The sequence below is a fragment of the Papio anubis genome, chromosome 19 (genome assembly GCF_008728515.1).
Source record: "Papio anubis isolate 15944 chromosome 19, Panubis1.0, whole genome shotgun sequence".
NCBI lineage: Eukaryota > Metazoa > Chordata > Mammalia > Primates > Cercopithecidae > Papio > Papio anubis.
Window position 1 is genome coordinate 38,158,176 of NC_044994.1, and position 55,679 is coordinate 38,213,854.

The following is a 55,679-nucleotide window of genomic DNA, read 5'->3' on the forward strand; positions in this document are numbered from 1 at the left end:
GGAGGCAGCGGAGATCGCGCCATTGCACTCCAGCCTGGGTAACACAGCGAGACGCCATCTCAAAAAAAAAAAAAAAAATTTCCGTAGTTCTTAGGTAGGGGGAACTAACGGACCAGGTTAAGATTGCCGCAGCTCATATTGCCAAGGTAGAATATAAATTCTAAATGGATGCAATCAATGTGGAAGAAACACAAACATCTTGCTAACCAAGAACCAAACGTTTCAAGTACTTTTTTAAACGACAAGTGATTCAAGCGAGAAATAAAAATAAAAGAAAGAAAAAACAACCTGGTTCTAGGCTGCTCTATTTCTCGTAGTGGAGATTATACCGCGGAAGGCGGGAAGAGCTGGGAAGTGGCAAGGAAGCCAGGCTTGCGATGCTAGAGCCTTGGACCAGCCTTGCACAGGCGCACAGCGGCCGGAAGCCCCAGGAAAAACCACAACTCCCAGAAATCCCGGACCCGGCGAGGGGCGGGTGCCAACGGCGTGTGGGCGGAGCCTAGGGAGTGAGCGGGGCGCATCTCCAGCGGGAGCGGCAGCTATGGAGCCACTGGAGGAGAGAGAAACGCAGGTGCTGTGGCGGGAATGGGGATCGGTGGCCTCCTGGAAAACGCGTTTTTGACACCCCCGCGCCGCCAGCGGGTCTCCTGCGCGCGCCACGTCTACTTTTCTCTCCCGTATTCCACACATCCGTCTTTGAGTGCTGCAGTTACTATCTGCAAGCCCCCTTGTGCTTAGACCCTCCTGAAAAATGTCTTTCTCTTCCTGCCCGGGCCTCCCCTTGTTTGGATCTGGCCTGGGAGAGGCGTTGAGCAGCCCCTGGCGACAGACTCTGGAGTGGGACTTAAGAAGCCAAACCCGCCTTCCGGTTCGCTGCTCACCCGATGCTTCCACATCTAAACGGCTTCCGCGCCCTGCATCCCAACACTGGGAGCCTCCCGGCGCGGCGGGGCGTCTGGGGATCGAGGGACAATTGCTTTTTTCAGGCCATGCACGGTCTAATAATGCTTTCTCACTGTTCTATTAAGCTTTAAGGTTTTTCAAGGGGGGCAAATTGTTAGCCTGTACTGCTTTTGTAGTTTTGGGAAAGAACGGATACTTCTCTGGTAATTTTTAGTCTTGTTCATTGTGTACTTGCTCACTTTTTATTTTACTGATATCTAGTATCTCCCTAAAGACAAGTGAGGTTGTGAAGTAGGCCTCCAAAATAGTCACAGAAAGCATTTAGTTTGCTTTTGATCACTTCTTTGTCATAATCTCATCGAGCCATTACAGTAAACAAGGCTTATAATATTTGTCTTTCTTTTAATGGTTAGGTTGCTGCGTGGTTAAAAAAAATATTTGGAGATCATCCCATTCCACAGTATGAGGTGAACCCACGGACCACAGAGATTTTACATCACCTTTCAGAACGCAACAGGGTCCGGGACAGGGATGTCTACCTGGTAGTAGAGGACTTGAAGCAGAAAGCAAGTGAATACGAATCAGAAGGTGAGATTAAGTCCAGAGTTTTGAAAGAGAATAAATAAAGGTAACCAAATTTTATAACTCTAAAGTATACAGGATTAATTTACTGTAGACTACTTGTTTTGCTCCTTTATTTTTCCCGGATTTTTCATCCACTGTGTTATAGTAGTAACTTTCTTTTTTATTATTGTTTTATGTTATATATATATATATATTTTTTTTTTTTTGAGGGGGGACAATCTTGCTCTGTCACCCAGGCTGGAGTAGAGTGGTGTGATCTCAGCTTAATGCAGCCTCCACCTCCTGGGTTCAAGTGATTCTTGTGCCTCAGCCTCCCAAGTAGCTGGGACTACAGGCTTGCACCATCACGCCCAGCTAATTTTTGTATTTTAGTAGAGACAGGGTTTTACCATATTGGCCAGGCTGTTCTCCAACTCCTGACCTCAGGTAATCTGCCTGCCTCAGCCTCCCAAAGTGGGGGGATTACAGGCATAAGCCACCCTGCCTGGCCAGTAGTAATTCTCTAAATAATAAATGTTATTATACTTAATACCTTATTGGTACTCCGATAGAAAAATAGTAAGCCTTAAAAGAGTCTAAACTTGTTAGCCTGACACACAAGATGCCTTGTGGTGTTTTACTTACCTATCTGTTTGGTCCACTTCCGGTCTCCGTGATTTAGTCATATGAACCTATCAGGACACCTGAGGTGGTGGCCATGAAATATGAGACTTGGACAAAATTACCCTAAGACTACGTATCAGGAGATTGCATTCAAATTTTCTGCTGGGCATATATAGTTTGAAAAAGTGCATTCACGACGCCTATTGTTTTTATAATACAAACCACAAAAGTAAAGATTGACAAAAATCTTTTTAGATACAAGAATATACCAAAGAGAGAGGAAGTGAGGCCTGCATCTCCCCTATGTTTAACCAGATATATGGTATTTGTTACATATGATATTTTGAATATAGTGCAGTTTATATTTGATTCTATTGCATATGTGCATTTTTCCAGTTTTCTTTTAAAAATCAGTATACAGCAGGACCAGGTACAGTGGCTCACACCTGTAATCCCAGCACTTTGGGAGGCCAGGGTGGGCGGATCACTTGAGGCCAGGAGTTTGAGAGCAGCCTGCCAAGATGGTAAAACCCCGTCTCTACTAAAAATACAAAAATTATCCAGGTGTGTGGATAATTTTTGTGTGCTTGTAATCCCAGCTACTTGGGATGCTGAGGTGGGAGAAATGCTTGAACCCGGGAGGTGGAGGCTGAAGTGAGCAGATATCACACCACTGCACTCCAGTCTGGGCAACAGAGTGAGACTCTGTCTCATAACAAGCAAACAAACAATTAATTAAAAATTAACATATGGTAAAATTGACTTTTTGTTTTTGTGTACCATGTTAATACACTTAGAGTGTAGAACCACTCCCACAATCTGAAATCACACACACAATCAGGATGCAGAACAGTTGCATCACCCCAAAAACCTCCCCTGTGCCACTCCTTTATAGCTATATTCTCCCATATATGTGCTTTTAAAATTGTCTTATTTTTAAATGATTTTATTTTTATAATTATTAAAATACAGTACAGAGAAAGGGACTTGGAGCCCAGAAAAATCTCATTTTATAAGAGCTTTCTTTTTTGTCTATCATATACTGTAACCAAAAATCTAAGCATTTCAAAGTAAAATTATTTATGTCTGTCCTTAAATACCTTTCAGGGTGATACATATTAAATAACAAATGTTCTAACTAATGTAAGCAAAATTTTAACACAGTTTTTTCTGTTTAAGTATCTAGAAAAGCATTGCCACCATTGATATCTGATAACTCTGTGCATCATTACTTCTCTTTTCTAAGTTTTTCCTTCTTTTATACAGTGAAAGTGTTGAGCAGAAAATGAAAAATATGTGGAACTTTATAACAAGTGTACATTCATGTGTATTGGTAAAGAGTTTCAGTTTCTTCTGTTTGCAATTCTAAAAACTGAGTAGTAACGCCATATATAACTCTCTGAACTTGAATGACCTTTGAGTTAAAAATAATCCAAATCATTTTTTAGGTGCAGTTTTTATTTCTGCAAAGCACAGTTCTTTACAGCACATGAGATTGGAACATTTTGGAAATATTTGCAGGAATTGGGAAAGGACATAAAACTTTTAGATGAAGTTTTGTTGTTGTTGTTTTTGTTTTTTATAGTGGAGAGATAGAGTCTTCCTATTTTGCTCAGGTTGGTCTTGAACTACTGGGTTTAAGTGATCCTCCCACCTCAGCCTACCAAGTAGCTGGGATTATAGGTGCACACCACGTGCCTGGCTGTACGGAGATTTTTAATCATGAGGAATACAGATGAAACCATTGAAACTATTTATTCTTCATGCCACTGATTTGTCAGTTGAGGAGGCAAATGAGAAGAAATTGCCCTGGCTAAAACCTCCAATACGGTGTTGGACAGAATTGGCAAGTGCTCTGTCGCTCTGTCACTCGGGCTGGAGTGCAATGGCACAATCTCCACTCACTGCAACCTGCACCGCCCGGGTTCATTTGATTCTCCTGCCTCAGCCTCCCGAGTAGCTGGGATTACAGGCAGGCGCCCACCACACCTGGCTAATTTTTTTATTTTTGATAGAGGCGGGGTATCACCATATTGGCCAGGCTGGTCTCAAACTCCTGACCTCAAATGATCCACCCACCTTGGCCTCCCAAAGTGCGGGGATTACAAGCGAGGAAATTTACTTCTATTCCTAGTTTGTTGAGTACGTTTATCAAGAAAGGGTATTGGATTTTGTCATTTGCTTTTTTTGTGTCTTTTAACATGATCATGTGATTTTTGTTTTTTATTCTGTTGATGTGATGTATTACATTAATTAACTTTCAGACATTGAACCAACATTTATCCCTAGCAAAAATCTCAGTTGCTCCTGGTATAATTTTTTTTTTTTTTTATTTTTTTTTTTTTTTTTTCTGATGGAATCTTGCTCTGTCACACCCAGGCTGGAGTGCAGTGGCACGATCTCAGTTTACTGCAACCTCTGCCTCCTGGGTTCAAGCAATTCTCCTGCCTCAGCTTCCCAGAGTAGCTGGGATTACAGGCACCCACTACCACACCCGGCTAATTTTTGTATTTTTAGTAGAGATGGCGTTTTGCCTTGTTGGTCAAGCTGGTCTTGAACTCCTGACCTCAGGTGATCCACCCTTCTTGGCCTCCCAAAGTGTTAAGATTACAGGCATGAGCCACCATGCCCAGCCAGTTTTCTTTTCTTATAATGTCTTTATCTGGTTTTGGTATCAGGATAATACCAGTCTGATGGAAAGAGTTGGGAATTACTTTTTTTTTTCTGTTTTTTGGAACAGTTGGTGAAAAATTGATATTAATTTTTCTTTAAATTATTTGGTAGAATTCAGTTGTAACGTCATCTGGACCTGGACTTTTCTTTGTGAGAAGGTTTTTTATTGCTAGTTCAATCTGTTCACTTGTTGTAGGCCTATTCAAATGATCTGTTCTTTTTTTTTTTTTTTTTTTTTTTTTTTTTTTGAGACGGAGTCTCGCTCTGTCGCCCAGGCTGGAGTGCAGTGGCCGGATCTCAGCTCACTGCAAGCTCCGCCTCCCGGGTTTACGCCATTCTCCTGCCTCAGCCTCCCGAGTAGCCGGAACTACAGGCGCCCGCCACCGCGCCCGGCTAGTTTTTTGTATTTTTTTAGTGGAGACGGGGTTTCACCGTGTTAGCCAGGATGGTCTCGATCTCCTGACCTCGTGATCCGCCCGTCTCGGCCTCCCAAAGTGCAGGGATTACAGGCTTGAGCCACCGCGCCCGGCCAATGATCTGTTCTTGAGTCAGTTTTCGTAGTTGGTTCATTTCATCTAAGTTTCCTAAGTTGTTGATATACAATTGTTTTTAGTATTTCTTTATAATTCTTTTTATAAAATAGGTTGGTAGGACTGTCCTCGCTCTCATTTCTAATTTGTCTTCTCACTTTTCTTCTTAGACAATTTACTTATTTATTTATTTTTTGAGACAGAGTCTTGCTGTGTCACCCAGCTGGAGTGCAGTGGTGCAATCTCAGCTCACTGCAACCTTTGCCACCTGGGTTCAAGTGATTCTTCTGCCTCAGCCTCCCAAGTAGGTGGGATTACAGGTGTGTGCCACCATGCCTGGCTAAGTTTTCTATTTTTTTTCAGTAGTGTTGGGGTTTATCCATGTTGTTTAGGCTGGTCTCGAACTCTTGACCTTGTGATCCGCCCGCCTCAGCCTCCCAAAGTGCTGGGATTAAAGGCATGAGCCACCACTCCTGGCCTTATTTATTTATTTATTTATTTTTGAGACAGGGTCTCACTCTGTCTCCCAGTCTGGAGTGCAGTGGCGCCATCACGTGAGCCTTAACTTCTGGGACTCAAGGGTTTTCCTGCCTCAGCCACATCCCACACTCCTCATGCCTGGACCCCCTTCCCACCCCAACTCCTGAGCTTAAGCAGTCCACTCATTTCTGCCCCACAGAGTGCTGGGATTACAGACTTGAGCCACTGCCAGGCCTCTGCCTCTCCATTTTATTGATCTTTCTAAAGAGCCAACTTTTGCTTTCACTTTTTTTTCCCTATTGTTTTTCTATTCTCTATACTATTAATTTCCACTCTATTTTTTTTTCTTTCCTTTTTTTTTTTTCCCCCGAGACAGAGTCTCACTCTGTCACCCAGGCTGGAATGCAGTGGCATGATCTCATCTCACTGCAACCTCCGCCTCCCGGGTTCAAGCGATTTTCCTGCCTCAGCCCCATGAGTAGCTGGGATTCAGGCACAGGCCACCATAGCCAGCGAATTTTTGTATATTTGCTAGAGACAGTGTTTCACCGTGTTGCTCAGGCTGGTCTTAAACTTCTGACCCTGCCTCAGCCTCCCAAAGTGCTATGATTTATAGGTGTGAGCAACCACTCCTGGCCCACTCTAATTTTTAGTATTTCATTACTTCGGCTTGCTTTAGGTTTAGTCTGCTCTTCTTTTTTCAGTGTCTTAAAATGGAAAGTTAGGCTATTGATTTGAGATCTTTCTTCTTTGTTAAAATAGGAATTTACAAGTATAAATTTCCCTCCACATGCCGTTTGCAATGTATTTCATAAGTTTTCTTGCATTGTATCTTTATTTTCATTCTTCTCAAAGTATTTTCTAATGTGTTTGATTTAATCTTTACCTGTTGGTTATTAGGAGTGTATTGTTTAATTCGACTTTGTATTAGTCCGTTCTCACACTGCTATAACGAACTACCTGAGACTAGGTATAAAGAAAAGAGGTTTAATTGACTCACAGTTCCACGTGGCTGAGGAGGCCTCAGGAAAGTTACAATCATGGTTGAAGGCGAAGGGGAAGCAAGGCACGTCTTACTCACTATGCCAGAGCAGGAGAGAGAGAACGCGCAAAGCTGGAAGTGCCACACTTTTAAACCATCAGATCCGGTGAGAACTCACTATCAGGAGGCAAAGGGGGATGTCGCCCCCACTTAGTCGAATCACCTCCCAACAGTCTCCTCCCGACCTTGGGGGAGTACAGTCAACATGAGATTTAGGTGGGGACCACAGACCAAACTATATCACACACAGATTTGAGTTTCTAGAAATTTCTTTCTGTTATTGATTTCTTTTTTTTTTTTGAGGCGGGTCTTGCTCATCGCCGGGCCTGGAGTGCAGTGGCTCTCTGGGCTCACTGCAAGCTCCGCCTCCCGGGCCACCATTCTCCTGCCTCAGCCTCGGTAGCTGGGACCACAGGCGCCCGCCACCTCGCCCGGCTAGTTTTTTTTATTTTTTAGTAGAGACGGGGTTTCACCGTGTTCGCCAGGATGGTCTCAATCTCCTGATCTCGTGATCCGCCCGTCTCGGCCTCCCAAAGTGCTGGGATTACAGGCTTGAGCCACCGCGCCCGGCCTCTGTTATTGATTTCTAATTTCATTTCATTTTGACCAAAGAATACCTTGCATTATTTTGATCCTTTTAAATGTATTGACATTTGTTTTATGGCCCAGCATAAAGCTATTCTTTCCTGAAGAATGTTCCATGTGCCCTTGAGAAGTATGTATATTCTCTCGCTGGGTGAAGTATTCTTTTTCTTTTCTTTCTTTTTTTTTTTTTCCTGAGACAGAGTCATCCTCTGTCGCCCAGGCTGGAGTGCAGTGGCGTGATCTCGGCTCACTGTAACCTCGCCTCTCGGGTTCAAGCAGTTCTCCTGAGTCAGCCTCCCGAATAGCTAGGATTACAGGCACATGCCACCACGCTCAGGTAATTTGTGTATTCCTAGTACAGACAGGGTTTCAGCATGTTGGCCAGGCTGGTCTCAAACTCCTGACCTCATGATCCGCCCACCTCGGCCTCCCAAAGTGCGGGGATTACAGGAGTGAGCCACCATGCCCTGCCTCAGTTGCTTTTTTGAACAGTTAAGAGAAGAAAGTAGAAAAAATATGCATGTATGTTCTCTTTATAATTCCATAGTTACCATTACTTACAGTCTTTGTTTTTTCATATGCATTCAGATTACTATTTGAGGCTACTTGATTTCAGCCTACAAAACTTCCCTTAGTTCTTGTAAGTTGAGTCTGCTAGCAACAGATTCTCTCAGTTTTTTTCTATCTAGCAGACTTTATTTTGTCCTTTTTTTTTTTTTTTATTTTTGACACAGAGCCTTGCTCTGTCACCCAGGCTGGTGTGCAGTGGCATGATCATAGCTCACTGCAGCCTCAAACTCCTGGGCTCAAGTGATCCCCCTGCCTTAGCCTCCCAAGTAGATAGGACTACAGATGTGAATCACCATGCCCAGCTTAATTTTTTAATTTTTTTTTTTTTTAGATGGAGTTTTGCTCTTGTTGCCCAGACTGGAGTGCAGTGGTGTAATCTCAGCTCACTGCAATCTCCGCCTCCTGGGTTCAAGTGATTCTTTTGCCTCAGCTTCCCAGTAGCTGGGATTACAGGCATGAGCCACCACACCTGGCTAATTTTGTATTTTTAGTAGAGGCAGGGTTTCATCATGTTGGCCAAGCTGGTCTTGAACTCCTAACCTCATGTGATCCACCTATCTGACCTCTCAAAGTGTGCGATTACAGGCATTAGTCACCGACCTGGCCTTTAAAATTTTTTTGTAGTGGTGGAATCTTGCTATTTTGCCTAGGCTGTGCCTTCATTTTTTAAAGGTAGTTTTGCTAGGTATAGGATTCTTGGTTGAAGATTTTTTTCTGTTTGAGCACTTTGAATGTGTTATTTCACTGTCTTCTGGCCTACATTATTTCACCAAGAAGTCAGCTATTAATCTTGCTGGGGCTTCTTTGTAAGTAACAGGTAGTTTTTCTATTGCTGCTTTCAACATTTTCTTTTTTTTTTTTTTTTTTGAGACGGAGTTGCCCAGGCTGGAGTGCAGTGGTGCATTCTCGGCACACTGCAACCTCCACCTTCTGGGTTCAAGCGATTCTCCTGCCTCAGCCTCCTGGGTAGCTGGGACTACAGGCGCGTTCCACCATGCCTAGCTAATTGTTTATATTTTTAGTAGAGACGGGGTTTCACCGTGTTAGCCAGGATGGTCTTGATCTCCTGATCTATACAGCTCGGCCTCCCAAAATGGGATTACACGCATGAACCAATGCACTCGGCCTCAAGATTTTCTTTTACTTCAGCATTTTTTACTTTGATATGTCTGTTTGTAGTTCTCTTTACATTTATTTTACTTGCATTTGTTGAGCTTCCTGAATGTGTATATTATTGCAGAGCATGGTAAATTTTCAGCATTGTTTCTTGTTATATTATTAATGTTATTATTTTTGAGACAGAGTCTCACTCTGTCGCTCAGGCTGGAGTGCAGGAGCGTGATCTCGGCTCACTGCCACCTCTGCCTCCCCAGCTCAAGCAGTTCTGTCTCAGCCTTCTGAGTAGCTGGGATTATAGACATCTGTCACCACACCTGGCTAATTTTTGTATTTTTATTACAGACGGGTTTTCGCCATGTTGGACAGGCTGGTTTTGAACTCCTGGCCTCAAGGGATCCTCCCACCTCAGCCTCCCAAAGTGCTAGGATTACAGGTGTGAGCCACAGGGCCCAGCCCAATTTTTGTATTTTTAATAGAGATAGGGTTTCATCATGTTGGCCAGGCTGGTCTTGAACCCCTGACCTCAAGTGATCTGCCTGCCTCGGCCTCCCAAAGTGCTGGGATTACAGGCATGAACCACTGCACCCAGCTAATTTCTTGTTATATTATTTTCACTTCTTTCTCTTTTCTCTCCTTCTGGGACTCGCATTATGTGTGTGTTGATATGCTTAATGGTGTTCCACATTTCTTTGTGGCTCTCTTCATTTTCTTTCTTTTTTTTTTTCTTTTGAGATGGACTCTTGCCCTGTTGCCCAGGCTGGAGTGCAATGGCGCGATCTCAGCTCACTGCAACCTCCGCCTCCCAGGTTCAAGCTATTCTCCTGCCTCAGCCTCCTGAGTAGCTGGGATTATAGATGCGCGCCACCACACCCGGCTAATTTTTTGTATCTTTAGTAGAAATGGGGTTTCACCATGTTGGCCAGGCTAGTCTCGATCTCCTGACCTCATGATCCACCAGCCTCGGCCTCCCAAAGTGCTAGGATTACAGGCATGAACCACTGCGCTTTGCCTTTCATTTTCCTTTATTCTTTTTTCTCTATTCTTTGGCTTCTATATATTTATTTATTTATTTATATTTGTTTATTTATTATTTATTTATTTTCCATATTTTGTTTTATTTTATTAATTTAATTTAATTAATTTATTTATTTATTATTTATTGTCTCACTCTTGTTGCCCAGGCTAAAGCAGTGGCACAATCTCAGCTCACTGCAGCCTTCACCTTCTGGATTCAAGCGATTCTCGTGCCGCAGTCTCCCAAGTAGCTGGGACTACAGGCGTGCACCACTATGCCTGGCTAAGTTTTGTATTTTTAGTAAAGATGGGGTTTCACCGTGTTGCCCAGGCTGGTCGAAAACTCCTGACCTTGAGTGATCTGCCTGCCTCAGCCTCCCAAAGTGCTGGGATTAGAGGCGTGAGGCACCATGCCCAGCCCACAATATCTTTTGATCTATTTTCAAGTTCACTTATTCTTTCTTCTGCCACTGCAAATCTAGTGTTAATTCTCTCTAATGAATTTTTCAGTTCAGTTACTTCACTCTAGAATTCTCATTTAGTTCTTTTCTTACAATTTCTTTCTCTTCATTGATATTCTTTATTTGATGCAACATTTTCATCTTACCTCATGTTCCTTCTTTAATTGGTTTCCTTTAATTCTGTGAACACGCTTATTATGGATATTTGAAGTTTTTCCTGATAAAGCCAACATCTGGTCATTCTCACAGGCAGCTTCCGTTGCTTGCTTTTTTCCGTTACAGTTCCTTTCTTGTTCTTTGCATTCCTTGTTTGTTTGTTTGTTTTTTGAGACGGAGTCTCGCTCTGTTGCCCAGGCTGGAGTGCAGTGGCGCAATCTGGGCTCACTGCAAGCTCCGCCTCCCGGGTTCACACCATTCTCCTGCCGCAGCCTCTCGAGTAGCTGGGACTACAGGCGCCCGCCACCATGCCCAGCTAATTTTTTGTATTTTTAGTAGAGATAGGGTTTCACTGTGTTAGCCAGGATGGTCTTGATCTCCTGACCTTGTGATCCACCTGCCTCGGCCTCCCAAAGTGCTGGGATTACAGGCGTGAGCCACCGCGCCCGGCCACATTCCTCTTTTTTGTTGTTGTTGTTGTTCCTGGAAACTGGACATTTCAGACAACATATTGTATCCTTGCTGGGTACTCATCTTACTTCCTCCTGTTATTGTTATTTGCTTAGCTGTCTGCTGGCTGGACTATTTTAGTGAAGTCTGTTTATCCCCTACAGTGTTAAACTCCTGATGTTGCTCCTCAGGGAGACACATACTTGAGTATCCCCAAGCTCACTCTGAGTTGACAGTGTTTGGGTCACGCTGACTTCCTCTCTTTCACTGAGCACACCTAACTGTAAAATTCCACTAATTGACAGCTGTTGTTTTCAACAAGGCCCTGGGCATAAACTGCTCTACAAGCAATTCCAATCAAATTCTAGCTCCCTTAGAGGAATAGTTTCTGAGGTCAGTTAGATATTTGTTTTATCTTCTGGATGGCTCCTCCTAGATGTCGTACTCACTGGTTCTCCCCTGCAAACTAACTGCCCTGCAGCTTCACCTGTGTCTTGAGTCTGCTCCCAATTCCTTTGACCACAACTTCTACTCTTTTTGAGATTGCCGTTAGGCTTGAACCTCTCCAAGCTCTGTTGCAAATGTAGTCAGTTCCTTTGGGAAGAGATGGGGAGCCATCTGTTTTGTGACTTGCTTTTCCCCCGAGGCAAAATCTCTGAGCCCAGCCTCTAGAGTTGGAGTTGGGGCTGGGTAGGGAAAATGTCAAGTTTCTCACTGAGTGATATGCCAGCTATAGGAACTGCTTGGTAGAGAGGGAGTGCGGCAGCCTTAGGTCTTCTTGGCTTGCCTCTCCTGGTGTGGAACCACCACCTCACTAGCCAGAGCAAGGGCTACTGGGACTCCAGTATTCTCAGCTTGCCTTACTCCAGGAGCTTCCATTCCAAGAGCAGTGGCTGGGCAGACACCTCTCGACCACATCCCCCTGGGACTTGGATGCAGTAGCAGATAGCTAGTGGCAGGATAAAAAGCACTAAAATCTTGCTTCTCCCAGGAAGAAAGCCTTCTAGCTGGGAGCTGGGAGCAAAGAAAACCCTATGTTGACTGTAGCAGTCTGGAGTGGAGTCTCCGCCTCAGTGAGCTGAAAGGGAGGAGGGAGGAGTCTTGGTTCAAATACCACAAATTCTCAGTGTCCTTACTGAGTTTTTTATAGATTTTATTGAATAGTTGTTTCTTCATTTGCTGTTTACCCTTAGGACCATTTTTAGAGGCTTTAAACGGTTGGGTTTGTTTTCTTTCTTATAATTTTCACCAGTTTCACTGAAGAGCAGGTCAGCCCAACTCCTGCACTACTATGCTGTAAGTTGATCTCCTGATCAACTGATTTTTGACAAGGGTGTAACAAGACAATTCAACCGAGGAAACAATAGCGTTTTCAACAAAAGGGACAACTGGATATCCACATGCTCAAGAATGAAGTTGGACTCAAACTCACACGAAATAGAAGAATTATCTCAAAATGAATAAAAAGCCTAAAAAGGCCAGGTGCGGTGTAATCCCAGCACTTTGGGAGGCCGAGGTGGGTAGATCACCTGAGGTTAGGAGTTTGAGACCAGCTTGGCCAACGGAGCGAAACCCCGTCTCTACTAAAAATGCAAAAATTAGCCAGGCATGGTGGCATGTGCCTGTAGTCCCAGCTACTTGGGAGGCTGAGGTGGGAGGATTGCTTGAGCCCAGGAAGCAGAGGTTGCAATAAGCCAGTATCGTGCCACTGCACTCCAGCTTGGGTGATAGAGTGAGACCCTGCCTCAAAAAAAAAAAAAAAAAATCCCTAAAAAAATATAAGAACTAAACCTAAAATGCATAGAAGGCAACAAAGGTATATACCCTTGTAACCTTGGATTTGGCATTGGTTTCTTGGATATGATACCAAAAGTACAAGCAACAAAAGAAAAAGTACTTAAATTAGACATCGTCAAAATGTAAAACTTTTATTCTCAAAGGACACCATCAAGAATATGAAGACAGGCCGGGCGTCATGGCTCACACCTATAATCTCAGCACTTTGGGAGGCTGAGGCAGGTGGATCACCTGAGTCTCGAGTTCAAGACCAGCCTGGCCAACATGGTGAAACTCTGTCTCTACTAAAAATACAAAAATTAGCTGGGTGTGGTGGCATGCACCTGTAATCTCATCTATTTGGGAGGCTGAGGCATGAGAATCACTTGAACCTGGGAGGCAGAGGTTGCAGTGAGCCAAGGTCATGCCACTGCACTCCAGCCTGAGCAACAGAGCAAGACTGTCTCAAAAAAAAAAAAAAAAAAAAGAAAAGAGACAGTCCTCAGAATGGGAGAAAATATTTATAAATATATCTGATATGGGACTTGTATCTACAACATGTAAAGAACTCTTACAACTCAATAATAAAGGCTGGGCACAGTGGCTCACACATGTAATCCCACCACTTTGGGAGGCTGAGGCGGACAGACTGCTTAAGCCCAGGAGTTTGAGGTCAGCCTAGGCAACATGGCGAAACCACATCTCTAAAAAAATCACCAAAATTAACCAGGCATGGTGGTGGACACCTGTAGTCTCAGCTACTTGGGAGGCTGAGGTGGGAGGATCACTTGAGCCCAGGAGGTGGAGGTTGCAGTGAGCCGAGATTGTGCCACTGTACTCCAGCCTGGGTGACAGAGCGAGACCCTGTCTCAAAAACAACAACAAAGAAAACCTCAATAATAAAAAGACAACCCAATTTTAAAATGGGCAAGGGGTATACATAGACATTTCTCCTACGAGGATACACAAATGGTCACAAAGCCCAGCATCATTAGTCATCAGAGAAATTCAAATCAAAACCACAGTGCTAGGCTGGGCACAGTGGCTCACGCCTGCAATCCCAGCACTTTGGGAGGCCAAGGCAGGCAGATCGCTTGAGTCCAGGAGTTCAAGACCAGCCTGGGCAACATGGCAAAACACCATCTCTACAAAAAAATACAAAAATTAGCCAGGTATAGTGGTCCACAGCTACCTGGGAGGCCGAGGTGGGAGGATCATCTGAGATCGTGCCACTGTTCTCCATCCTGGATGACAGAGGGAGACCCTGTCTCAAGAAAATAAGCAAATACCACAGTGCTACTTCACACTCACTAGGATGGCTATAATCAAAAAGACAGATATTACAACTGTTGGAGAAGATGTGGAAAATTGGAGCCTTCATCACTTCTAGTGGGAATATAAAATCATCCAACCACTTTGGAAAACAATCTGACTGTTCCTAAAATGTTTAAACATAGAGTAAACATATGACCAGCAATTCCATTTATACCCAAGAGAAATGAAAAACATGTGTTCATATCAAAACCTGACACGTACTGAATGAGTGTTTTTAGCAGCATTTATAATAGCCAAAATGTGGAAACAGCCCAAATGTCCATCAGTGGTTAAGTGGATAAATAAAATGTGATATGTCCGTATAATGGAATATTATTCAGCCATAAAAAGGAATGAAGTACTGGTACATGCTGTGGCATGAATGAACCTTGAAACTATTGTGAGAGAAACTAGTCACAGAGGACCACACATCTTATGATGCCATTCATATGAAATGTCCCAAATAGGCAAATGAGTAAAGACAGGAAGTGGTTGCTAGGGTTTCATGGGTTGGGAGATTAGAAAGTGATGACTAAACGGAGCTGGGCATGGTGGCTCACACCTGTAATCCTAGCACTTTGGGAGGCCAAGGCTGGTGGATCACCTGAGGTCAGCCTGGGCAACCTAGCAAGATCTGGTCTCTATAACAAAAAATAAGCCAGGGGCGGTGGCTCACGCTTGTAATCCAAGCACTTTGGGAGGCTGAGGTGGGCAGATCACAAGGTCAGGAGTTCAAGACCAGCCTGGCCAACACAGTGAAACCCTGTCTCTACTAAAAATACAAAAAACATTAGCTGGGCGTGGTGGTGGGTACCTGTAATCCCAGCTACTCAGGAGGCTGAGGCAGGAGAATCACTTGAACCCAGGAGACGGAGATGGCAGTGAGCTGAGATTGCACCACTGCACTCCAGCCTGGGTGATAGCGAGACTCCATTTCAAAAAGAAAAAAAAAAGAAAAAAGAAATAAAGTGATGACTAAGGGTTGTAGAATTTCTTTTTGGAGTGATGAAAATGTTTTTAAGAATAGGTTGTACCGGCCGGGCGCGGTGGCTCAAGCCTGTAATCCCAGCACTTTGGGAGGCCGAGACGGGCGGATCACGAGGTCAGGAGATCAAGACCATCCTGGCTAACACGGTGAAACCCCGTCTCTACTAAAATACAAAAAAAAATTAGCCGGGCGTGGTCGTGGGCGCCTGTAGTCCCAGCTACTCCGGAGGCTGAGGCAGGAGAATGGCGTGAACCCAGGAGGCGGAGCTTGCAGTGAGCTGAGATGGCGCCACTGCACTCCAGCCTGGGTGACAGAGCGAGACTCCGTCTCAAAAAAAAAAAAATAAATAAATAAATAAATAAATAAAATAAAGAATAGGTTGTACCGATGGGGATACAATTCTGAATACACTAAAAGCCACTGAATTACATACCTTAGGTGGGTGGCTTATATGGTATGTGAAGTATGTCTTGATAAAGCTGTTAAAAATGTTTTAAAAAGCAAACAGTCACCATGGAACTCTTTCATGTTTTTAGCCAAGTATCTTCAAGACCTTCTCATGGAGAGTGTGAATTTTTCCCCTGCCAACCTCTCTAGCACTGGTTCCAGGTATCTGAATGCTTTGGTTGACAGTTCGGTGGCCCTTGAAACAAAGGATACCTCACTAGCTAGGTAATTCTTGCTTCGGTTTTAATTTCCGCAATCATATCTGCTATAAGGTCTTAAAGACTTTTTGTTCTCAGCATAATTCTATATGAAAAATTGGCAGTAAATACAAAGTGCTGAATTTAGTTACTTCATGTCTTTGCCAGTAAGTATAATTAATTTTGATAAACTTGGTATTGGTTAATTTTTAGTGTTTTCTTCTTCCAGGATTAGGTTTATGAAGGGTGGTTCTCATGTATATTTGGAAAGGAGTTACTATCACATTGTTTCCTGTGTATAATAAGAAAGATAGTATGCTAAATGATTTGGTTGAGCATAGTAAATTTTGGTTATGTCTACCTTTTTGTTGAGTGGGTAAGGAATTTTCATTCTCTTTGACAGGCATTTTACTTATATAATAACATGATTCTTCCAACAACCTTTAGAGGAAACTGAGGGTCAGGAGGTGCGGGTTAAATAATTTCTCTGAGCTACTAAATGGCAGAGCTAAGATTCAAAACCAGTCTTACAAAGTTCATATGACTATCACTTTTGGCCATATCTTAGCTAGGACTACTATTTTGTTTTTGTTGTTGTTTTTGTTTTTGAGACAGAGTCTCGTTCTGTTGCCCAGGCTGGAGTGCAGTGGCGTGATCTGGGCTCACTACAACCTCCGCCTCCCGGGGTAAAGCGATTCTCCTACCTCAGCCTCCCGAATACCTGGGATTACAGGCGCTTGCCACCATGCCCGGCTAATTTTTTTGTATTTTTAGTAGAGACAGGGTTTCACCATGCTGGCCAGGCTGGTCTCAAACTCCTGACCTTGTGATCTACCCACCTCTGCCTCCCAAAGTGCTGGGATTACAGGCGTGAGCCACTGCCCTTTAGGACTATGAATATTAATATAACCTATAATCAAAGAACAATGCAGCAGAACGGCTTACCTGTCAACTTAAAGGCAATTTGTATATAAACTCAAAGAGTAGTGTTTTAGGTGTAAGAACATGCCTACTGTATGGCAGCAGAAATCTAGACTTGAATTAAGTAAGTTCAGCAGATAACAAATACCAGTTGTATGTTAATTGCATAAGCATTGGGGAAGCAAGGATGAATCATATAATTTCTTGCCTTTTTTTTTTTTTTTTTACAAATACAGTGTGTTTTAGAATTTTTTAAACTTTTTCTGATACATACTATCATACAACTTAAAGTCACATTATGTTTTGTGCCTTCTTACTATAGCTCTGGTATAACACTGGGGAAGCCAGATGAATATGATAGTAACTGCCTTCAAGAACAGTCTCTGCTTACAGTCAAATAAGGGAGATGGAAATGTAACGATAACATAGTGTGACAGCTGTAACAGTAAAAGTATGTATAAGGTACAGCTGGGTAGCACAGAGAAGGAGGTAGTAATGCCAGGATGACAGTGATGCTCATCTGAGTTTTGAAGGAACAAATGGAACTTTGCCAAATGAAGAAGGGCATTCCAGGCAATGGGAACAGTGTGTAAAAAAACACATAAAGGTATGAACAGCATGGTTATATAAAAATCTACATAGCAGTAAAGTCATTTTTAGCAATAAGGAGTAATTATAATTATTGCCCATTAAGCCCATGTATATGACCAGATTCTTCTTTTAGTTTTATCCCTGCAGTGAATGATTTGACCTCTAATCTCTTTCGTACCAAATCAAAAAGTGAAGAAATCAAGATTGAACTGGAAAAACTTGAAAAAAATCTAACTGCAACATTAGTATTAGAAAAATGTCTACAAGAGTAAGTAATTGAGTTCTAAATGGTGACAATTTATAAATAAGGGAGTAATAGGACATTGTCAAATTTAGTTTTGGCAGTAGGTGTGATTTTAAAAACATTAGGAAATAGGGTCCATAAAACACTTTTTTAAGTAGAATGATTAGTGAAGCTGGAGATCGTTGGATATGACTTTTTCAGCTTTTTTTTTTTTTTGAGACGGAGTCTCGCTCTGTCACCCAGGCTGGAGTACAATGGCGCAATCTCAGCTCACCATAACCTCCACCTCCCGGGTTCAAGCGATTCTCCTGCCTCAGCCTCCTAAATAGCTGGGATTACAGGCATGAGCCATCACGCCCAGCTAATTTTGTATTTTTAGTAGAGACGGGGTTTCTCCATGTGGGTCAGGCTGGTCTCGAACTCCCGACCTCAGGTGATCCACCCACCTCGGCCTCCCAAAGTGCTGGGATTATAGGCGTGAGCCACTGCGCCCAGCCTGACTTTTTCAGCTTTTATTCATACAATTTCTTACCTTGCTTTTTTTCTTTTCTTTTTTCTTTCTTTTTTTTTTTTTTTTTTTGAGATGGAGTCTCGCTGCAACATCCAAGCTGGAGTGGTGCAATGTTGCAGTCTCGGCTCACTGCAACCTCCACTTCCGAGGTTCAAGCGATTCTTCTGCCTCAGCCTCCCCAGTAGCTGGGAGCACAGGTGCGCACCACCACACCCAGCTGATTTTTGTGTTTTTAGTAGAGACAGGGTTCACCATATTGGCCAGGCTGGTCTTGAACTGCTGACCTCAAGTGGTCCACCTGCCTTGGTTTCCCAAAATGCTGGGATTATATGCATGAGCCACCACGCCCAGCCTCTTGCCTTTTTTTAAAAAACAAATAATGTGGGTTTTAGAATTTTCAAACTCTATGTGATTTTTTTTATACTTATAAACTACCATACAACTTAAAGTCACATTATGTTTTGTTGTGCATTCTTGCTATAGCTGTGGTATCCCTCTTATGATGCTTTAGGCCTTTTTCAGGTCCTTTTTGCCCCAGAGATTAGGGCCTATAGATCAGGGGTATGTGTACATATGCACAAGTAATTTGGCGGTATGTAAATTTATTCAACAAATATTGACTACATATGTGCAAGGCACTGTGTTGTCACATTTATCTTTATTTATTTATTTGTTTAATTTGTGTTTTTGAGACAGAGTTTCTCTCTTGTCACCCAGGCTAGAGTGCAGTGGCGTGATCTCAGCTCACTGCAACCTCTGCTTTCCAGGTTCAAGTGTTTCTCCTGCCTCAGCCTTTCAAGTAGCTGGGATTACAGGCACCTGCCACCACACCCAGCTAATTTTTTTGTATCTTTAGCAGAGATGGGGTTTCACCATGTTGGCCAGGCTGGTCTCGAACTTCATGTCACATTTAGTAAAGAGGTTTTTAGGACCTCCTATTTCAAATTGACTTCAGGATATGTTAAATTATTATTATTATTATTTAAACAAAATTCACAGTTTATTTAGGTTGAAATAAACTATACAAAATTGACTTTCTTTGCCAAAAATAACAGCAATATTTTCCATATTATTTCTAGATAAGCCACAAAACAAAATATGGAACGCTTCACAAATTTGCACATCTTCCTTGTGCAGAGGCCATTCTAATTTTCTCTGTATCGTTCTAATTTTAATATATGAGCTGCCGAAGTGAGCACCAATTTTTTTTTTTGAATGGCTGATTTACTTTCTTCAAGAATAATTGGCTTACATTAATTGTAAAATTGTTGTAAACCTGGGCAGCATAGTGAGACTGTCTCTACAAAAAAATTATTTATTTTATTATTTTTTTAAATTTGAGATGGAGCATTACTCTACCGTCCAAGCTGGTGTGCAGTGGTACAATCTCAGCTCATTGCAACCTCCATCTCCCAGGTTCAAGTGATTTTCCTGCCTCAGCCTCCCCAGTAGCCAGGATTATAGGTGCATGCCACCATGTCTGGCTAATTTTTGTATTTTTAGTAAAAACAGGGTTTCACCATGTTGGCCAGGCTGGTCTCGAACTCCTGACCCCAGGTGATCTGCCCACCTTGGTCTCCCAAAGTGCTGGGATTATACATGTAAGCCACTGTGGCTGGCCATCTACAAAAATTTTAAAAATTAGCCAGGTGTAGTGGCATGTGTCTGTAGCCCTAGCTATATGGGAGACTGAGGTGGGAGGATCACTTGAGCCAAGGAGCTTGAGGCTGCAGTGATCACACCACTGCATTCAAGCATGGGTGACAGACCAAAACCTCATCTCTTAAAAAAAAAAAAAAAGCCCAGAGTGCAACATGGAGGGAAAGATGACCTGGTTACCAACTCTTGGCCAAGCCAGCATTGAATCCAAAAGTAGTAGAGTTTCTATTGTACAATACTTTTACTGAGGAGAAGAAGAAAATGTTTTTAATTTTGCTTTTTAAAGGGATGTCAAGAAAGCAGAGTTGCATCTGTCTATAGAAAGGGCCAAAGTTGATAATCGTCGTCAGAACATGGACTTTCTAAAAGCAAAGTCAGAGGAATTCAGATTTGGAATCAAGGCGGCAGAGGTTTGTATGAAGGACTGAATATAGTTAGCTCTCTTCATCCTTATTTTTTACCATCACCCTCACAGCTAGGCATTATTATTCCCTTTTTACAGATGAGAGGACTACGGAGAAGTTGGTAACTTGCCTAAGATTACGTAGCCAGCATAGTAAGCAGATCTAGATTCATACTCAGGCATCCAGGCTCTGAAACTCAGGCCTTACACACTGTACCCATCTTGTCACAAATGCATGAGTGTGGAAAGGATTCACATGTAAGGTGCAAATGCTTAGATACATGTACAGTTTTTCATTTATACTTTGTAGCTCCTCTTTACTGTGTTATATGTTAAAAATATTTGATGGTGGTCACTTTTGAAATAATTTTTTAACTGAACTCCTTTTTTTGGTAATTGTAGGAGCAACTTTCAGCCAGAGGCATGGATGCTTCTCTGTCTCATCAGTCCCTAGTAGCACTATCGGAGGTGAGCTTATTTTAACTTAATTTAACTTTCTTTAAAATTTTACTCCACGATCTGCTTTTTCATTTGTTTATTTTTATTTGGCTTTTATTCACTGTGGACCTGATTTCTTTTCCTTTACCTTTGTACTCTATATTCACTGGTATTTATATCTTTTATTCCATGTTTAGCTGTATATGCCCTCACATTTCCGTGGTTTCATTTTTATTATAAGTTAGAAACTCTGCTGGAGTCACTTATGTATTATGGATGTATTTATTAGACAGATTTATTAAAGGACCGTAAGCTAATCATCTAGGTGCTCCCCTTTCTTCTCTTTCAGTAGACAGTAAAATGCAGGTCTCCAAACTCCTGTAGTTACCAAATGCAATTCTGGGATTTTAGGTTATATAAAGGTTTTGCCTGTTTTGGTGGGAAGAGAGAGAAATAGCAGGTTTTGTTTTGTTTTATTATTCTTAACATTTTTCATACTTCGTTCTTGGAATCTAATGTTGACAATTCATAAATATGTATTTGGGACTCTAGTTCTTCCTTTACATTTTTTTCCCTTGTTTTAATAAATAGAGATGGGGGTCTTGCTATGTTGCCCAAACTGGTCTCAAATTCCTTGGCTCAAGTGATCCTCCCACCCTGGCCTCCCAAAGTGCTGGGGTTAGAAGTGTGAGCCACCACACCCAGCCTCCTTTAGGTTTTGATTCCTCTTAATCACATTCTTTTGTATTCTTAGACAGCATACTTCAATCCTATTGTTAATAAATGGGAGTAAAGACCATGCATGGTGGCTCACACCTGTAATCCCAGTACTTTGGGAGGCAGAGGCAGGAAGATTACTTAAGCCCAAGAGTTTGAGACCAGCCTGGGCAACAAATCAAGACTCTAGCTCTACAAAAAGTTAAAAAAAACTAGGCCAGGCGCGGTGGCTCATTCCTGTAATCCCAGCACTTTGGGAGGCCAAGGCAGGCGAATAACATAAGGTTGGGAGTTTGAGACCAGCCTGGCCAAAATGGCAAAACCTTGTCTCTACTAAAAATACTAAAATTAGCTGTGTGTGGTGGGACATGCCTGTAATCCCAGGTACTCAGGAGGCTGAGACAAGAGAAAGGAGAATCGCTTGAACCCAGGAGGCAGAGGTTGCCGTGACCTGAGATCGTGCCACTGCACTCCAGCCTGGGTGACAGAGCAAGACTCCATCTCAAAAACAAAAAAAAGAGCTGGGCACGGTGGCTCACGCCTATAATCTTAGCATTTTGGGAGGCCGAGGTGTGTGGATCATAAGGTCAGGAGAACGAGACCTTCCTGGCTAACACGGTGAAACCCCATCTCTACTAAAAATACAAAAAATTAGCTGGGGTGGTGGCACGTGCCTGTAGTCCTAGCTACTTGGGAGGCTGAGGCAGGAGAATTGCTTGAACCCAGGAGGCAGAGGTTGCAGTGAGCCGAGATTGCGCCACCTCACTCCAGCCTGGGCGATAGCGAGACTCCATCTCAAAAAAAAAAAAATTAGCCAGGCATGGTGGTGCATGCCTGTGTTCCCAGCTACCTGGGAGGCTGAGGCGGGAAGGTTGCTTGAGCCCAGGAGTTTGAGGCTACCGTAAGCCGTGGTTGTACCACTGCACTCCAGCCTGGGCAACACAGAGAGATTCCGTCTCAAAAAATAATAATTAAATAAGAATATCACTTTCCTATTTTAAGCATCTAACAGGTGCTGTTTCCATTTGGAGTGAGTTTGTCTATCTATTTATCTTAGAAGCTCTTTATTTGATAACATTATTTAAAACATACTAATGTAAATGCTTTGTTGTGTTTTATTTCAGAAATGGGCAGTATTAGTTGCATTGTGAATGTTTCTGTTACTCTGTGACTGTGTTCTTTTACCCCCAGAAACTGGCAAGATTAAAGCAACAGACTATACCTTTGAAGAAAAAATTGGAATCCTATTTAGACTTAATGCCGGTAATAATATTCGTGTATTAAAAAAAAATTGTTTCCTCCAACCTTCCCTAAGGGTACTATATGACCATGAAAATAGTGTGTTTAAGCCAGGCGTGCTGGCTCACGCCTGTAATCCCAGCACTTTTGGAGGCTGAGGCAGGCTGATCACCTGAGGTCAGGAGTTCAAGACCAGCCTGACCAGCACGGTGAAACCCCGTCTCTACTAAAAATACAAAAATTAGCTGGGCATGGTGGTGGGAATCTATAATCCCAGCTACTGAGGAGGCTGAGGCAGGAAAATTTCTTGAACCCGGGAGGCAGAGGCTGCAGTGAGCCGAGATTGCGCCATTGCACTCCAGCCTGGGCAACAGAGTGAGACTCCCTCTCAAAAAAAAAAAAAGAAAGAAAGAAAATAATGTATCGGTTTTTAAGGGTTTAAAGTCAGTGGTCAATTTCGGTGTTATATGTACATTGGGTCTTCCCTCTGGGAGGCTTTTTGCCTTTTGAAAAGGATTGTGGCATTATTTTTCTCCTTGAGTCTGAATTGAGGCAATATGACCTTTCCTTGTTTTATTTTTCTTTTAAAGAATCCATCTCTTGCTCGAGTGAAAATTGAAGAAGCAAAGCGTGAATTAGTAAGTAGTTCCTGTAATTTTTTCAGATTTTTTTAAAAAGAAAATAAATGCTAATATAGCTCAAGTCCTCTTCATCCTTCTTTCCTTTCTCCTCAGCAGTAAACTGCAGTCCTAAAGTTACTGTGTATCATTCTCCTGCAGCTTTTAATGCTTTTTTGGTTGTGTACGTGTGTATATATTTTTTCCATTAAAAAACATATAGTAACTGGGCACGGTGGCTCACACCTGTAATCTCAGCACTTTGGGAGGCTGAGGCGGGCGGATCACCAGAGGTCAGGAGTTCAAGACCAGCCTGGCCAACATGGGGAAACCCTGTCTCTACTAAAAATACAGAAATAAGCTGGGTGTGGTGATGTGTGCCTGTAATCCCAGCTACTCGGGAGGCTGAGGCAGGAGAATCGCTCGAACCTGGGAGATGGAGGTTGCAGTGAACCGAGATCACGCCACTGCACTCAGCCTGGGGGACAGAGCAAGACTTCATCTCAAAAACAACAAAAAAAAACACATAGTAGTATTTTAGCCTTTTAAAATTTTGTGTAGATTTCCCTAGTGGAAAAAGGGGGATATATTGGGACATACAGAATATTCTAGGCAAAAAGAATTTGCAAAGTCATATAAGCTGAAAAATGGAGGACTTATTCAAGCTGTAGCAAGTGATAAGTTCCAGCTGCTTAGAAGCATGAAATGTAAGATAGAGTTGGAAAAAGTTCATTGGTTTATGATATAGAGGGCCTTAATATAAAAAGAGTGTTGAACTTAGAGGATGTAGAGACCATGGAAAGCTGCTGTGTGTTTCCTTGTTTTTTAAACTCAAGAGAAATATCATCAAAGCTACGCTTTTTATTTTTTTTTGAGAAAGAGTCTTGATCTGTCTTCTAGACTAGAGTGCAGTGGTGTTAGCTCACTGCAACCTCCGTCTCACAGATTCAAGCAATTCTCATGCCTCAGCCTCCCAAGGAGCTGGGATTACAGGTGCATACCACCATGCCCAGCTAATTTTTAGATTTTTATTTATTTATGTATTTATTTAATGGAGTCTTGCTCTGTTGCCCAGGCTGGAGTGCAATGGCATGATCTCAGATCACTGCAACCTCCACCTCCCAGGTTCAAACGATTCTCTTGTCTCAGCCTCCTGAATAGCTGGAACTACAGGCACCTGCCACCACGCCCGGCTAATTTTTATATTTTTAGTAGAGATGGGGTTTCGCCACATCGGCTAGGCTGGTCTCGAACTCTTGACCTCAGGTGATCCACCCACCTTGGCCTCCCAAAGTGGTGGGATTACAGGCGTGAGCCACCGCACTCGGCCAAATTTCTGTATTTTTAGTAGAGACGGGGTTTCACCATGTTGGCCAGGCTGGTCTCCAACTCCTGACCTCAAGTGATCCACTGGCTTTGGCCTTCCAAAGTGCTAGCATTATAGGCATGAGCCACCAAGCCTGGCCAAAGCTATGCTTTTTGATCAGGTTAGTGCATTAGGAAGATTATTCTGTAGCCAGTGTTTAGGGTTGATTGGGGGAGGGAGAAAGAAAATTGCAGAAACCAATTTGCCTATTTAGGCCAGAGAAGAAGTAAAGAGGACAGTGGCAATGAAAATGGAAAAGAGGCCGGGCGCAGTGGCTCACACCTGTAATCCCAGCACTTTGGGAGGCCAAGGTGGGTGGATCACAAGGTCAAGAGTTGAAGACCAACCAGGCCAAGATGGTGAAACCCCATCTCTACTAAAAATACAAAAAAAATTAGCCAGGCGTAGTGTTGGGCGCCTGTAATCTCAGCTATTCAGGAGGCTGAGGCAGAGAATTGCTTGAACCCAGGAGGCAGCGGTTGCAGAGTGAGCCGAGATCGTCCCACTGCACTCCAGCCTGGGTAACAGTGACACTGCGTCTCAAAAAAACAAAAAAAAAGGCGGAAAAGAGGTGATGTGAGTGACATTGTGGAAGCATATTGTTTTAGTAGCAAAGGCCAGAAAACTTTATTCATGTGTCATTACAGATTTCTCTCTCTAAAGGTTTTTTTTTCTCTTCCCTTCACATGTTTCTTAGAATCACTTAGGAGTCTGAGTGCTTTTGCAGGGGAAGAGAAGGGAGATGTAAAAGCAAGGGAATGTCTAAAAGCGTATTAGATATTCATAATGGTATTTTTAAAATTTTTTGTTTTAATGTTTCCTTTTTTGCTTCCCTTATTTTACATAACATTAAATAAAAGTTAGAACCTCTGTTTTATGTCGTTATTTATGGTATGTCTTTCTTCCTGTAGGATAGCATTGAAGCTGAACTTACAAGAAGAGTAGACATGATGGAACTGTGACATGAGCCAAATAAACATCCTTTTCCCTAGCAAAGTAAATCGAATAGGACTTTACAGAGTTCTTTTTCCTCTTGGCATTTCTTAATAACAAAATTTTGTGTGTTCTTAGATTACAGAATGTCATATTTGATAGAATATGGTTTCTTACTGTATATTGCATTTTTGTGCCCAAATACATAGTTTTCATATTAAAAAGCCTTTTCTCTTACTTCGTTTCTATGTGGTTGGTGGTTAAGAATCCTTCAGTAGCTCTACAAGGCAAACGTTACAACAGTTGTGCATGTATTCATTAGGTCAGCTAAAGTGAAAAGGAAAGGTTCCACAGCTCCCCAGTATGTTTCTCCCACTCTCTTCTTTCTCCAGGGGTTTGCTTTCATTCTTTTTGATCAGCTCACTGCCTGCCTCCAAATGTTAATATATGCAGGAATTTAGTTTATGAAAAAGATGACCTTTAAATCAGTAGTAGAAAGATGGATAATTCAACACTTGGCATTAGGTCCATACTTCACACCTTATGTCAGGATAATCCAAAGAATCAAATATTTAAATATAAAAAATTTAAAAATAAAGGTACTAGAAGAAATCGAAGGGAAGTTTTAATGTTTTGACCTCTTTTTAAGAGACAGGCTCTTGCTATATTGCCCAGGCTGGCCTCAAAATCCTGGACTCAAGCAATCCTCCCACCTCAGCCTGTTGAGTACCTGACACCACAGGTATGTGCCCCTGCACCCAGGCTAATGTTTGATTTTTAAATAATTGTGAGTCAGACATGTATGACCAGAACTCAAGTGCCATCAATAAGTGCTTAAAATATTTAAATGTTTTGTTTTAAGCCAGAGTCTTGTTCTGTCTCCCAGGCTGGAGTGCAATGGTATGATCTTGGCTCACTGCAGCCTCCACCTCCCAAATTCAAGGAATTTTCATGCCTCAGCTTCCCAAGTAGCTGGGACTACAGGCGTGCACCACCACATCGGCTAATTTTTGTGTTTTTATTAGAGACGGGGTTTCACCATGTTGACCAGGCTGGTCTCGAACTCCTGACCTTAAGTGATCTGCTTGCCTTGGCCTCCCAGAGTGCTGGGATTACATGCATGAGCCACCGCACCTGGCCTATTTGAATATTTTGAAATAATAAAAATACCTGCATGGCAAGATCTATTGTAAGTAAAATCAAAGGACATGATAAATGTAGTACAGGAGGAGATTTTTCACTGTACCTTTTTGTGCCTTTTAAAGTTTTATACCATACAATTAAAAAAAATCAGCTTTAAAAAAATTATTTCAATGTCTTTAAAGCTTTTTTCTTCTTTCCTTTCCCTTGCTGCCAGCCAGAAAAAGACATTTGTATTTTCTTTTGGAAACTGTCCATATCCTTTTGCCATTTGTGTATTAGCTTTTGGTCTTTTTGTTAACAATTTATGTATTAGCTAAGTTAATCTTTTGTGATTTGACTTGCAAATATTTTCCAAGTTTGTCATTTGACTTAATTGCAGGGCTTTTTATAAGGCAATTTGATAGACTGATTTTGGAAATGACCACAATAATTCTTATTATCTCTATGCACTCACCCCTTTGTAACATGACTTGGCTATTTCTCCCATCAAAGGAGAGTCTATACTCCACCTGCTGTATCTGGCTTGGCCCTATGACTTGTTTTGGCCAATGAGACAACAGCAGATGTGACAAAAGCAAAGGAATATAAACTATGCACTGGGGCTTGCTCTCTCTTACTTCTCTTTGGAATTCCAAAACCACCATTTAAAGAAGCCTGGACAGGCCTGTTGGAGGAGAATAAACTATATGAACAGCCTGGCATGGTGGCTCATGCCTGTAATCCCAGCACTTTGGGAGGCCAAGGTGGCCTATTATTTGAGGTCAGGAGTTCGAGACCAGCCTGGGCAACATGGTGAAACCCTGTCTCTACTACAAATGCAAAAAGTAGCTGGGCGTGGTGGTGCACACATGTAGTCCAAGCTACTTGAAAGGGTGAGGCAGGAGAATCACCTGAACTCTGGAGATGGAGGTTGCAGTGAGCTGAGATTGCACCACTTGAGCGATAGAGCAAGACTCTGTCTCACAAAAAAGAAACTACATGAAGCACAGACAGTAATTCCAACTGAACCTTGCCCCCAACCCTTAAGACCAAACTGGCTGCCAATTGCTAGATATGTGAATGAGGTCTTCTTAGACTGTCTAGTTCCAATTAAGCCACCAACAAACTGCAGAGATCAACCAAGCAAGCCCAAGCCAGAAGCTCAACTGATTTGAAACATTCATTATATTTTAGAATTCCTCTGCCAGGCACGATGGCTCAAGCCTCGTAATCCCAGCACTTTGGGAGGCTGAGGCAGGTGGATTACAAGCTCAGGAGTTCGAGACCAGCCTGGCCAACATAGTGAAACCCCATCTCTACTAAAAATACAAAAAAATTTAGCCGGGCGTGGTGGCAGGCGCCTGTAATCCCAGCTACTCTGGAGGCTGAGGCTGTAGAATCGCTTGAACCCAGGAGGCAGAGGTTGCAGTGAGCCAAGATCCTGCCACTGCACTCCAGCCTGGGCGACAGAGCAAGATTCTGTTTCGAAAAAAAGAATGCAAGTAAAATGACATCAAACAAGCAGACAGTTTATTAACAGCAGATCTAAATTAGCTGGGCATGCTGGTACATTCCTATAGTCCTAGCTACTTGATTGCTTGAGCCCAGGAGGTTGAGGCTGCAACTCCAGCCTGGGCAACAGAGCAAGACCTTGTCTCAAACAAACAAAAAGGCCAGGCTTGGTGGATCACTGCTGAACCCCAACACTTCAGGAGGCCAAGACGGGTGGATCACCTGAGGTCAGGAGTTCAAGATCAATCTGGCCAACATGGTGATACCCTGTCTCTACTAAAAATAGAAAAATTAGTTGGGGACTGTGGCACGTGCCCGTAGTCCTAGCTACTTGGGATGCTGAGGCAAGAGAATTACTTGAACCTGGGAGGACAAGGTTGCAGTGAGCCGGGATTGCACCACTGCACTCTAGCTTGGGTGACAGAGTGAGACTGTCTTAAAAAAAAAAAACCTAACTAAATAAATAAATTTTAAAAATTAAAAAACACCCAGCAGACCTACATTAATGGAAATTCTAAATATATATATATCAGAAGGAAAATGATTCCAGATTGAAGGCCTGGAACACAATGGAGAATTAACTGCAAAGAATGTGGCAAATACGTGTATGTGGGTAAATATAAAAAACGTTGACCAGGCCAGGCCCAGTGGCTCACACCTGTGAGCCCAGCACTTTGGGAGACCAAGACGGGCAGATCACCTGAGGTCAGGAGTTTGAGACCAGCCTGACCAACATGATGAAACCCTGTCTCTACTAAAAATACAAAAATTAGCCAGGTGTGGTGGCATGAGTCTGTAATCCCAGCTACTCAGGAGGCTGAGACAGGAGAATCGCTTAAACCCAGGAGGCAGAGGTTGCAGTGAGCTGAGATTGCGCCATTGCACTCCAGCCTGGGCAACAGAAGTGAAACTCTGTCTCAAAAAAAATAAATAAACAAAATACAAAAAACAAACAAAAAACATTGATCAAGAAACAGTAACAAAATGATTAATAGGGGCTGGGTGCAGTGGCTCACACCTGTAATCCCAGCACTCTGGGAGGCTGAGGCAGGAGGATCACTTGAGCTTAGGAATTCGAGACCAGCCTGAACTACATGAGGAAACCCTGCCTCTACCAAAATACCAAAAATTAGCTGTGTGTGGTAGCTGGTGCCTTTAGTCTCAGCTACTCAGGAGGCTGAGGTGGGAGGATCATGAGCCCAGAAGGAGGAGGTGCTTGCAGTGAGCAGAGACTGTGCCATTGCACTTCAGCCTGGGTGACAGAGTGAGACCCTGACTCAAAAAATAATAATAATGACATGGAAAATAAATACAAAGGAGAGGATAAACAAACCAAAAGTTGATTCTTTGAAAAGACTAGGAAATTTGCCATGTTATGTAAATTTTTAAATGAATAGAGATAGCATTATTCATAATTTTTTCCTGCCTCCAGCATCTAAAGTGAATCTCCTTTGCTTCTTTGTTCCAATAACATTGGAGTTATAAAAAAAAAAGGTGGTGCGATAGGGAGTACAGCTGGTCAGGAAGCCAGGAGAGCTGGGTCCAGAGAGCACAGAGAGGTGGAGTAGATCCTGGAGGAGTCGGGGCAGCTGTTCCGAAGACCTTCTGTCTCTTTGCCTTGATGTGCCAGGAGGGATGTGGGGTATGGACAAGCAAACGTTTAAGGCAGTCCAAAATTAAAACTTTTGCTATAATTCCATTTCTAGGTATCTAACCTGCACATATCTTGCAAACATCAAATACACACACATTTATGGGGAGATGGTGGCGTAAGAGGGAGGAGCCTCCATATTTTTGTCTCCACTTCTGGTCCCTGCACTGCATGTCTGACTGTAGTGAACCACCATGTTACTCCTAAATACTTCTCCACTTGTCTCCTAAGAACAGAGACATTCTGAGATAACCACTGTGAAGTGATCAAAAACAGGGAATTTAACATTGATACAATATTATTAAATGTTATCAAGTTGGGGGCTGGGCATGGCGGCTCACACCTGTATTTCCAGCACTTTGGGAGGCCGAGGAGGGCGGATCACCTGAGGTCAGGAGCTCGAGACCAGCCTGGCCAACATGGTGAAACCCTGTCTCTGCTACAAACACAAAAGCTAGCCGGGCGTGGTGGCAAGCGCCTGTAGTCCTAGCTACTCGGGAGGTTGAGGCAGGAGAATTGCTTGAACCTGGGAGGCAGAGGTTGCAGTGAGCTGAGATCACCGCATTGCACTCTAGCCTGGGCAACAAGAGTGAGACTTTGTCTCAAAAAAAAAAAGAGTATCGGCCAGTAGCGGTAAAACAAACCTGTAATCCCAGCAACGCCGGAGGCGAGGCAGGCGGATCCACAAAGGTCAGGAGAGGGTCGAGACCATCCTGGCTAGCAGTGAAACCCGTCTCTACTAAAAATACAAAAACTAGCCGAGGCGGTGGCGCCTGTAGTCCCAGCTACTCTGGAGGCTGAGGCAGGAGAATGCGTGAACCCAGGAGGCGGAGGCCTGCAGTGAGCTGAGATCGGCCACTGCACTCCAGCCTGGGGACAGGCGAGACTCCGTCTCAAAAAAAAAAAAGGGATCAAGTTAACATTGATAAAATATATAATCCATACTCAAATTTCTCCATTGTCTCTGTAATGCACTTTATTATTATTATTATTATTATTATTTTTGGGACAGAGTTTTGCTCTTATCATCCAGGCTGGAGTGCAGTGGCACAATCTTGGCTCGCTGCAACCTCTGCCTCCAAGGTTCAAGCAATTCTCCTGCCTCAGCCTCCCAAGTAGCTGGGATTACAGGTGCCCGCCACCATGCCTGGCTAAATTTTTTTTGTATTTGTAATAGACATAGGGATTCATCATATTGACCAGGCTGGTCTCGAACTCCTAACCTCAGGTGATCTCTCTGCCTCAGCCTCCCAAAGTGCTGGGATTACAGGTGTCAGCCACCGTGCCTGGCCTGTAATGCACTTTATAATAGTTGTTTGTTTTCGCAGTCCAGGATTGTATATTGTGTGTAGTTATGTCTGTCTTAAGCCAGCTTTAAAGACCTCGTTTTGACCATTCTGCTTCATTAGGCCCCTATGTCTAAGTCTATGAAACTTTCCTTCCCAAATTCGGTTGTCTGAGCAGGTCAGACAGGATGGTACAAATCTAGGAACCATTGCATATTGAAGCACAAGACTTTCCTTTGCCCCAGTGTTCTGCCAGTGGGAGGGGCAATACAATCAAGAGATTTGTGTTTGCTGCTACTCAATTAAGAACTCGTGACCTAGGCAAGGGGTAAAGTTACCATCAGAATAGAATAAATTGAGACAGGCTGTGTTCCCTGGGAAGCATGCGAAGCTCAATATTGGATAAGAAGTGCATCATGAATGAAAAGATGTTCCTTGTGAAAATGTGTCTGCAGCTATTTTTAGAGTGGACTGAGTGAATGTCCTTGGAACTTGTTTGACTGCCAGGAGAACTTTTTCTTGTGGATTGTCACAGGAGCACGTGACAGATGGCTCACTGCAAGGCTGGCTATGACCCTATGCCTGGATTGCTGATGTGGGTTAGGTGAGATGCCACCTAAAGAGGGCAGCCTGTCAGCTTTATTTAGTACCATGATGCATAGACGTCCTTCTGATCCTAGCACAGCTTCCTCTCACGTTGTGCAGGTGTATATTTTTAGGCTTATTTTGCAGTACGCTGCTCTCACATTTTCGGTTTTCTTTAAATTCTGCAGCAGCAGTTGTGGGCTGACAGGCTGCCTCCACAGTGTTGGGAGAGAGAATTGTTCTCTCTACTTTTTCAGGATCCAGATTTTCTGCAGCATATTCAGACTCTGAACAGGAAACCTAGCTCTTATGCTACTTAGCGATATGATCTTTAAAGACTTCACGTAAATTCTGTGATATCAAAACGGATATCACAGCTGCCCTACCATCCTCCCACCTCACTCACTCACTCACTTTTTTCTTAACAAGTATTAATAAGCACTATGTGTTAGAAGAGGAGTTACAAAGATAAATAAGAATTCCCCCTCAATCTCAGAGAGGCAATTTATAAATTTACAGAATGTCAGGCTGTAAGGGACTGTCCAGTGCAAATTTTAGTCTTATAGACAAGGAAACTAGGGCCCAAAGAAGTAAAGTGACAGCCCAGATGTCACCCCCAGTCAAGATCAGAACCCAAATTGCTTACTTCCCATCCCAAAGATTTTTCCTCCGCATCACTTACCTTTGGCTAAACTCTAATTCTAATTAAAATCTCAATCCCTATAGCTAGCTTTCAGCTACTTTAGAAATCTAGATGGGAGATACCCAAGCTCCTCAAATGTAAAACAATAAATTTCTTAAAAAAAAAAAAAGCTCTAAACAACTTTTAACCACAAAAATACCTGCTTATTGTAAACATTTCCAATAATTCTAAAACATATAAAACTTAAAAGTCTAAGATCAGGCCGGGTGCAGTGGCTCATGCCTGTAATCTCAGCACTTTGGGAGGCCGAGGCAGGTGGATCATGAGGTCAGGAGTTCAAGACCAGCCTGTCCAAGATGGTGAAACTCTGTCTCTACTAAAAATACAAAAAGTTAGCTGGGCATGGTCATGGGCACCTATAATCCCAGCTACTTGGGAGGCTGAGGCAGGAGAATCGCTTGAACCCAGGAGGTGGAGGTTGCAGTGAGCCAAGATCACACCACTGTATTCCAGCCTGGGCGACAGAGTGAGACTCTGCTTCCAAAAAAAAAAAAAAAAAAAAAGTCTATTTCTACTCCTATCTCAAATTCTACTCCCTAAGGGTAACTACTCTCATTGGAGTGTATCCCTCTAGACTTTTATCTATGCAAATCCAAAATGTACACTTTTTTTTTTTTTTTTTGAGATGGTGTTTCGGTCTTGTTGCTTAGGCTGGTGTACAATGGCACAGTCTCGGCTCACTGCAACCTCTGCCTCCCTGGTTCAAGCGATTCTCCTGTCTCAGCCTCCTAGTAACTGAGATTACAGGTGCCCACCACCACACCCAGCTAATTTTTGTATTTTTAGTAGAGACGGGGTTTCACCATATTGGCCAGGCTGGTCTGGAACTCCTGACCTCAGGCAATCCGCCCACCTCGGCCTCCTAAAGTGCTGGGATTACAGGCATGAGCCACTGTGCCCACTTAATGCATTTTTAATACATGGTACACATTCAGTCTCCATGTTTTCCTCCTATGTGTATAAAGATTCCAGATTCTTCTTGATACTTTGTTGTCTCTGTCCCATCCCTGTGCTGTGCTGTGTTGGGAACTATGGTTCTATTGCTGCCAAGGATCATCAGCTCAGGTTTATAATTCCCAATGCTCTCTCTTGGCCAGACTTCTACAGGCAACATTATAGACAAATGTTTTTGTGTTTTTGAAACATTTCCTGTCATCTGCAGCTAAATGCAATTACATAAAAGAGAAATACACCTCTCTTTTGTTTAAACCTTGTTTTTGTGTTTTCTGTCACATGCAGCTCTGGGTCACTGTGTCAGTTTTGAATGGCATTTAGCTGCATATGACAGAAAACACAAAAACATGGTTTAAGCAAAAGAGAGGTTTATTTCTCTTTTATGTAAAATATCAGAAACAGGCAGTCCAGGGTGGAGGTGGCAGCCTCTATAGGCATCAGGGATTCAAAGTTCCTTCTTTGTGCTCCACTACATTTCCATCCTCAAGGTCACCTTATGGTTATACGATGGCTGCCGCAGCATCTGCATTCACGTCCACATCACTTTGAACAAGGTTACTTGCAAGAAGAGCTGGAAAATGCAGTGCGTTAGTGGTCAAATTGTTGCACAGAATAAATTTGCGGTTCTGTTAGTTAAGGAAGAACGAGAGGAAGGATTAACATGAGTAACTAGCAGTTTCTACCAGAGTAGAAATCCTTTTTTACCTTCTAGTCCTGGGTTGAATTTTCTGCTTTAGCTCACTTTCTATTCTTTAGAGAAATAAGATTTCTTTTCTTCCTTTCTTTTTTTTTTTTTTTTTTGAGACAGAGTCGCGCTGTCTCCCAGGCTGGAGTGCAGTGACGCGATCCTGGCTCACTGCAATCTCCGCCTTCCGGGTTCATGCCATTCCCCTGCCTTAGCCGCCCAAGTAGCTGGGACTATAGGCACCCTCCACTATGCCCGGCTAATTTTTTTTTTTTTTTGTATTTTTAGTAGAGACGGGGTTTCACCGTGTTAGCCAGGATGGTCTCCATCTCCTGACCTCGTGATCCACCTGCCTCGGCCTCCCAAAGTGCTGGGATTACAGGCATGAGCCACCACGCCCGGCCTTTTCTTTCTTTTCATTCAGCTTTGCCACTTCTTTTCCTGCCACCTGTTGTTCTAACAAAGCTCAGTTTTTCTTTCTCTTCCAAATTGAGATGTCAGATTCCCTTCTGTTTGTATTTTTTAAAGTAACATTTTAACATTTGCTTCATATTCTAGAATTATGTCTCTCCTCATCTCCAGATTCACAGACATATATTCTTGAGTAACCTTTCTTTAAAGCAGAGTATATATAGCAAAACCAGAAGGATATGGCTTGATAAACTTTCATAAAGGAACACACCCCTGGAAATATTACCCAGATTAGGGTCCATATAGAGTATCATCAGGAAACCGCCTTTCTTTCTTTTACTTTTTCTTTTTTTTTGAGACAGAGTCTTATTCTGTTGGCCAGACTGGAGTGCAGCAGTGCCAGGATCTCGGCTCACTGTAACCTCTGTCTCCTGGGCTCAAGCAATTCTCCTGTCTCAGCCCAAGTAGGTGGGATTACAGGCGTGTGCCACCACACCCAGCTAATTTTTGTATTTTTAGTAGAGACAGGGTTTCACCATGTTGGCCAGACTGGTCTCGAACTCCTGACCTCAGGTAATCCGCCCACTTTGGCCTCCCAAAGTGCTGGGATTACAGGCATGAGCCACCGCGTCCAACTGGAGACCACCTTTCTTATGTCCCTTCCCAGTCAGTATCTTCCCCCAAAGTCATGAAGATCCCAAGTTGTATTACATTGATTAATATTTCCAGTTTTAGAACTTTATTTAAATGAAATCAGACATCATGTACTTTTGTGCCTAGCCACTTTCACATGTTACATATTTGACGTTTGTCTATAATGTTGCAGGTAGCAGAAGTTTTTTATTTCTGTTGACTTTAGAGCAGTGATTCTTGGGGACGGGAATTGGTGGTGATTTAATCTCCCTAGGGGACATTCGACAATCTCTGGAGACATTTTTTGGTTGTCACAACAAGGGTAATGCTAGTTGTACTGCAGTCTAGTGGGTAGAGGCCAGTGGTGCTGCTAAATCGTATATGGTATACACAGGTTAGCCCCTCACAGCAAAAAGTTATCTCGCCCAAAATGGCAATAGTGCCCTACTTTAGAATACTTCATTGTTTTATTTACCCATTCTACTGTTGATGGATATTTGTGTTGCTTCTACTTGGGGTTCTTATGAATAAAACTGCTATGTACATTCTCATACATGTTATTTGGTATGCATATGTGTGCATTTATGTAAAGTGGATACCTAAGACTAAAATTGCTAGTATGTTCAACTTTAGAAAAATCTACAATACATTTTCCAAAATGAATGTTTTAATTTACACTCTCACCAGCTATGTGTGTGGGAGTTCCAGTTGCTCCACATTCTCATAAATCCTTGGTATTGCTATTAAAAATTTTTCTAGGCTGGGCACAGTGGCTCATGCCTGTAATCCTGACACTTTGGTAGGCTGAGGCGAATGGATCACTTGAAGTCAAGAGTTTAAGAACAGCCTCGCCAGCATGGTAAAACCCTGTCTCTACTAAAAATAAAAAAATTAGCCAGGCATGGTGGCAGGTGCCTGTAATCCCAGATGAGGAAAGAATCGCTTGAACATGAGAGGTGGAGGTTGCGGTGAGCTGAGATCACACCACTGCACTCCAGCCTGGGCGAAAGAACAAGACTCTGTCTCAAAAAAAAAAAAAAGCTAAACTATTTTTTGAGTGTTAGTAGTATACAATTCTAGTTTTAGTTTGACATTTCTATATGATTAACAAGGTTAAGAACATTTTCACATACTTGTTGGCTATTTAGATACTCTGTTTTGTGAATTGCCCATTTAGTCTTTTGCCCATTTTTCTATTAGACTGTGCCTTTTTCTTATTGATTTGTGGCAGTTCTTTATATATTCTGGATATTAACTCTTTACCTGCTAAAGTATTGCAAATGTCTTATCTTATTTTTGGCTTGCCTTTTTGCTCTTTTAATAGCATCTTTCGATGAACAGATTTTTTTTTTTTTTGAAACGGAGTCTCTTTCTGTCGCCCAGGCTGCAGTGCAATGGCGCAATCTCGGCTCACTGCAAACTCTGCCTCCTCGGTTCAAACGATTCTCCTGCCTCAGCCTCCTGAGTAGCTGGGATTACAGGCATGCACCACCATGCTCAGCTAATTTTCATATTTTTAGTAGAGACGGAGTTTCACCATGTTGGCCAGGTTGGTCTCAAACTCCTGACCTCAAGTGATCCACCCATCAAAGTGCTAGGATCACAGATACTGAGCCACCACAACTGGCCTGCCTTATTCTATCGGTTAGAAGCAGGCCACAGGCCCTGTTTCCACACAAGATGGAAAAATCACACAAAGGCATGAACACCAGGAGGCAAGGCTTGTGGGGACCACTCTGATTCTGTCCACTACACAACAGTTCTGCTGAGAAATCATCTGTCCACCAAACTAACATTGTTTATCTTTAAGTAAGTGTATTTTTTTCTGCATTTTTTTTTTTTTGGTTTGTTTTTTTGTTTTCTTTGAGACAGAGTCCCACTTTATTGCCCAGGCTGGGGTACATTGGCGTGATCTCGGCTTACTGCAACTTCTGCCACCTGGTTCAAGCGATTCTCCTGGCTCAGCTTCCCGAGTGAGTAGCTGGGATTATAGGCGCCTGCCACCACACCTGACTAATTTTTGTATGTTTAGTAGAGATGGGATTTCACCATCTTGGCTAGGCTGGTCTGGAACTCCTGACCTCAGGTGATCCACCCGCCTCGGCCTCCCAAAGTGCTGGGATTACAGGTGTGAGCCACTGCGCCTGGCCATTCTGTGGTCATTTTTGTCTCTCTGTCTTTGGTTTTCAGCAATCCTATGATGTGCTAGCTGAGTTTTTCTTTTTTTAACTTATCCTAATTAGGGTTCATAGAACTCCTTGTATTAGTAGCTTGACTTCTTTTATCTCTTTGGAAAAAAATCAGCATTATCTCTTTTAAGTATTGCCTCTGCTCCATTTTCTCCCTCCTTGTTTCTCATACCACCAATGACCTAGATGTTAGACTTTCTCACTGTCTCCAGTAGACATTTTGCACTCTTTTCTGTATTTTCCACCCTCTTTTTCTCTCCTCTTTTTTCCCATCATCTTTTCCTCCTTCAGTCTGGATGTTTCTTTTTATTATTATTTTATTTTATTTTTTTATAGAGATTGGGGTCCTACTATGTTGGCCAAACTGGTCTCGAATTCCTGGGTTCAAGTGATCCTCCTGCCTTAGCCTCCCAAAGTGCTGGGATTACAGGTGTGAGCCACCGTGCCCAGCTTGGCAACCAGTTTTTGTTCAGCTTTTCAGCATACCTATCCTACACCATTTATGAATCAGCACATTCCTTAAGGGTAAAGAGAGGCTTCATTCCAGGAGTTTCTCTTCCCTCTGAACCTTAGCCCCTCAAGTACTGACTACTTGGGCAGCTCTCTCATACCTTCAAACAATTTTTTTTTGAGATGGAGTCTTGCTCTGTCACCAGGCTGGAGTGCAGTGGCATGATCTTGGCTCACTGCAACCTCTGCCTCCCAGCTTCAAGTGATCCTCCTGCCTCAGCCTCCCACATAACTGTGACTACAGGCACGCACCACCACACCCAGCTAATTTTTGTATTTTTAGTAGAGACAGAGTTTCACCATGTTGGCCAGGATGGTCTTGATCTCCTGATCTTGTGATCTGCCCGCCTTGGCCTCCCAAAGTGCTGGGATTACAGGCGTAAGCCACCACACTGGGCCCAAACAATGTTTTACTTTGCATTTTTTCAGCTTTCCTAGTTGTTCTCTGCAAAAGGATTCATCTACCCACATAGGCCTACATTTATACTTACTATAGATTTCACCATACTTTCCCACCAGGTCTGAAGTTAACTACTACAGTTCATATTTTTCTGTTTGTTTGTTTATTTTGTTTTGTTTTTAGAGACAAGATTTTTATCTGTTGCAGAGGCTGGAGTGCAGTGTCACCATCATAGCTCAAGCAATCCTCCTCCCTCAGCCTCTAGAGGATGACAGACGTGCACCACCATGCCTGGTTAATTTTTTTTGTGGAGGTGGGGTCTTTCTATGTTGTCTGGGCTTGTCTCAAACTCCTGGCTTCCAGCAGTCTTCCCACCCCGGCCTCCCAAAGTATTGGGATAACAGGCATGAGCCATTGTGCCTGGCCACATTCCTTTTATAGGAACCTAATATTATATCACACCCCTTTGTTATAGAGAATGGTCCAAGAAAAAAAACTCTATCTATCTGTCTGTCTGTCTATCTATCTATCTATCTATCTATCTATCTATCTATCTATCTATCATCTATCTATCTCATGACCCTGATATTGTAACTGGCAAAAGGGTCTGGCTGCTCGCTGTTTGTAAAAAGAAGCCAAAATAATAACAAGGTGTGATAAAAAAGAGAGTGAGACTTTATTATCCATGCCAGCAAGGGAAAGAATGAAAAAAATTCTACTTTTGAATTTGTAGAGGGAGTGCAGGGGTTTTTAAAGAGAGGATTTGGGCCAGGCATGGTTGCTCATGCCTATAATCCCAACAATATGGGAGGCGTAGGCAGGCAGATCACTAGAGCTCAGGAGTTCAAGACCAGCCTGGGCAACATGGCGAAACTCCATCTCTACAAAAAATACAAAAATTAGCCAGGTGTGGTGGCACACACCTGTATTCCCAGCTACTTGGGAGGCTGAGGTGGGAGGATCACTTGAGCCCAGGAGGTGCAGGCTGAAGTGAGTGGTGATGGTGCCGCTGCACTCCAGCCTGGGTGACAGAGTGAGACCCCGTCTCACACACACACACACACACATACACACACACACACACACACACACACAGAGAGAGAGAGAGAGGGTTTGGAATGCAGAAGAGGAAGGGGAGCTAGCAGGTGTTGGGCAGTATGATTGTCTCCAATAGCTTATCTTGAATTATTGTTCCATCCGGTGAAGGGGTTGGCGCCATCGTGGCTCAAGGTGTCTGGTCTGTATCAGGATCCAGCCCCTGAAGCTTCTAAGGAAATATATGACCAGATAACTGAGTATGGTATGTGCTTAACATGCATCTAAGTGAATACGTGTACATAAAGCATGGGAACATAGAATAGGAAAAGGATTGGAGGTTCACAGCACATTCTGAAGCTATATTTGAAGATGAAAGGAAAGATATATGCAGTTTGTCTCAAAGTTATATCTTGAGATTGGGGAGAAAGGAGGAAAGAAAACAAAATTTTAAAACACAGTTTGGGCTGGGCGCAGTGGCTCATATCTGTAATCCCAGCATTTTGGGAGGCAGAGGTGGGCAGATTGCTTGAGCCCCGGAGTTTGAGACCAGCCGGTGCAACATGGCAAAAGCCCACCTCTACCAAAACAAAACTAAACAAAATTAGCCGAGTGTGGTGGTGCGTACCTGTGATCTCAGTTACTCAGGAGGCTAAAGTGGGAGGATTACTTGAGCCTGGAGGCAGAGGTTGCAGTGAGCCAAGATTGCGCCACTGCACTCCAGTGTAGGCAACAGAGCCAGAGCCCTGTCTAAAATAAAATAACTAAAAGCGGCCAGACATGGTGGCTCACTCCTATAATCCCAGCACTTTTGGAGGCCAAGGCGGGCAAATCACAAGGTCAGGAGTTCAAGACCAACCTGGCCAATATGGTGAAACCCTGTCTCTACTAAAAATACAAAAATTAGCTGGGGGTGGTGGTGTGCGCCTGTAGTCCCAGCTACTCAGGAGGCTGAGGCAGAAGAATCGCTTGAACCCGGGAGGCGGAGGTTGCAGTGAGCTGAGATCGCACCACTGCACTCTAGCCTGGGTGACAGAGTGAGACTCCATCTCATATAAATAAATAAATAATAAAATAACTAGCCGGGAGCAGTGGCTCATGCCTGTAATCACCGCGCTTTGGGAGGCTGAGGCGGGCGGATCACCTGAGGTCAGGAGTTCAAGACCAGCCTGACCAACATGGAGAAAACCTGTCTCTACTAAAAAATACAAAATTAGCCATGCGTGGTGTTGCAAGCCTGTAATCCCAGCTACTTGGGAGACTGAGGCAGGAGAATCACTTTAACCCAGGAGGCGATGGTTTCAATGAGCCGAGATTGCACCATTTTACTCCAGCCTGGGCAAGAAGAACAAAACTCCATCTAAAATAATAATAATAATAATAATAATGATAATAACTAAAAGTATAATTGGATTGTTCGTAACGCAAAGGATAAATGCTTGAGGTGATGGAGACCCCATTTACCCGGATGTGATTGTTACACATTGTATGCCTGTATCAAATTATCTTATATACTCCATACATATATACACTTACAAAATACATATACTCACAAAAAGTGAACATAAAAAACAAAAGAAAGCAAGCTCGATGCTGCCAGGAGAATTTACTGTTTGTTTTAGCAAACTTCTAATGATAGACCCCCTGTTTCTCAGAACATTAATAAGAAGGGCTTAAAATTAAGAATACTTCATTTCTCCCTTTAAGGCATATATGTAATTCCTCAATTCAGAAGTGTCTTTCTCAAGGACCAGAGAGCCATTCCTTTGAAATGTAATCATCAGAAAGGATAGGCCCTCTGTCTCCCAGTCGCTGTGGAAGGGCAGAATCCCTAACTCACGTAATTGCCAGCTAGCAGACACAGCTGGCCTAATTGCATTTATACTGACCAACCCTTTGCAGTTTTTCCCCTCGCTGACTTTACTGGGACCTCACTTGTCTCCTCTGTCATTCTGTCTTTCGAAGACCCAGTCACCTCAGCACAAATCAGAAAGGAGCTTGGGCTTCTCGGCCTTTGAGATCAAGTGCAGAATGCAGTTTGGCTCTTTCTTCTGTCAGCAGTTGCCGAATAAAACCCGAGTTTTGTGTTTTTGTTTTTCTTATAGAGACAGGGGTCTCGCTGTGTTGCCCAGGTTGGTCTCAAACTCCTGGCCTCAAGCACTCCTCCTGTCTCAGCCTCCCAAGGTGCCAGGATTACAGGCATGAGCCAAGGCCCTTGGCCAATAAAATCTGTTTTCACCACTTTCACTACTGTGCAGCTGTGTTTGTCTTTAACAGGTAATACCCGTGTGGTGATGGTGGTGATAAGTGTTTTAGTCATTACTGCTGTATAACAAGCTACTTGAAAACTGGAATAAAACAATCACACCTTCTGGGGTGAGAAATTTTGACAGAGTATAGTGGACATGGCTTATCTTTGCTCCTTACTATCTGGGGCCTCAAGTTAGCAATATTTAAAGAATCATCCAGTTCCACAGCTGAGGAGTAGAATCACCTGGAGATGTCTTCACTCATGTCTGTATGCTGGCCGAGATCTCAGCCTCTGGCTAAAACACTTATACATGACCTCTCTGAGTGATGTATGTGATGGCTAGTTTGAGTTTCTTTTTGACATTATGGCTGGTTTTTAAGGGTAGATGTCTCAACAAAGTATATGGCATTTTTATGACCTAACCTTGGGAATCACAAAGGATTACTTCCACCATGCAATATCAATCAAGGCAGTCACAGTAGTCCACCCAGAGTCAAAGGATTACTTCCGCCATACATATCAATCAAGGCAGTCATAGTAGTCCACCCAGAGTCTAAGGATTATTTCCACCATATATATCAATCAAGGCAGTCATCGTAGTCCACCCAGAGTCAAGGGAAGGGGACATAGACTCCCCACAATGGGTGGAGTGTTAGGATTACATCATGAGAAAAGCACATAACCACCTTCGGAAAACAGTCTACCAGAAAGAACAGCCTTGTTGTGCTCCTGAGTTGAATGGAAATTCTTCTACTAAAGGGGTTTTGCCTTTAAGCTTGGGTTCAGATTTATTTATTTATCATGTCAAGGAAATTCTTTTAGTCCAATTTTATTTGGTTTTTATTATCATTTTTAATCTATATATTTTTATTTTAAACTGCACCGCCCTTGGCCCCAGGACCCAGGGAGGCTGGTTTTTTTTTTTTGAGACAGGGTCTCACTCTGTTATCCAGGCTGGAGTGCAGTGGCGTCATCTCTGCTCATTGCAGCCTTGACCCCCAGGGGTCAAGGGATCAGACTCCTGAGTAGCCTCAGACTCCTGAGTAGCTGGGACCACAGGCGTGCACCACCATGCCCAGCTAATTTTGTTTTTACTTTTTGTAGAGACGAAATCTCATTATGTTGCCCAGACAGGTCTCGAACTCCTGGGCTCAAGTGATCTGTCTACCTTGGCTTCCCAAAGTGCTAGGATCACAGGTGTGAACCACTGCACCTGGCCTTGTTGGTTTTTTTTTTTTTTTTAACAGGTAGTGAATTTTTTCAAATGCCTTTGTATCATCGATGAAAAGGCAGCAAAGTGAGGTAATAATGAATGAGGTTGTGGTTGCTCCCTTTGAGGGAGCAGTTTCTTCATTCAATAAGCATTTTTGAGCAGGTATGGTGTGCCCAGCGCTCTGCTAGGCACTAGATAAAACATTGAACCAAACTGAAGTAGTTCCCTGCCCTCAAGAACTTTACACCCAAAATGACCCAGATCCTGTAAACTACCAGAAGTCTGGCATTTATGCCAGTAAACACAGAAAGAAGTGTTATGGCCTGCTCGCTCACCTCTGATACCAAACAAAACCAATAACCTAACCCTGCAGCTCTCTCCTTCCTAGGACACGGAATCACTTGTTTGAAGGGCAAGGGGGGGCCGTTGACATATATAATTTTAGCCACCAGAGGGCAGTCACATCTTTAAGATACTTTCAAAGTTAAGGCAAAAAGGACAAACCCAGTCCTTGAAAGGCTATTGGGTGGTCCTGGGGCGAAAGTCAAATCACATGGTAAGATTCGCTCCCAAAAGGACAAGCCCAGCGCTCAAACCACTCTCCTACTTCGGGCCTGGGGATCGCACCCATTTAGCATGAGGCTCTGGTTCCTTGAGGGGAGAATGATGCATGAAATCTGACAGAGGGTCGCCGGGTGCAGTGGCTCACACCTGTAATCCCAGCACTTTGGGAGTCCAAGGTGGGCGGATCACCTGAGGTCAGGAGTTCGAGACCAGCCAGCCGTCTCTACTAAAAATTCAAAATTAGCTAGGCATGGTGGTGGACGTCTGTAATCCCAGCTATTCGGGAGGCTGAGGCAGCGAGAATTGCTTGAACCAGGGAAGCAGAGCTTGCAGTGAGCCGAGATAGCACCATTGCACTCCACCCTGGGTGACAGAGCGAGACTCCATCTCAAAAAAACAAATAAACAAAAACAAAACAAAAAACACACAAACAGAGGGTCTCCTAACCAAAGCAAATACTTCAGAGGATGTTAACTATATAGGAAGTCCTAGATGGAGGGGCCTAGGGACCCACAGTACTCACTGAAGAGAGTCCCTCAATGAGCATATTTTATTTTATTTTATTTTATGAGACAAGGTCTCACTCTTTTGTCCAGGCTAGAGTGTGTGAGTGTGTGACCATGGCTCACTGCAGCCCAGGCTCAAGCGATCCTCCCACCTCAGCCTCCTGAGTAGCTGGGATTATAGGTTATTGCCACCGTGCCCCACTACTTTTTGTACTTTTTGCAGAAATGGGGTTTTACCGTGTTCCCCAGGCTGGTCTCAAATTCCTGGGCTCAAGTGATCCACCCACCTCGGCCTCCCACGGCACCCAGCCCTAAAGGAGCATTTATTGAGCAATATCTGTTCAACAATAAGTTCTGTACTTGGGCTAGAGAGAAATAGACTTGCTCTGGTGCAAAGAGAAGACTCACACAACATTATGAGAAAGAAAATCAAAGACAATCCTGAGCCAAGCAGTGTCTAGCCAGGATGTCCCTTCCCTCCATTCCCGGGGAAGCACACTGAGAAGCACCCGGGATGCCAGTTGTTTAGACACAGCATGCAGCCTTCACCCTGGGAGTACTGCCAGCTTGGGAATGCTGCCAGAAGGCCCCAGCCCATCCCCTTCCTCTACCTAGCCTGGTGTGAGGGATCTATTTCCAGTCTTTGGTGTTTGTTTTGTGTTTCTTACTTATTTATGTATTTATTTTCTTGTTGGAAGTGTTTTATCAAAGGCCCACATTTCCTCCCCAATCTGAGGCTTGAGCAGCTTTGTCAAAATATAAGCAAGATAGACTTTCAGGCTCTACCCAGCCTCCTCCCACCTCCACATCAACGAATGCAGAGCCCACTTGAAAGAGAAGAAGGGAAGGGAAGGAGATCTAGGAAGGAAAATGGTTTAAAAATCACAAAAATGGCCAGGCACGGTGGCTCATGCCTGTAATCCCAGCACTTTGGGAGGGCCAAGGCAGGCAGATCACGAGGTCAAGAGTTCAAGACAGCCTGACCCATATGGTGAAACCCTGTCTCTACTAAAAATACAAAAATTAGCCAAGCGTGGTGGTACAAGCCTGCAGTCCCAGCTACTCGGGAGGTTGAGGCAAGAGAATTGCTTGAACCCAGGAGGCAGAGGTTGCAGTGAGCTGAGATCACGCCATTGCACTCCAGCCTGGATTACAGAGCAAGACTCCATCTCAAAAATAAAATAAAATAAAAAATCTCAAAAACCTGCTTCTCCCACAGGGCTGTGAGAATGCATATCCTTAGCCCAAATCTGGCATATGGTCAGAACTCAATGAGTGTCAATTACGGGCTCACAATCCCTTACTGGAATTTCCAAAGCCCCCAAAGCTCTAAAACCCAAAGGTTTTTCATAATTCATTTGGCAAAACCTGATCTGACCTGAATTCATTTGGCAGCAGAACCTCGCCTGAACCCCCATTTTGGTCAACTGCAGAAGTCTAAGGCCTGTGACTCCTGGGTGTTCCTTCAGGCGCTACTGGGGGTATTACGTTTATGGTATAAGCATCTGATTACCTATCTGAAATCTAGAACATTCTGAATTCTGAAATGTAACTGGCCCCAGGGACCTGTTTCTATAGGAAACCTAGGTTCTAGATCTTGTTTCTGCTGTTACCTAGCTGTGTGACATTAGATGTGGTAGACAGACAGACCTTAGAGTGGCCCTAAAATTTCCCATCTGCTGCTGTTCACTTTATTTATCTATTTATTTATTTATTTATTTTTGACATGGAGTCTAGCTCTGTCGCCCAGGCTGGAGTGCAGTAGCGTGATTTCGGCTCACTGCCACCTCTGCCTCCCGAGTTCAAGCAGTTCTCCTGCCTCAGCCTCCCGAGTAGCTGGGATTACAGGCATGTGCCGCCACACTCAGCTAATTTTTGTATTTTTAGTAGAAATGGGGTTTCACTGTGTTGGCCAGGCTGGTCTTGAACTCCTGACCTCGTGATCCACCCACCTCAGCTTCCCAAAGTGCATGAGCCACCACGCCTGGCCTATTTATTTATTTTTCAAGACAGAGCCTTGCTCTGTCGCCCAGGCCAGAGTGCAGTGGCGCGATCTCAGCTCACTGCAACCTCCGCCTCCTAGGTTCAAGAATCTTCCTGCCTCAGTGTCCCAAGTAGCTGGGATGTAATCCCTTCCCTTTGAATGTGGGTGGGACACATTCGAACTTTGTGTGACTTGATTCTCACAAACAGAATATGGCAAAGGTAAAGAAATCTGGAAGATGTAATTAGGGTCTCAAATCTGTTGATTTTATTTCATCAAAAGGGAGATCATCTGGGTGGGCCTGACTTAATCAGTTAAAAGCCTTAAAAGGCTTTTAAGGACTGGCCCCTCTCTGAGGTTGGAGACTCTCTCTTGGTTATTGGCTTTGAAGAAATTGACCTGCTATGAGAAGACCTGTGGAGAGAGCCACTTGGTAAGGAAGAGTGGGCAGCATTTAGTTGCGAGAGCATTCGGCCACCAGCAAGAAAATGGGTACTTTGGTCCTACAGCTGCAAGAAGATGGATTCTGCTAACAGCCTGAGGGAGCCTGGAAACAGGTCTTTCCCTACTTGAGCCTCTGATGAGACTCCAGCCCCAGCCGACACCTTGATTTCAGCCTGGGGAAACGCTGGAGCAGAGGAGGCAGCTAAGCTGAGCTCAGGCTCCTGACCCATGGAAATGATGCTAAGTATGTGTTACTTTAATCTGCTATATGACAATCATTTTTAGGTGATTTGTGGGCAACACAGAAAGCCAGTACATTAGGGAAGTCTCTTAATCTCCCTGGGTCCCAGTTGCGCATCTGTGAATTAGGGAAATGGTTGAAGCAGGTCACACCTAGGAGTCTCTCAGGCTCTAGCTTTTGGAGACTCTGTATGGGCAGATGCTGAGTGCTGCACCGTTGTGAGAAGGAAGAATTGTTCTCTAATGGGTGAGCAGGCTAGTGCTCTAATGTGGGGGGCTGTGGGTGCCAAGGAGGTGTGTTGTTGAGGTGGCTGCTGCAAAATGCAGACAGCTGAGGACTCACCGAGTCCTCAATGACCCATCTGCCAGGCTGGACACTGACCACAGCTGGCACCACGCCTGGCTGCAGAGGCGATCAGCTTTCAAGAGCAGGAAAAACAAACATCCTCTTTCCCCTGCTCTGTAAGGGAAGCACAACCATGCTGGGCATCCATCCCCACCTCTGTTAATTTAGTAGCGGGGCAAAGGGTCCACTCTGCAGTCTTCCTCCCATGACACCTAAAACTCTTGGGCTGTGACCTCTAGGACTGCCCTGGAGAGCTCTTGGGAAGCTGAGTCAGGAAGGGCATCAGGTTTCCTGCTAGCTCTTGGCACACTTCTGAAGTAGGTGAGCTTGTGCTTCTGTGCTGTCCCACCCAGCCGGTCTGCCAGGTCTCTCTGCTTCCCACACCCACTGCCGCCTGTCCCAGGGCCCAGACCACCAACACACGCCAGAGGTGGGGCACCCACTGTCTGCCTTCCCTCCCCCAATACTCCCTCACACACAGCTGACACGCTCATCTGACTGGCTAAAGGGATTGTCCCTTATTAAATTCCTTGGGGGATGATCTCATTAAGCCTTGTTATGGGTCACTGCTATTTCAGGGAGAATAAATTTGCTGCAATCTATGGGCAGCTAGCTAATTGAAACCTGAGGAAGGGGCTGGGGGAGGGGAGGGTACGGGTGAGGGGGTGGAGGGAGCCTGAAAGTGTGGGGAGTCCCTGGCCTGGTGAGAACTGGGAGCTGGCTGGGAGGAGGCTGAAGGTGCACATGAGAGTAGCCGATAAGGAGGAAACCACAGGCTGTGGAGGGGGAGGGGAGACAAAAGCAGGTGTCAGCTGCCTCCTGATGCAGGGAGATAGCCTCCTAACTGCCTCCCAGGCCTCTGTGCTCAGCCCGGCCCCAACACATGAGTCCAGGCCAGCACAAAGTGATAAGCACCTAGGCCAGGATGTGGCAACAGAGATGGAAAAGAAGGAGATATGAGAGAACTTGGAAACAAATTCGATACAGGGATGAAGGAGAGGAAAAAACCCAAGATGACCTTTAAAGATGCCTGGAGAATGGGGAGAGGCGCCAGCCGGAGCACAAGCCCAGCAGAGGCCCCCGAGCAACGCCAAGTTCACTGCTCTGCTGTTTCAAGAATCCTTCTTCACCCATTTCCGAAAAAACGTTTCCTAGCTCCAGTTTTCTGCCCCTTCAGCCATTCATTTATTCATGCAAGCATTCATTCGGTTCGTCGGAATGGAGACCTTACACAGCACTCTATCAGTCCCTCTGCTGAATACCGGCAATGCAAATATAAACAAATACATTTTATAGGCCAAGCGTCTTGGGTCCACCCAGATTAGTTAGCTGCTCCCAGGAGCTCTTTTCCTTCCATTCCCTCTTTTCCAACAGTTGTGTTGATTTTCAGGATAGCTGCTGCAGAGAAGAGAATGCAAAGATGGAGGAAGGTTTTGTGTTGGGGATCTAAAGACAAAGGAACTTGTGACTTTTGGTCATGCTGGGAAACAGGTGACCACTAATTTTGTGGCCCTTGGCTGGTCTCTGTTTTTTTGAGACTGAGTTTTGCTCTTGTTGCCCAGGCTGCAGTGTAGTGGCACGATCTCAGCTGCAAGCTCTGCCTCCCAGTTTCAAGCGATTCTCCTGCCTCAGCCTCCCGAGTAGCTGGGATTACAGGCATCCATCGCCATATTGACCAGGCTGGTCTCGAGTTCCTGACCTCAGGTGATCCACTTTGGCTGGTCTCTTAATGCTCACAGCCTGAATTTTATCACCTGTAAAAGGAGAAATAGGCTTAGGTGATTTTAGAAACCTCTTCTACTTTCTTTCTATGCTCTTGTTTTACGGATGTGAAAGTACTCTGAAAAGTTTGATTTCTACACAGATGTAAGGTAGTTCTTTATTTCAGAAAGCGATAATAATGCGAGTGCCCACAGGGTGGATGTGGGTTGTGAAATGGAAACTCCATCCCCTACTTCTTGCTTCCCTGTGGAGGGGTCTCCGTTGGAGCCACATTCCTGGAGTCTCTCTGGCCTGACTCTCCCGGCAAGAAGAATGGTTCCCATCCAGTAATATTTTCTCCATCCAATATTTTGTCTGAAATGTCATCAGGAAACATTAATCCCCATGGATCCCATGTCAGCTGCACTCCTTTATATTTCAAGACCATTGTGGGAGGTAGAGCATGAAACCAATTCACCCCTGGTGTGGAGGTTTCAAGGGAGAAGTTGAGCCTGCGAAGCCTCACCAGGTGCTCTCTTTAGGACCTGCCTGAGGGTAGATTCTGGGCTGCTCAGACAGGGCTGAGCTTATCCAGCACTCCTGTGACTGGTTGAACAGTCTGTCTACATTCGCTGTGACAGGAATGTGATAGGAAGTCCATGGGGGCTGCTCATTTGCACTATGTCCTCCAATCCAGCTTTGATCTGCCACAAAGTTGACATTTAAGTGTTCACGTGTTTCCTGCATCTTATTTTTTAGTTGGTTCCAAACTTGAGGAGACAAAGAGAGAGCGTTGTTTATTACACAGGCCCCAACCCTAGCAAGAGAAAACAAAACAAAAAACCATCACAGTACACATTATAAGTCTTCCTTGGGGATTTTGTTCTTTTTTTCTTTTTTTGAGACAGGGTCTCACTCTGTCATCCACACTGGAGTGCAGCTACATGATCTGGGCTCACTGCAGCCTCCACCTCCCAGGTTCAAGCAATTCTCCTGCCTCAGCCTCCCGAGTATCTGGGATTACAGGTGCCCACCACCATGCCCAACTAATTTTCGTATTTTTAGTACAGATGGGGTTTTGCAGTGTTGACCAGGTTGGTCTCAAACTCCTGACCTCAAGTGGTCCACCTGCCTTGATCTCCCAAAATGCTGGGATTACAGGAGTGCGCCACCACACCCGGCTAATTTTTGTATCTTTAGTAGAGACAGGGTTTCACCGTGTTGGCCAGGCTGGTCTCAAAGGAGATTTTGTTCTTTTTTCTAAACTTCTCTCTTACCCTTGCCTTCCCCACACCCAAATAAGTATCAGCCTCCGGGCACTCATTCCCAGAATGACCCGGTCCTTTCATTCCACTGTGACATCTTTCCAGAATGCTTTTCTTCTTCTCTACGAGGCAAAATTCTTGTCGTTCTTAGAGTCATGGCTCAGAGTTCTCCTCCTCGGTGAGTCAATCCTTCTCAAGGAGCTCAGGCTGAGTCTGCAGCTTCCTTGTCTCAGTTCCTAGGACTCTATTCTATTACGCTATCACTAGTCCTAATGGGAGGAGACCTCATGTCTGTCTTGCCCAATAGAGCAGACTAGGTTGAGTGCTACACCTGGAAGGACTTCCTCTGGCCACATCTGTGTCTTCTTAGAACTATTGTGTCTGGAGTTTCCTGGGTGGGGAAGGGAAATGAAACCTCAGCAATGACTGGCATGAATTCTCCTGCCAGGTGGGGGCCTTAAAGTAGAAATCGAATTGATTTCTAGGAAATGAAGAAAGTGATGTTTCTTGCATACTTGAGTTGGAGGGCTAGAGTATTATTTACTATAAATAAATTCTGACCTTGTTTATTCCTGAAATGTTGCTCTCCTCATTCTTCCATCCTAGAAATTTTGTCAAGGCTTGAATCAGTCCAGAATTTACTCTCTTGTTCCCTTACCTGTTGCTTGGAATGTGACCGTTTGGGGAGTGTGTTTTGTTTTGTTTTGCTTTGTTTTGTTTTGCGACAGAGTCTTTCTCTGTTGCTCAGGCTGCAGTGCAGTGGTGCGATCTTGGCTCACTGCAACTCTGCTTCCTGGGTTCAAGCGATTTCCTGCTTATTTTGGTTTTTTGTATTTTTAGTAGAAATAGCATTTCACCATATTGGCCAGGCTGGTCCCAAACTCCTGACCTCAAGTGATCTGGCTGGCCTTGGCCTCCCAAAGTGCTAGGATTACAGGCATGAGCCACCACACCTGGCATGGGGAGTGTTTTACCATTCCTGAGACTAGATGGTAACAGGTCCTTCCAACAGCCTGGGCCAAGCCTGACACAGATGGGAACCCCTTCAGTGGATGAGTCCTTCCTGCCACAGACTAGATGTAAATAAAGTCCTTCTACTGTGTCTTCAGTGAGGACGGAGAACAGAGGGCTGCTCAAGGTCAAGTTGTACACTCGGAGGCTGGAGAAGAAGCCCCACCCAGAGAAAGCCCAGGTGAGCTGTTCAGGACAGGAAGGATCCTCCGAGACCTGCAGATCATGCCACCAACCAGCATCAGGCCTACCTCCAAGGATCACAGGGTATCCAGGAAGAACATCAGGCCGCACTCACTTTCGAGCTAGACCAGTCCCCTCTATTCCAAAGAAGACTTTTTAGGACTGGAAGCATCCCTCTCGCCTCTTTAGCCCCTCTCTTGTCCTTGCTGCCCTCCTTGACCTTAGTTCCCTTTGTTTCCAGCGAGCCGAGTGGAGGTATACTCTCCCACCTCGTCACGTGCAGCCTGCCTGGGAACACAGTGTCTCCGAGGCTGACTGAGGAGAACAGACCTTGAGGAGAAAAACAGCAGCACAGAGAAGGAAAAACAGAGGGAGGCCTGGGGAGAAAGGAGAGCTGTCAGCTGGGGTTTCCCACAGAAGCAGAGTCTGAGACAAGAGCTGGCACACAGGTCATTTATTTTGGGAATTACCCCAGAACAGGAGTGAGGAACTGGGGAGAGTGACCTGAGGAAGGAGGGAGAGCCATTCCAGTGTGTGCTGCCTTATCAAGCTCGTCTCCGAGGAGGCCGCCTGGGCTTGGTCCACCTGTTTGCCCCTAAAGGGAACCAAAGAACGAGCTTCAAAATTGTTCATCTGAGGGAAATAATAGAGAACGTTTATCCACCAGTTCTGGCTCCCTCGGGACAAGGTTGCCCCATAGGATGTTAACTCCTTCTCTCTTCTAGGTTTGTCCATGTGCAATCCAGAGTGTCCCAGGAGGGAAACCCTGGGGCAGGTGACACCCACAGGCAACTGTAACAGTGACTGGAGGGTAAATGTGAACCAAGGTGTGAGCTGGGGCACCATACAAAAGAGAAGAGTGAGGACGAAGCTGCAGCACAAAATGGAGATTAGAAGGAAAAGCGAGGGCAGTGGAGCCGTCGTTGTCTGCTTGCCTGATGCACACAGCAAGTCAATATGCCGAGACACCGGGTTGCCCAGTAAAAGAGGTTTAACTGTAGGGTCACTGAATGAGGAGATGGGAGAAAACCTCATCTCTATCTCTCCAAGGAATTTGGGGTTAGGGTTCTCAAGGGTTTTGGAGTGGGCAGAAGTGTGGAGATCGTTGATTGGTGGAAGAGTGCAGGCTGAAGTCCTGGGTCAGGGAGAGGAAAAAGCTGTATTCTCACATGGATCCTGTTCCTCTGTGGGGGTCTTCAGACTGGGTGCTGGAATTGGGGGGTCTGAAAAACCTTTTAGGTCGGGCGCAGTAGTGCACACCTGTAATCCCAGCACTTTGAGGGCCGAGGCACGTGGATCACTTGAGGTCAGGAGTTGGAAACCAGCTTAGCCATCATGGTGAAAACCTGTCTCTACTAAAAATACAAAAAATTAGCCGGGTGTGGTGGCGCATGCCTGTAATGCCAGCTACTCAGGAGGCTGAGGCAGGAGAATCGCTTGAACCCAGGAGGCGGAGGTTGCAGTGAGCTGAGATAGGGTAGTGCCACTGCACTCCAGCCAGGAACCATGCGGATGCAAATCAATTATTAGTCTTATGACCCTAATGTCAGAGATCCTACCTGTAGGCAAAAAGGCAATGCAAATGGTCAGGAACTAGTGACTTTTAGCAGCAAGAAAGTGGGCAGAGTGCAGCCTTATTAGTTAGTGTTTAATTACAACTCTATTTCTGTCCAGAACCCAGCATACAATTCTTGTCAGCCCTCTGGGGGAGTCCCAGGAGGACAACTGAGGAGAAGACAAAGCAACAACAAACAGTCCTTGTTTCAGGGAGAGATGTGAGCAGGGCAGAGGCAGCCTTTCAGCAGCCGGGGCCTCTGCCGAGCTCCTAGAACTGGTTGGGGTGAGCCCTGAGTGGTACAGAGTTCTTGCTGCTACAAAACTCTGGCAGGCCCACTGGCAGGGATGAGTGGCCTTGGCAGTGACTGTACATTCCCACCCCCTTGTAGCCAGGGGCAATCTCTTTTGGGCCTTGCATGATAATAAGCTGTCTCTTGAGCGTTCCTGACTCTTCCAGTTCAACAATACCAATTTAGAGTTTTTAGCTGAGAACACACCTCTCTCAAAGGACAGGCTGAAGGAACAGGATTATAAAAGGATCATGACCTGCTAGAATGGAAACAAGTTTCCTACAGTTCTTGTGGCAGTGCCCCCCCCCACCCCCAGTTAGGGTTATGGTCGCTCCCTGCCATCAGTATAACCCCAAAGGTTGGATGGATTTGAGGAGATAGATTCTAGAAGCTTCTGAAATTAAGTGGAAATCTTTGGAAAAGTAAGAAAAGAGTTTCAGGGGAACCTTTTCACTACCCTTTGGAAAGGCCTGGAACATTCCATACTTGTATTCTATCTACACTTTAGACTCAGTCTATCCCACAATAGTGTGGGACTCTTTCCATACTATGAGTCCATTGTGGACTCATTTCCACAATGACATTTTCCCTCTGTGAATTAATATAGCTCTAACAATATCAATAGCACAGATTTAGCTTTAGCTCTCAACGGTCCTTTTTTTTTTTAATTTTAATTTTTTTTTTTTATGTTTATGTTTTCGAGATGATGTCTTGCTCTGTCATCCAGAACTAGAGTGCAGTGGAGCAATCATAGCTCACTGTAGCCTCAAACTCCTGGCCTCACATGATCCTCCTGCCTCAGCCTCCAGAGTAGCTAAGATAATAGGTGTGGACCACTGCACCTAGCTCAATTGTCTTCTTATTGTTCTTTTCCTTTGAGTTATTCTTGTCTTTTTGTATTATAAATTCTAGAGTTAAATTAGCTGGGTGTGGGGGTGCATGTCTATAGTTCCAGCTCCTCATGAGGCTGAGGTAGGAGAATCACTTGTATCCAGGAAGCGGAGGTTGCAGTGAGCTGAGATTGCGCCACTGCATTCCAGCCTGGGTGACAGAGTAAGACTCAAACATTTTTTAAAAATTAAAAAATAATAATAATAAATAAATAAATTATAGAGCTTTGTATTTTCCTGGTTCCTGGTACACCAGGACTAGAAAATAGTTGGATTCGTGAATCAGTAAGAATCCACAAGCGTGTGTGTGTTAGACTGGCCTTCTTAGGCCACCAGAATGTTATGATTTGAGGATTCTATAAAACCTGGCTTGGATGCCGGGTGCGGTGACTGACGCCTGTAATCCCAGCACTTTGGGAGGCCAAGGTGGGTGGGTCATCAGAGGTCAGGAGTTTGAGACCAGCCTGACCAATATGGTGAAACCCTGTCTTTACTAAAAATACAAAAGTTATTCGGACATGATGGTGTGTGCCTGTAGTCCCAGCTACTAGGGAGGCTGAGACAGGAGAATTCCTTGAGCCTGGGAGGCAGAGGTTGCAGTGAGGAAAAAACAAAACAAAAAACCTGGTTTGGGAAGTCGAGACTGAGGTGAGCTGTGATCGCCACTGCACTCCAGCCTGGGCAACAGAGTGAGACCGTCTTCAAAAATAAAACCCAAACCAAACCAAAACAAAACAAAAAACGTGACTCAACAAAAAGATCTCCCTCTCCCGAGCTGACCTGCCTTACTCTTTGAAATTCCTACCCTGTATGTCACTCCTTGACTGCTTCTAGAGAAGTGTTTGTTTTAGATGGACAGAAGTGTTTTGTCACCTGGGAAGGGCAATATTAGTCAGCTACCACTCTAGTAAGAATTAGTTTCTGTAATTAATTGTTGTTAAGACATGGGGTATGGAAGCCTTAGAGATTGAATCCTAGGCCAGGAAAGTGTGGTTATTGGAAGTCAGGAGGGGCAAAGAGGGCTGAGGTCCTGGGGCCTTGAATGATGAGAGAAGGCACTGGCTGGGTTTAAGAGGTCATGAGCATAGGAGGGAAGGACACACCGAAGTAAACTTTGGGTTCGTATTTTTGCCTTAGGTAAGGCTTCCTGTAGTGAAGGCAACTCATTCAGGAACTGCTCTGTTTGCTTCTTTTTTCGTTTTTTTGAAACAGGGTCTTACTGTGTTACTCAGGCTTAGTGCAACGGTGAGATCATGGCTCACTACAGCCACGACCTTCCAGGCCCAAGTGATCCTCACATCTCAGCCTCCAGAGTAGCTGGGACTACAGGTACAAGTCACCACACCCAGCTGATTTTTTTTGTAGAGACGACAGTGTCTCCCTATGTTGCCCAGAGTGGTCTTGAGCTCCTGGGCTCAAGCAATCCTTCCACCTCAGCCTCCCAAAGTGCTAGGATTACAGGTGTGAGCCACCTTGCTTGGCCTCTGATTATTTCACTAACAGGTCTTGTTACCGGAAAGGGGTCCCAATCCAGACCCAAAGAGAAGGTTCTTGGATCTTGCGCAAGAAAGAACTCCAGGTGAATCCATACAGTAAAGTGAAAGCAAGTTTATTAAGAAAGTAAAGGAACAGGCCGGGCGCAGTGGCTCACGCCTGTAATCTCAGCACTTTGGGAGGCGGAGGTTGGTGGATCACCCGAGGCTAGGAGTTCAAGACCAGCCTGGCCAACATGGTGAAACCCTGTCTCTACTAAAAATACAAAAAACTAGCCAGGTGTGGTGGTGGGCACCTGTAGTCCCAGCTACTTGGGAGGCTGAGGCAGGAGAATCACTTGAACCCGGGAGGTGGAGGTTGCAGGGAGCTGAGATTGTACCATTGCACTCCAGCCTGGGCAACAAGAGTGAAGCTTTGGCCGGGCGCGGTGGCTCAAGCCTGTAATCCCAGCACTTTGGGAGGCCGAGGCGGGCGGATCACGAGGTCAGGAGATCGAGACCATCCTGGCTAACATGGTGAAACCCCGTCTCTA

General features: G+C 44.3%; 1 protein-coding gene and 1 non-coding gene across 4 annotated transcripts; one reads left to right on the forward strand and one right to left on the reverse strand.

Moving 5' to 3' along the window:
- The first annotated feature begins 459 nt into the window (after positions 1 to 459).
- HAUS1 (HAUS augmin like complex subunit 1) lies at positions 460 to 25,769 on the forward strand. 3 transcript variants are annotated; one of them, XM_021930094.2, is made up of 9 exons: positions 460 to 571; positions 1,317 to 1,491; positions 15,786 to 15,921; positions 17,539 to 17,673; positions 20,106 to 20,229; positions 20,625 to 20,690; positions 22,569 to 22,640; positions 23,207 to 23,254; positions 25,511 to 25,769. In XM_021930094.2, the coding sequence occupies exons 1-9, from the start codon at positions 542 to 544 to the stop codon at positions 25,559 to 25,561; spliced, it is 837 nt and encodes a 278-aa protein (XP_021785786.2). In that variant the 5' UTR covers positions 460 to 541; the 3' UTR covers positions 25,562 to 25,769. The 3 variants fall into 3 exon arrangements, with proteins under 3 accessions (XP_021785786.2, XP_031514671.1, XP_031514672.1); XM_031658812.1 differs by lacking the exons at positions 460 to 571; positions 1,317 to 1,491 and adding an exon at positions 7,371 to 7,738; XM_031658811.1 differs by lacking the exons at positions 23,207 to 23,254; positions 25,511 to 25,769 and having other exon boundaries at positions 22,502 to 22,609.
- LOC116271588 lies at positions 19,253 to 19,359 on the reverse strand. Its single transcript, XR_004180201.1, has one exon. It is a non-coding gene; the product is annotated as a U6 spliceosomal RNA (small nuclear RNA).
- Positions 25,770 to 55,679: the final 29,910 nt, after the last annotated feature.

Coding starts and splice junctions, on each gene's coding strand:
- HAUS1 (XM_021930094.2), top strand. CDS start 542: ATGGAGCCACTGGAGGAGAGAGAAACGCAG. Junction 1,492..15,785: donor AAGTGAATACGAATCAGAAG/GTGAGATTAAGT, acceptor TCATGTTTTTAG/CCAAGTATCTTCAAGACCTT. Junction 17,674..20,105: donor TTAGAAAAATGTCTACAAGA/GTAAGTAATTGA, acceptor TGCTTTTTAAAG/GGATGTCAAGAAAGCAGAGT.